The 55,110-nt window shown below is 38.8% G+C and overlaps 1 protein-coding gene and 1 non-coding gene across 3 annotated transcripts; both read left to right on the top strand.

Annotated features, from left to right (window-relative positions):
• Positions 1-13,497: 13,497 nt before the first annotated feature.
• Positions 13,498-13,604, top strand: LOC141637655 (small nucleolar RNA R71). The gene has a single exon (XR_012541841.1). It is a non-coding gene; the product is annotated as a small nucleolar RNA R71 (small nucleolar RNA).
• A 10,209-nt stretch (positions 13,605-23,813) lies between these two features.
• Positions 23,814-31,384, top strand: LOC141637648 (uncharacterized). Of its 2 annotated transcripts, none has more exons than XM_074447120.1 (5): positions 23,814-24,618; positions 26,245-26,362; positions 27,067-27,419; positions 28,826-28,924; positions 29,407-31,384. In XM_074447120.1, exons 1-5 carry the CDS (start codon positions 23,945-23,947, stop codon positions 31,001-31,003), a joined length of 2,841 nt encoding a protein of 946 aa, XP_074303221.1. In that variant the 5' UTR covers positions 23,814-23,944; the 3' UTR covers positions 31,004-31,384. The 2 variants fall into 2 exon arrangements, with proteins under 2 accessions (XP_074303221.1, XP_074303222.1); XM_074447121.1 differs by having other exon boundaries at positions 23,973-24,618; positions 26,198-26,362.
• The last annotated feature ends 23,726 nt before the right edge of the window (positions 31,385-55,110 follow it).

Below are 55,110 nucleotides of genomic sequence, written 5' to 3'. Positions count from 1 at the left end.
GAAATCAGTACTTTTGTAAGTAGGTGTAATTAAATTGATGGTACTAATCTTCAACTCCCAATGGCTTGCAATAAAAACTGGACCTAATTTGATAATTTGAATTTGAACTCTAACTGGTAAAACCAAATTTTAATACAAAGGAACATAGAAAAACATTGCAAATCATGCATAAAAGCCATTTGTATATGTGTAAACACAGCTTGGAACCATCTGCAAGTACCTTCAAAATTCTAACAACATGCAAAGTTGTTTAAAATTTATTTTCATGCAATCTTGTCTTCAAGTAGGCATCCAAAACACTAATGAAGTCCTTAACGTGCTAGAGTTTTAAGATATGAAGACGGTTTAAACTCTCCTCAATTTATCGACTTGTGCATCATCTTCGCAACGTCAAACCACGATCTCTATACATTATGGCAGAGCCAGGATGTAAACTTAAAGGGAGCGGAGATTTTAGTGAAGGCAAACGGATAATGATACTCTGTATAAGGGAAACTCGAGTAATGGTATAACTTACAAAACTGCGAACGCCTTCCTATGTGCATTATAGGACAAAATATAGGAGGAGATTATAAAAAATAAAAATTAGACGAATTTTCTAACACGGTAAAAACTCTTAATCTCCTACATAAATACATTTATGAGTTTCATTATTTTTTGAAGAGCTTCTTTTTTTTCTATGGATGAGAGTTGTTGAGTTGTGTAAGACGATTTTGCCCGCGTGCTTTATGATCTTTTTAATTAGGTGTTGTTATTGAGTAATATTGTCGCCATACATTGAGACATTGGGTAATGTTGTTATTGTCGTCATCTCACTGCCATGGTATCAACTCGATGATTATAGTGCAGTGATTATTGACTTCTAGAGTTCGAGAGGTATAGCCGTATAGTTAAATTCACCTCTAAGTACCACTAATGGGGGTGAGTAGTATATTATTGATATTATGTGTGAGTAGCACCGGGGAATAAGTATAGAATGTTAAGTATTTATGCTTATCATTTTCAAAAAAATTTGAAATATATACTAACAAAAGACTAATTACTAATTAGACACAAATTGTATTCCACTATTGCAAAATTTTGGATGATGCAAAGTAGTACGCAGTAGTATGCTGCTCATTCATTCTGGACATGAATTCCAAATTCGAGACCTACAAAATCCAACCTTACCACGAAACCGCATTAGAAAATTTAGAGATGTTTTTGATCGAGCTTTGTTGGTCACTTTTATGTATTTGACACGATAATAAGATGGATCAACAACTAAACATATACTCCGTATTATCTTACAGTTGCTTACTTCTTATAAGAAAGCACTTTTTTAAGACATCTTTTTAATGTCAAATATATCTCTATTCTCAATAGACACAAACTAACGCTATATAATTATTGCGTGAGACGGTCTTGTTATATAAATAAATATCAACTCGTTTATCGATAATAAATGAATAATTAACCGTTTTATGTTGTAAGACCATCTTATTTTATAATTTGTGATTAACTAAAGATAGAGTTTGAATTACTACCACATGTACGTATGCTTTGAAAAGTCACATGGTTGTAATAAATTGTTTCGTGTTTTATTCCTATAACTCCTTTCATAATTATAATAGGTTTTCTATCCTTATTGACAACCCACCACTTACCAACTGAAACCTCTAAGAGATGAAAGAAGGTAAATTAGAATCGAAAAAGATATAGTTGACAATATTCCAATAATATATTTTGGAATGAATGCAAATCCTAAATAGTATACTCCCCATAGTCCGGCCTAATTTAATGGTAATACTTACGATAGTGTTGTAGCTGCGTCTTCTCGTTCTATTGTAATCTTCACATCCTACCCAAACGATATAAAATTAGATCATTAGAACTTAATTATTCAATAAACAATGTAATTAACACATTGAATTTGTTGATCAACAAAGAGTATCAAAAGAGAGTGTTTATGGAAGAAAATTTGTGGATTCATGAAGGACAACAATACCAATAACGTTGTTAGGGTAGAGTACATATACACAGCTAATGTCTCAATGCAACTTTAATCTACGTAGGAAAGGATTTGATTAGTTGTTACCTACTTACCTTTATTTGTATAGAGTAAAGACCAAGAAACACCATAATAATGAAGTAATCCGTCTTTATAAACGTAATTGTGCTGCAAAACGGAAAAATCATGAAAATCATAAATCAATTTCAATAATGTAGTACTATGTGAACTTAAAAAATTACGTAGAAAAACAATGGAAAGAAGTTGAATGGTTAAGCAAGGGCATCGAGTATATATATCGGTGGTAGGTGTTGTATTTATGTCCCGTTAAACTTCTTTTTTGTTACGTATTTCACAAGGCTAAGACTTCCTTATCACTACGCAGTAAAAAAATATTTTAGGTAGTTAGCAAAAGTTAGAGTCTCTAAAATCGCTCGAAAAAAGCTTCCTTTAATAATATAGACTAGATTTAACGTCCGGGCTATGCCCGGGCCTAATGAAATATCTTATGATATATGATTTAATAATACTCTCGAGTCTCGACTACTAATAAACTTAGAAACACAGTTACAAAGAAAGACGAAGAGGATATGGTGAATAATTATTAATTTATGTACTACGAATGTAATCTTTGAGCAGAACTTTTGTATAATCTCATAAATAAGGTCAAATTGGGCATAAGAAACGTGTGTACTTATTAAAGCATGATCAAGCTTCTTAATCACTTTAGTAATCACTTTCTTGTAAAGAAGCAACACTAAATTAAATTCTAGCTAATAAATTCCACTTGTACATCATAGTTATGAGTTAATTAGGCTTACAATAACACCATAGTTGATTTTATTAAATTTATTAACTCAATATAAATAAACTTATGCCATCAACTAATGAAAATGACAAAACGTAAAGACAAAATAGAAAAATGTACACCAATGAACTACCTCCGAGTATAAAATTTAGGATAAAATAATAAAATAACAATCTTGAATATCATGTAAAATCTTACGTACCACACAATAAACATTGAGAGCAAATGCCATAGCGATTTTATGAGCATGTATTCTACCGTTACTACTCCACGTTTTTTATATCAACGTTAATTTTAAAACTCCTTAATGAGGAATTTTACTTTTGATAGGACTCAAACTATTAGCATCTATATAAATACGGCTTTATTTTTAGCAGTCAAAATTCTACATGTTAATGATGAATAATATCTTTTGCACAAATTATTGATTAAGACGGTCCTATATCATAAAATGGTCCTTTTTATTAAAAAAAAAAACATTTATCCATTGTTATGAACAGAAGAATATTTTTTTTTACTTTTTTTGTCTCATCTGCATCTTATCTCTCCTAATCTAACCCAAAATACCTTGTTCTTCCGATTTTCCCACATTAAAAATCAAGTATTGCAACACTCTAAATCATGGTCCCGCAATTGATAACATCAATTGTACATCTATACCCTAGATAAACGTATTTACCTTGAACTTCCGCTTTTAAAAAAATCTAGTAAAGAGTAAGGATTTTTCATGCTTTTTCGAAAGAGTAGTACTCCGTAGTCCGGCCTGCTAGAGTTTCAGTAATAGAGACTAAAATTATTCCTCGTCAGCATTGTTAATATCATTTGTGCAAAGTAAAATAATATAATAATATACATTAAATATTCACTAATTGTTGTATAAGGCGGTCTTATTGCATAAGACGAGCCCATTGATTAACAGCCCAAAGAATTTAAGAAGCCTTATTTGTACCATTACTTTCATTATTCTTTTCTTCTCTGTTACTTCCCCTCTTCTCAACTAACCTTCCCCTCTCCATTTTTTTTGTTACGCAATAAAAAAATATTTTAGGTAGTTAGCAAAAGTTGGAGTCTCTAAAATCGCTCGAAAAAAGCTTTCTTTAATAATATAGACTAGATTTAATGCCCGGGCCTAATGAAATATCTTATGATATATGATTTAATAATACTCTCGAGTCTCGACTACTAATAAACTTAGAAACACAGTTACAAAGAAAGACGAAGAGGATATGGTGAATAATTATTAATTTATGTACTACGAATGTAATCTTTGAGCAGAACTTTTGTATAATCTCATAAATAAGGTCAAATAGGGCATAAGAAACGTGTGTACTTATTAAAGCATGATCAAGCTTCTTAATCACTTTAGTAATCACTTTCTTGTAAAGAAGCAACACTAAATTAAATTCTAGCTAATAAATTCCAGTTGTACATCATAGTTATGAGTTAATTAGGCTTACAATAACACCATAGTTGATTTTATTAAATTTCTTAACTCAATATAAATAAACTTATGCCATCAACTAATGAAAATGACAAAACGTAAAGACAAAATAGAAAAATGTACACCAATGAACTACCTCCGAGTATAAAATTTAGGATAAAATAATAAAATAACAATCTTGAATATCATGTAAAATCTTACGTACCACACAATAAACATTGAGAGCAAATGCCATAGCGATTTTATGAGCATGTATTCTACCGTTACTACTCCACGTTTTTTATATCAACGTTAATTTTAAAACTCCTTAATGAGGAATTTTACTTTTGATAGGACTCAAACTATTAGCATCTATATAAATACGGCTTTATTTTTAGCAGTCAAAATTCTACATGTTAATGATGAATAATATCTTTTGCACAAATTATTGATTAAGACGGTCCTATATCATAAAATGGTCCTTTTTATTAAAAAAAAAAACATTTATCCATTGTTATGAACAGAAGAATATTTTTTTTTACTTTTTTTGTCTCATCTGCATCTTATCTCTCCTAATCTAACCCAAAATACCTTGTTCTTCCGATTTTCCCACATTAACAATCAAGTATTGCAACACTCTAAATCATGGTCCCGCAATTGATAACATCAATTGTACATCTATACCCTAGATAAACGTATTTACCTTGAACTTCCGCTTTTAAAAAAATCTAGTAAAGAGTAAGGATTTTTCATGCTTTTTCGAAAGAGTAGTACTCCGTAATCCGGCCTGCTAGAGTTTCAGTAATAGAGACTAAAATTATTCCTCGTCAGCATTGTTAACATCATTTGTGCAAAGTAAAATAATATAATAATATACATTAAATATTCACTAATTGTTGTATAAGGCGGTCTTATTGCATAAGACCGGCCCATTGATTAACAGCCCAAAGAATTTAAGAAGCCTTATTTGTACCATTACTTTCATTATTCTTTTCTTCTCTGTTACTTCCCCTCTTCTCAACTAACCTTCCCCTCTCCATTTTTTTTGTTTATATCATCATCTACAAGTAACGATGATTGTTAGAGAATAGTCGAATGATCCACCCATGAGTCGGAAATATTTTATTCCGTAGTTTTTCTACAGTTCGTTTGGATAAACTGTGAGTGGCTCATTGTTTGGGACAAATGGACATGGTTTTGTAGAAAAACCATTTGAGACCCATGGTTTATAAGAAACCATGGTCTCCCTCCCATGGTTTTATTAGAGAAACCATTGGAGCACACGGTTTTGTTAGAGAAAAATCGTGTTCTCCTACGCCTATAAATAGAAGGCTTTTGGGAGGCATTTGGATCATCCAAAATCCAAAAATCACGCAACAAAAATATATCTTTCTCTACACAAGAGAGAGGAGGTTCTTGAGTTGTGAAGCTATAGGTATTGGTCCTAGTGATCAATATCTAGATCGACGGATTCGTGATTCTAGTTTAATAATAAAGTCGTCCTGGAGCAATTACTTGGAGGGTTCCGCAAGTTCGAGATAGATATTCTACTTTCCCGATTTAGCAAGGTGAGTAACTATATATACCTTGTTAATATCGTCTCATATATCGTAATTGTTTTTCTACATTGGTATCAGAGCTAGTATAAACTAGCATCCGAGTCCTAATTAATTAAAATATTAAGCTGATATGGGTACTTATTAATTACGGGGTACAATAGCAGCACTTATGAATTCTGTTAATTGTTTAAATGTGCAATTATGACCATAGTCATCAAAATGTAAAATAAAATCTCTACTGCATCATCGCCATTCTGTTCATTTTTTTTTCGTTAAATGTTAGTAGTGCTATGATGTTGGGATACACGTGGTTACATATGTATCATTGTTTGCCGACTTACCATTATCAAACAATTAACCCAAGTAATATTGGGTGGCTACTTGTATACCATGACAACTAGCTGTATACATGTATATGTCCTGATGTAATGGTCATTATTTGAGAATATGGACAATGATTAGTTGCTTAAAGGTAGCATATACTTACTGATTGAAGTCATGACTACGAATATGTCAATATTATACAATTTTTCCGTTTTCTGTGTCTAAACGGGCAAGTTGTATGTAATTACACCATTACTCTTAGTCAAATGCTAAATCAGTCGGCCTTCTCTTACAGAAGCTTGACATTTATACATCTCTTATGCATATAATGTGTGCAAACCGTCTGAAGCATGTTATTGTGGGAGTTGATTTACGATGAAATAACTGTGCATTTGAGACAATAATGATTGGTATTGATTAAGAGTATGAGATTTGTATTGTTGGGTATATTCGTTAAGGTTGGTAGATAAGAGTATCTCACCTTAATAAAATTTTATATTGCGCATGATTTTATTAGTTTATAAATTAACAAGACGATGTTAATAAATGATGATTGCGTATTTATACGTTTTTCGAATTGATTACTCTTGTCAAGTTAATTTTTGGACTAATAAAGAGATTGCCGCAAATGATTATGATTGTACTAATTATTTTTTGAATGTCTCTATAGTTATCAATGGCTGGCACAAAGAGCATTGTGGCCGATTTGAACCAAGGAGACAAATTGACTGAACAAAACTATGATGTATGGCATCGTAAGGTTCAGTTACTCCTTGAAGAGCAAGAAGTGCTGGAAACTATTACACAACCTATGCAAGAACCTGAACAAGGCAATACCGCCCAACATAGGCGTGATCAGGAGGCCTATAAAGACTTCAAAAGGAAGGATCGTGTGGCTCACATATTGATGTTGAGCAGCATGAGGACTGATCTTATGCTCAGGTTTGAGAGGCATGCTACAGCCTTAGCCCTCTGGGATGCAATTAAGTTGCAATATGGTGGAACTTCAACTACTCGCTTGCGCCAACTTAATTTAAAATTTGATGGTTATAAGAAGCGTCGTGATCATACTATGAGGCAGCATCTTACGACCATGTCAAACATGATTAGTGAGTTGGCTCTAGCTGGTAATATTCTAAGTGATGAACAACAAGTTCAGGCTGTGATACGTTCTCTTCCACCTAAGGGTTGGGAACATATGAAGGTGAACCTCACCAACAATGACAACATCAAAACTTTTGAAGATGTTTGTCGTCACCTTGAGCTTGAGGAAGACCGTCTCCAGGCTGACAAGCCGGAAAGAGAGGCCTTCATAGCTGAGGGAGAGATGCGCAAGACAACTGGTCATAAGCGCAAGTGGGGTACTCCTGGAGCTCCCAAAGGTGTGAATAAGAATGGACCTCCTAAAAAGAAGGTTAAAAATGGAGACTCTAAACGCGCTAGAAGAAAGCGCGGTGGAAAGAAAGACATGTCTAAAGTGACGTGCTACAATTGTCAAAAGCTGGGACACTTCGCTCGTGATTGCACTGAGCCGAAGGTACGTCTTAACCTGTCAAAATCTTTATTTTGTTATGTCACTAGCTCTTGTTTAATGGTTGAGTCTGTTCTTGTTTGGACTTTAGACTCAGCAGCCACAGAGCACCTGACCAGAGATCGGACAGCTTTTGTAGAGTTTCGCAAAGTACCTAAAGGAAGCAAGCATGTATTCATGGGGAATAGTTCCAAGATTGATGATAGGCTTGTCGCGTGCCTATGCAAAGATAAATTCCCTAAACACAAGTAAATGTAGTAATAGGGGTCGAACCACAAGGAAACGGGAATTACGTCGTGAATTGCTATGGGTAGATTCTTATCAAGGTCGATTACGATTTGGTTTGGTTTGGTTGATTGATGATTAATAAGAATTATGATGTAAAATATATAATAAAAGAGAGTCTAAGGGGTTCGGGTCACACATGCAAAGGTAAATATATGATCATGATAAACTTGGTACTAATAACATTGTCAATTGCTTAGGCTTAAAGATACCCATCTTACGATATTAGCATCAACCATAGACCGGGTCCTAGAGAAACTCTCGTCCATGACTAGGTCGTCCTACTATACATGCTTAGTCTAATTCAATTCCGTGCCTCTCGACTTATAGAACAAATAAACAAACTTAATCAAATGAATAGGGCCCTAAACAAAGATTAAACATTGTGGCACAAGCATGTGATAGAAGCAATATGAACAATATTATTATTAATCTATTTTATCATGTTATATATTTGATTTTACATGGCTCCCCTAACCCTTAGATTAAGAGATTTAGCTACTCATGTTAAAGTGTAAATTGTAAGTTATATTAAGAGAAATGATAAACATGATTAAATGATTTATAAGAACTAGATGATATAACATGTATAAGAAATAATGCTAATGTAATCTAAATTAAGTACTTTAATTATAAACTATGTGTAAGCTAAGATAGAAATGTAAATTTGCAAACTAGAAATAAGAATACCTCAATAGGGAAGAACTTGTAAAGGAGAAATGTATAATAACCAAATGCTTGAATAACAAAATGCTTGAACAATAACTTGAGTACCAAATGTTGAAAGATTAAACTAAAGAAAGCTTAACAACTTGTAAACTAAAATGAGAAGACTAATGAGAGAAATATAAAGCTTAAGGCTATTGTAAAGTGAAAATGAGACGTAAAGATTGGATGCCCAAAGCCTCGGAATACCTTCCTATTTATAGGAGAGGAGAGCAAAACGTAAAAGCCTAGACGCATGCGGCCCCGATCGGGGTTGCATGGCCCCGATCGGGGTCGTGTGTTTTCGGGCATTTTCTCTTAATTCCTCTCTTAATTGCGTGAGGAATCCAAAGTTTATACTTCAATGCTCCTTAATCACCCGGGTAAATGCCTCATCTATGATCTTTAGAGCTCCCAAAAAGCATCCTAAGCATGTTGGAATCTTATGCTTTCCACCTTGACTTGGATTTAATCATTGGGCCTTGACTTTGGTTGTTGTCAACATTTGCATTATACATAATAATCCATCAATTTCTCCATGCAAAACCCAATCCAATGCTCCATGCTTAGTCCAACACTTGGTCTTGTTTAGCTTAGTGAACTTAGTGTATAAAATGATAGGAAAAAACCTCTAAATGCTTAGATTCCTACAAAAACATGTTAAGACAAGCAAATACACTAGAACAACAAATATTAGCTTACAACACTATGATAAGTGCCAAATGACATGTAAAATGAAGCTAATATAGGGGGTGAACGTATATAAAATATGCACTTATCAAACTCCCCCAAGCTAAACCCTTGCTTGTCCTCAAGCAAGAAACCAAATCCCATCAATTGCAATATCCAAACAAGCTAAGCATAATGATTTAGAAACCCGAAACAACATGGGCAAGGAATAAAGCAAAGCATGGTTGAGATTTACATGACGGCGTAGCATAGAAAACTTTGAATGAACCTTTAAGCTCTTGCATGATCCTTTTGACTTATGGATCGGACTCTCACGGGGCACTCAACTCTTTTTATGTGAAAGGACAATTTTGTGAATAAACACTCAACTATCCTCGACTTATAATAATGTGCCCGCAATCTAATATGGTAATCAATCAAAACTAGTAAGCCAAAACAATCAAATGCAAGCATGATAAAGAAGCCAAATGGGTAGGAAGAAGGCAATAAACATGGGTAAGAAGAGGGAACAAATGAATTATGGTAATGTGGAGCTAAGTCAAGCTAGCAACTACCAAATTGTAAAGGTGCTCAATCCCAATTCCAACCCAATTTTGCAATTCAAATCATGAGAAAATCCTCCAAAATATAGGGATAATGCTTGAGAATTTCTCACATCTTTTCTTCTTCTCATTTTTTTTTTCTTTTCAATGCATACTTCTTTTTTTCATGATTTTTCTCATTCATTCATTTTTTTCTTTCTTCATTTTTTCATTTTTTCATCATTTTTCTTTTTCACTTCAACTTTTTCATTTTTTTCTCTTCTTTTTTCTTTCTTGAGCATTAAGACCAAGCTCACATGATATTCAAACTTTGAAACAAATCCCAATTGAGCACCCAAACAAGACCAAACAAGCTACTAGCTCAACAAGGTAGGCAAGTTATAATGTAGCTAGGGAAAATTGTTTGTGAAGGGGTCAAGAAGGCAATTATATTAATGTGAATGGCTCCAAAATGCTAAAACAAATGAATGCATGCTTACCAAGAAATGACATGAAGACCATACTTGTGCGTTTTGATGAAACACACATCATAAGGAGACACCTACACTCACCTAAGAGAGACCGGATATGGATGCATCGGTCAAAAGGAGGCTCTACCTTACCATTTTGTAGCTTGCCACAAGTCAAGATCAAGCCTATTCGGTTCATTCTTCATCTCCCACCTACTATGTCAAGACATCCCCATGTAGCTAATATCCCATCATTAAAGAATAAATCATTAGCAACAAGCTATTATTAGGATAAGCAAAGAAGAAAGTAGGTTACTAGCAAGCACAAAGCAAAAATTTCTCTCAAAAATTTTCAAATTTTCTACACTGCATGCAAACTATTCTAAATGCAAATGCAATATCTCCCCCCAAGCTAAACATCACATTGTCCTCAATGTGCCAACTATCCAAATCACCCAATCAAACCATAAAAATGGCTCAAAGCACAAAACAAGAAGGACTAGAGGTTATGTTTAATGGGATGCAAGATCCAAACTAAAATGTAAAGCAATTAAAAACTTACTCGATTTGCTAATCTCCCCCAAGCTAGCATGAATTCGGGGGGAAGATGTAGATGTTTCTTTGTGACCAAAGTGAAAAATAGTGAAGAAAAATGGTAAAGAAAGAGAAAGGAGTTACCATCGGGTTTATATAAGAATGATAAAATGATTCACTCTTTACCCGCATAAGAAAGAAAGGCCAAAATTTCACAGAACCACGACCCCGATCGGGGCCACCAACCCCGATCGGGGTTGACCTCCTTTTCAGGTTTTGCCTCTTTTCCGCGTTGATGTAATTTCCTTCTCTTTTTCGAAAACCACGTCCCCGAACGGGGTTGTTGCATGGGGAAGCGTGCCATATTTACTTCTAATTCTTCTCCCTTCATTTTCACCTAAAAATCACAAAAAGAAACATCATCAAGTCGAACATTTTATTACTAATCTACAAAAACAATAAATTGCAGAAAATTAAAAACAAAAATAAATAAAAGCAATAAAAAGCTTGAATTGCCTCCCAAGAAGCGCTGGTTTTAACCCCCATACGACGTAAGAAGCTATTTGATTCAAGTTTTGTCATTGAGCTTGCCACCAACCAAGCTCCATTTCATAGCTATCTTTGCATTTCTCAACCATTTGAAATTCTTCAAATAAAATTTCCCTTTCTTCCTTTTTTCCACTTTTAGCAATAGCGTCCTTAGCATCATCACCTACAAAGCAAACAACACCCATATCGTCCTCCAACGGATCCGTTAGTGAGGATCCAAGCGTAGTAGAGGCATAAGAAGAGTCCACAGTGCTAAGTAAATAACAAAACTCTTGTAACATTGGGCTTCTAATGGTATTGTTTTTGCTAAAGGAAACCCGGTCATCACCTACTTCCAACGTCAACTTCCCATTTTTCACATCAATTAACGCACCCGCGGTGCGTAAAAATGGCCTACCCAATATAATTGGGGTTTGTGAGTCCTCGGCCATATCAAGTATGAGGAAGTCAACGGGTATGAAAAACTTGCCAACTTTGACGGGTACATGTTCTAAGACACCTAAAGGTCGCTCTAAAGAACGGTCCGCCATTTACAATGTTGTACTTGTGCATTTTAAAGCACCCATGTTAAGTTTTTCACAAACGGAGTAAGGCATGACACTCACACTAGCACCTAGGTCGCAAAGGGTCTTATCAATGGTATATGTGCCTATAGTGCAAGGAATAGAATAGCTACCGGGGTCCTTAAGTTTCGGGGGAGACTTGTTTTGTAAGAGTGCACTACACTCTTCGGTGAAAGCAATGGTCTCAACCTCATTGAAGGATCGCTTCTTTGAGAGGATTTCCTTCATAAACTTTGCGTAAGAAGGGACTTGGGTAATCAATTCCATAAACGGGATGGTGACTTGCAAATTCTTACAAACTTCCAAAAATTTAGCAAACTTACCTTCCTCCTTGTGCTTTGCTAGAAGATGGGGAAATGGTACTTGAACAACTTCTTTGGGAGGAGCATCCTCCACATCTTTTTCATTCTCATTCTCCTTCGGATCATCCACTTTCTTTGAAACGGCATCACTCTCCTTAGCATTAGGAGAGATTTCTTCAACAACCACCTCATCACTTTCCTTTGGCATAGGAGACCCAACATCTTTGGCATCAAGTTTGCTCTTCCTCTTTAGCATCAACAATCGATGAGGAAATGGCACACGATCTTTAACAATAGGCTCTTCACTAGCCTTCCTTTTGTCATTTCCCCCAAGCTTAGCCTTTTTAACAACCACCTCTTCATCCAAAGTCATGGATGGCCCATCATAGCTCGAACCACTTCTCAAGGAAATAGAATTATCGGTTTCATGTGGTTGCTCACCTTGGGGAGGTAGTTGGCCGTTCTTCCTTTGAGAGCTAGAAGCGGCTAGTTGAGCCACTTGTTGCTCCAACATTTTGACCGCGGCACTATGAGCTTGATCATTCTTTTGAATTTGAGCCAATAATTCCCTTTGCATTTGGATTATCATGCCCTCGAGCTTACCAACTCCTTGATTGTTTTGTTGGCCATTTTGTGGTTGATTTAGTTGGTAATTGTTTTGTGGGGGCCTTTGTTGATTTTGATAACCCGGTGGAGGGATATACTTTTGTTGTTGAGGAACATAGGCATTTTGTTGTGGTGGGGGTTGAGGGTTAAGCACATTGTTGCTATTGTAAGACAAGTTCGGATGGAATTTTGAATTCGGGTTATAGGTGTTGGAAAATGTACCCGGTGGATATGAACTTTGTCTTAGAGCTTGAAAAGCATTTACCTCTTCCATAGGAGCTTGGCAATGAGCGGCATAGTGGCCCGCACCTCCACATCCATCAAAAACGATGATTTGGCTCGTTGAAGACACAACATTGAGTTGTTGAATGGAATCCTTAGCATCTCTCTCCACCAATTGTTGTTGGAGCAAGGCAATTTGAGCTAGCAAAACGGAGTTGTTAGAGATTCTTCTTTACCTTTGGATGGCATAACTCGAGAATTGACATATTGGGCATCATGGACCGCCATAGATTCGATCGTGGCATGAGCAAGGTCGGTGTCAATTTGATCAAACTGCCCATTGTTGGCGGAATCAAGAATCCTTCGGGACTCGGCACAACATCCATTGTAGAATGTTATTGCTAGAAACCAATCATCTAGCCCATGATGTGGGCATTGCCTTTGAAGCTCTTTGTACCTCTCCCAAGCCTCATATAAGCTCTCAAGAGCTTGTTGACGGAATCCGGTGATTTGGCTCCTCAAAGTTTGAGTTTTCTCCGGTGGAAAAAACTTTTGATAGAAAGCAAGAGCCAATGTCTCCCAATTGGTGATTCCCATGGCGGTGCGGTCAAGGCTATTGATCCAAAGCTTGGCCTTGTCCTTCAATGAGAAAGGGAAAAGTATTTCCCTTATTTGGGCTTGGGTGACACCCGTTTGACGGATCATGGAGCAATAGTCACAAAAGTTTTGAACATGCAAATTGGGATCCTCCAAAGGACTTCCTCCAAATTGCTTCCTCTCCACAAGGCTAATGAAATCCGGTTTGATCTCGAATTCCGGCGCGGTGATTTGAGTGGTGGTGATTCCGGCCGGAAGCATGGCCGCGGTGGGCTTTGAATGATCGGAAAGTTTCACCATCTTTTTGGTAGTAGATGGTGAAGGTGGTGGAGATGATGAACTTGAAACCTCCTCTGCTTCAAGAACCTCTAGATCGTCTAAGTAAGACTTTCTAACACTTTCAACTTGTATGGGAGAAGTGGCTTCTTTCACTTCCTTCCAAAAACGTCGTCTTCTCCTAAAGGTTTTCTCGGGTCGGAATCCGGTGAAAGCAATTCTCCACTACGAGAGGACCTGGGCATAAGACAACAATTTCTAGGAAAATGATAAGTAACGGTCTCAAGGAACAAGTGTTCCCCAAGACAAAGAAAAACAAGATAAAAATCGACAATTCAAAAAGCAATAAAACTGTTTCCCCGGCAACGGCGCCAAAATTTGATAGGCTTGTCGCGTGCCTATGCAAAGATAAATTCCCTAAACACAAGTAAATGTAGTAATAGGGGTCGAACCACAAGAAAACGGGAATTACGTCGTGAATTGCTATGGGTAGATTCTTATCAAGGTCGATTACGATTTGGTTTGGTTTGGTTGATTGATGATTAATAAGAATTATGATGTAAAATATATAATAAAAGAGAGTCTAAGGGGTTCGGGTCACACATGCAAAGGTAAATATATGATCATGATAAACTTGGTACTAATAACATTGTCAATTGCTTAGGCTTAAAGATACCCATCTTACGATATTAGCATCAACCATAGACCGGGTCCTAGAGAAACTCTCGTCCATGACTAGGTCGTCCTACTATACATGCTTATTCTAATTCAATTCCGTGCCTCTCGACTTATAGAACAAATAAACAAACTTAATCAAATGAATAGGTCCCTAAACAAAGATTAAACATTGTGGCACAAGCATGTGATAGAAGCAATATGAACAATATTATTATTAATCTATTTTATCATGTTATATATTTGATTTTACATGGCTCCCCTAACCCTTAGACTAAGAGATTTAGCTACTCATGTTAAAGTGTAAATTGTAAGTTATATTAAGAGAAATGATAAACATGATTAAATGATTTATAAGAACTAGATGATATAACATGTATAAGAAATAATGCTAATGTAATCTAAATTAAGTACTTTAATTATAAACTATGTGTAAGCTAAGATAGAAATGTAAATTTGCAAACTAGAAATAAGAATACCTCAATAGGGAAGAACTTGTAAAGGAGAAATGTATAATAACCAAATGCTTGAATAACAAAATGCTTGAACAATAACTTGAGTACCAAATGTTGAAAGATTAAACTAAAGAAAGCTTAACAACTTGTAAACTAAAATGAGAAGACTAATGAGAGAAATATAAAGCTTAAGGCTATTGTAAAGTGAAAATGAGACGTAAAGATTGGATGCCCAAAGCCTCGGAATACCTTCCTATTTATAGGAGAGGAGAGCAAAACGTAAAAGCCTAGACGCATGCGGCCCCGATCGGGGTTGCATGGCCCCGATCGGGATCGTGTGTTTTCGGGCATTTTCTCTTAATTCCTCTCTTAATTGCGTGAGGAATCCAAAGTTTATACTTCAATGCTCCTTAATCACCCGGGTAAATGCCTCATCTATGATCTTTAGAGCTCCCAAAAAGCATCCTAAGCATGTTGGAATCTTATGCTTTCCACCTTGACTTGGATTTAATCATTGGGCCTTGACTTTGGTTGTTGTCAACATTTGCATTATACATAATAATCCATCAATTTCTCCATGCAAAACCCAATCCAATGCTCCATGCTTAGTCCAACACTTGGTCTTGTTTAGCTTAGTGAACTTAGTGTATAAAATGATATGAAAAAGCCTCTAAATGCTTAGATTCCTACAAAAACATGTTAAGACAAGCAAATACACTAGAACAACAAATATTAGCTTACAACACTATGATAAGTGCCAAATGACATGTAAAATGAAGCTAATATAGGGGGTGAACGTATATAAAATATGCACTTATCAATTGAGGTCCTTGGTGTAGGAACCTGCAAATTGGAGCTGCGTAATGGACGCATTTTGTATCTCCATGATGTATTATACGCTCCTGAAATAAGGCGAAACTTAGTCTCTATTTTATCTCTTTTGGAGTTAGACTTTAAAGTTGTGTTTGAAAATGGTTGTGTAAAACTTTATTTGGGAACCGATTTATTCGGTTGTGGTTCAATGCAAGATGGTTTTATGGTTTTAGATACTTTACCTTGCAAAAATGCCAATAGTTTTTCATTTGTTGCTTCTTCTAATAGCACTATGTTTGATGATCCTAATCTATGGCATGCTAGACTTGGACATATTGGTCAAGATAGGATGAATCAATTAGCTAGAGAAGGTCTTTTGGGACCTTTAGCTAAAGTAAACCTATCTACTTGTGAGTCTTGCTTAGCAGGTAAAGCTACTAGAAAACCGTTTGGCAAGGCTATGAGAGCCACCACACCTCTCTAGTTGATTCATTCTGATATTTGTGGACCAATGAATGTAAGATCTAGGCATGGCGCAAGTTATTTTATCACTTTTACTGATGATTATTCACGCTATGGCTATGTCTATTTGATATCTCACAAATCGGAAGCATTAAATTGCTTTAAATGTTTTTTGAATGAGGTTGAGAATCAATTAGACAACACAGTAAAAACCCTGAGAACTGACAGGGGGCGTGAATACTTGTCTGACATGTTCAAAGAGTTATGTGAAAACAAGGGAATAACTAGACAACTAACCATTCCAGGTACTCCGCAACAAAATGGTGTTGCAGAGAGCAGGAATAGGACCTTACTGGACATGGTTCGTTCTATGATGGCGCAAGCAAATCTACCAATTTCATATTGGGGTGATGCTTTATTGACTGCAGCCTACATTCTTAATCGCATGCCTTCTAAATCCGTGACTTCTACTCCCTATGAATTATGGAAAGGCTATAAGCCTGACTTAAGCAACTTGCGACCGTGGGGGTCTGCAGCTTTTGTTCACTCCACTTCTCATGAGCATGGGAAGTTAGGCCCTAGAGGTAAAAAGTGTATCTTTATAAGATATCCTGAGAATTCTAAGGGATATGTTTTTATAGGAGAAAACTCAGATGGAGTATTTACGGAGATTGAGTCACGAGATGCCACATTCTTGGAAAACGATTTTCCTAGCAAAGATGGAGCTACCAAGGATTTCCAGTTATTTGAACTTGAAGATCCTGAGCATATCTCACACACTCCTCTATTGAGAGATAAAAATATTAGCATCCCTGAGGATAGTGGGAGTGGTGAGTCAATTGAGACAACTCGTGTGGAGTTGGATCAAGAACCTCGAAGAAGTGCTCGAGGGAGAATTCCTTGACCTCGCTTTGACATAGAGGATGAAGCATGTATGGTAGCTAATTCTGAAGTAATAATGGCTACTTCTGACGACTTGGACGAACCTTCTTCCATAAAAGAAGCTTTGTCAAGTCCCCACGCTAGGCAATGGATGAATGCAATGAAAGAGGAAATGGAGTCTATGAGATATAACCAAGTCTGGGATTTGGTAGATCTTCCGCCAGGTCGAAAGACCATTGGCAACAAATGGGTCTTAAAGATCAAGAGGAAGGCGAATAATTCCATTGAACGATTCAAAGCTCGCCTAGTGGCAAAGGGATTCACCCAAAAGGAGGGGATTGACTATGATGAAACTTTTTCTCCTGTAGTAAGGTTTGAATCAATCCGCCTCATTCTAGCCATAGTAGCACACATGGATCTAGAGCTCCATCAAATGGATGTGAAAACTGCCTTTTTACATGGGAAAATAGATGAAGACATCTATATGGAACAACCTAGTGGCTTTATAGTCGAGGGCCAAGAGCGCAAAGTTTGCAAGCTCAAAAGGTCCATATATGGCTTAAAGCAAGCATCTAGGCAATGGAACATTCGGTTCCACGAAGCTGTTCAAAAAGATGGTTTCACCATGCTAGAGGAGGATCATTGCGTGTACATCAAGGGATCACACAAAAGTTTCGTAATTCTAACATTATATGTTGATGATATCTTGTTGGCTGGAAATGATAAAGAGATGCTTGAGGCAACTAAAGGTTGGCTCGCAACTAACTTTGAGATGAAAGATTTGGGTGAGGCGGATTATGTACTCGGTGTTAAAATTGTTAGAGATAGGTCTAAGAGACTCATTGGACTCTCTCAAGAGACCTATATTAACAAAGTGCTAGAAAAATACCGAATGCATGACTGTAAGGCAATTGACACTCCTGTTGATAAGAGCCTTAAGTTGAATCTTGATATGGGCCCTCAGACTCTAGTGGAGAAAGAGAAAATGTCTCGAGTTCCCTACTCCAATGCAGTTGGTAGTCTAATGTATGCAATGATGTGTACAAGACCTGATATATGCTACGCCGTTGGACTTGTGAGTCGCTATCAAGCGAATCCTGGACTGGCTCATTGGAAAGCAGTCAAGAGGATAATTAGGTACCTTAAAGGAACATCAGACTATATGTTATGTTATCAAGGAAAGGATCTAAGCCTTATTGGATACAGCGATGCTGACTGAGCTGGTGATCTCAATGAACGTAAGTCCACATCAGGATATGCTTTCTTACTGAATAATGGCGCCATATCTTGGAGTAGTAAGAAGCAATCTTGTATTGCCCTATCAACAATGGAGGCTGAATACGTGGCATGTTCCGCAGCAGTACAAGAAGCAGTTTGGTTAAGACGCTTTGTACGTCATTTAGGTGTTGTCCCTAGTGCAAAAGAGCCCGTGTTGATCTATTGTGATAACATGGCTGCACTAATGTATACAAAGGACCCTAAATATCATGGTAAAACCAAACACATTCAGATTAGGTACCATTACGTTAGAGACATGACAATACGCAAAAAGGTGGTCTTGAACCATATCTCTACTGGTCAAATGGTAGCTGATCCGCTTACTAAGCCGATCGCTAAGGATTCTTTTGTCAAGCATGTAAAATCTCTTGGACTACGTAGAATGTAATGCGTATCGTTGTATTGAGAAACTTGTGATTTCTTGAATGAATAATTTTTTATTCTGGTTGGTTTCTCAATAATGTTTACTGAGTACGAATCATAATGTTTGTTGTCCAGAAATAGGCCTTAGATTGGCTTACTCACACAAGCAATCGCCTCTAGCGCTGTGAGAGCGAGTAGAGATGAGACCTATCTATATATGGCGCTGAGAGAGCGAGCATACTATAGAAAATTCATAATAGAGGTCGCCTTGGTGAGAGACAAGATGAGACTTATTTGTTACTTTTACGTCGACGTGGATAGTGCCCAATATCCATGAAGCCTATGAAAGCCGAGTATGAGTATTTACATGGCGCTATTGAGAGTGAGCATGTTAATACTCGAGTTATGCGCACAGTTTGCGAATAAATTGAGACTCGTACGGTGTTTATAGAGATGGACATAGTTTTTTAAATATCTCCACCGTAGCATGTGTTTCATACCACATGTGCTTTGTCGACCATAAGGAGGTGAGTGAATGGATCCCTGCTTCCTCACTGTGTGAGTCCTAGATCATTAACTTGATCCATTGGCACCCTTATGGACCTCTCAATATGACATGAAGAAAGGTGTTGATGTTAGCTACTCTAGTGCACCACCTATGATCATGAATGATTCGATCTAAAGGGGTGATACTGGGTAAGCAATTAACTTCTTTCAAAGTGGCATATGTGATGAGGGAAGAATAATTTCTTTGCACAATTCACTTATATCTTCCGGCCGGACAGTTATGTCAAGTGGACAAAACTGTAGATATGTTGTGAACAGTGGGAGGATGACATGGTTTCTTAGAGGGATTAAAACATGTTTATTCTGTGCAAAGTAGAAAAATTGTTCTAGGGGGCTATTTACACCATATAATATGTACGTTGTTTTAAAGAGGTTGATGTCTCCATTCTGGCCCTTATCGGGTTTCTAGTTTAGAGCTCCCAAATGCAGGTGTAAGCGTTGGTCGCACGACTCATTAACCTGTATGAACTTCTCTTGTGATATTGTTGCTCCTCATGTGTGAGTGGGAGCTGTTAGAGAATAGTCGAATGATCCACCCATGAGTCGGAAATATTTTATTCCGTAGTTTTTCTACAGTTCGTTTGGATAAACTGTGAGTGGCCCATTGTTTGGGACAAATGGACATGGTTTTGTAGAAAAACCATTTGAGACCCATGGTTTATAAGAAACCATGGTCTCCCTCCCATGATTTTATTAGAGAAACCATTGGAGCACACGGTTTTGTTAGAGAAAAACCGTGTTCTCCTAGGCCTATAAATAGAAGGCTTTTGGGAGGCATTTGGATCATCCAAAATCCAAAAATCACGCAACAAAAATATATCTTTCTCTAAACAAGAGAGAGGAGGTTCTTGAGTTGTGAAGCTATAGGTATTGGTCCTAGTGATCAATATCTAGATCGACGGATTCGTGATTCTAGTTTAATAATAAAGTCGTCCTGGAGCAATTACTTGGAGGGTTCCGCAAGTTCGAGATAGATATTCTACTTTCCCGATTTAGCAAGGTGAGTAACTATATATACCTTGTTAATATCGTCTCATATATCGTAATTGTTTTTCTACAATGATCATCAAAAATTTTGATTCCGTCGTGAAGATGACAAAAAGGTGGTTTTAATTATGATTCTCGTATTTTGTAAATTAGTAAGTCTCTATACTTATTTGTGTTTTTTCTATTTGATTTTTAGGTTAGAGTTTGAGGATTTATGCAAGTATTTTTTGTTTAAAACTTATAATGTACACTTAAATAGTATCAAGTTGAAATCTTTTTGTTTTTAAAATGAAAACACATAATTTTATGTTTGGTACAGAGGATTTTAGATCAAAATTGTTATGTATTTAAACTGAAAATCTAACCATTAATTTAAAGTAGGCCACCTAATGTTTTAAATTGAAAATCTAAAACTCTTATTTCAAAAATAAGGTCCTAGTAATTGGTATTAGATATTGGATTGATGAATCTTCTCATTATGTATACCCTTTTAGTGGTGTTTTTTTTTTTTGCCCAATTTTTACTTGAATTTGTTTGTCTTTGAATTATTGCAATGGATTTGATATTCATTTAGCTAAATTTTGTGTTCCTTGTGGATTTGTGTCAAATTATGGTATTATTTCAATTACAGTGACTGAGTTTTGAATTCATGCCTTCAATGTATAAATTCAATGGCGGATGAAATTAGGAGTTTATGCATATATTTTTCTAAAGCTAATTAGTTCAAATGGAAGAACATGTGCATTGCACAATGTATGGGTTCGACTCCCATATTGGCTTATAAACTACTCACTCCTTTCCAATGAATAGTGTAAAAGTTTAAATTAAGAACTTCCGATTATAACTTGGGGATACTCGATTGTAAATTGAAAACTTTATGTTTTAACTTGAAATTGTCTCATTCGGAAGTTCAAGACTAATTAAATCTAGAAACTCTTTTTTAATCAAAATAAGCACAAAATACTTAAGTGTTTAACTTTGAAAATTCCAAATTTAACGCTAAAAACTCTCAATATTTAACTTAAAATTGTACTGTAACTTTTAACTTAAACAACTTAAAAACATCATTGTTTATGGTTAAAACCTCAACTTTTAACATGAGAATGAGAGGCTACATCTTGAAAAATTAATAGTACTATACTACTACAAGAGTTCAAGATTTTGATTTCAATAGTGCTCAAATTGAAAACTCGAGATTTAAACCATGAAAACTTTGTGCTTTAAATTTGTAAGTTGGAGTATAAGAATGTAAGAATTACTCCGTAACTCGTATATATAGTTAAAAGTTCAAGGATTTAACTAAATAATTTTTTGACTTGAGAACTCTTTAATATTTTAAATTGAAAACCCAAATCTTTATTTTAAGAATTTTGATTTTAGAAATGAAATCAAGTTGCATGTTTATAGCTTAAAAACCTGTGTTTATAAGGTAAAAGCATAAACATTGTACTCCACATTAATTAAGCAATGACGAAAGCATTAGTCGTATGACAGGCAAAAATCAAAGTTGTGGAGCACTAGCAGAAGTAACCGTCACTAAAGACTGGAATTAAATTTTCAGTTAATGTTTGTGCCCCACGTTTTCGGACGTTTACATACATGTAAAAATGGTATTTTGGATTCTTTCTTTGTTTCCATGTTTATATTGGACTTCTCTCTATTTGGGTCCGTCCTATGGTATAGGACGGTCCTATAGGAGAGTTGCTGTTATATATTTGATTTGACATCTCGGCCCGCTAGAGTTTCGGTAATAGATGAAAATTATTATTCGGTATAATAAGAGATATATATAGTGGAAGTAATACTATTACATGCTAAAGTTTATATAATAGGAGTCCACGAAACTCGTACTACTATTCTTCACAATGTAAATCCCTCACAAAGTTGAGGAATAACTTTTTAAGAAGCAACCATTATTATTATTATTATTATTATTATTATTATTATTATTATTATTATTATTATTAATTATTGATTCTGTGATATATGATTCCACGAAACTACTTTACAAATAACTTTGAATTTCATAGCTTTTATACATCGTAATTCCGACAAAGTAACCGTGAACAATTGTATCTCTATACATAGGCTATGCAACGCTATCTATGGAATACTATGCGATTAATAAAAGTTAGTACCCCGTATTATAATACTACTGAGTTTTTATTTGTTTGTTCTAATGAGCTTGAACTTTATATAGTAATATATGCATATAATAATGGTCTAATGGACGCTCCTTTTGGTAAAAACCCAATATTTCCGCAACCCAACTTATTCATATCATAAATATGAATATGAAATAGGATAATAATATCTTATAGAATTATTAAAAGATACTAATTTTTGGAACATTTAATTTTCACCTTCATCAGACTACATGACGTAGGTTGTACGTATAAAGGAAAACAGAATAAACGCGAGCCCTAAAGATTAAGAGTTTGAATCAAGAACAACAACAAACAAATTTAATAGTCTCAAACTAACAAAATTGGACTTGAAAGTATTATATGTTGGCTAAAACAATGGTAAAATCAATTAACAGGGAAAGTGGAAACTAATGTTTTGAATAACAATGAAAGGCACTCCATACCATAAGAAACAATGAATAAGATGTCATTTACAAACAATAATCAACATGTCGTATTGATTTACTGAGCTCAACCGTTTATTACAATGTCCTCCATGTATGTTGTTCAATTGGAACCATGTTTGTCCATTGCGTAACGTACCCGCAAAATAAAATTGATAGGAAATTAGAAAGCTGGAAAATATAACAAAAAGAAGTAAAAAAAATGAACAGCAGAATGTTAGGGCATATTAATGCATGATGTGCCGAGTTTGGAGACAGTAAAGCATATATATACATACACAATAATTATGTTGCCTCAATGCTGTTATCTTCTATACGATATAAAATTCTAATATGTGCACAACTCTACTACATATTAATATTAAAAATAACAATTCTAATATGTGCACAACTCAACAACATCTATTAATAACAAATCTCACATTATCCGATTTTTGTAAACTAATTTATTTATTCTAGGTAGTTAATAAATATTGGACTCTCTACAATCGTTCGAAAAAAGCTTCCTTTATTAATATAGATAGATAGAGATAGATAGATATTGATTGATTGATTGATGATTGATTGGGAATGGGGGCCTTTAATATTTGTTTAATGCCAACAATCCCCTCAGGAACAGTAATAGTCAGCATTTACTATTGCGCACAGTATGAGTTGTCTACCTATTTAGCAGTTAAACGGCACTATCCAACCCGTCGCAAGGTCGCAAGCTTGCGACGGGTATCTCCGTCACAAGCAAGACGGATTGTATAATAAAACATGCGGACGCAAGAAAATTGTATTTAGATATACATTTCTGCAAAAGAAAAAGACAACAAAAGGAGTACCGCGTGCTTCAAACTAGTTTAACCTAAAAGAATACTTCTGAAATTTATTTTTTAATCCAACATGTTCGGGTTTATGGAGGGTTTAAGACTTGGATGGTCAGTCACTCACTCAGTTGCTCATACGCCCCTCCTCGCCTGTTAATGGCGCCTTCCTCGTTGACTCAACTCCTCCTCCGCCACATCTCCACCAACTCTCTCCGCCACAATCGCCACCACCTCCACTTCCTCCGCCGCGTCTCTCTATTCTCCTCCTCCGCATCTCCGCCGCCGGACACTCCTAATAGTACCTCACTTTCCGCTCGCCTCAGCTTCGTCTTCGACAAAATTGACGAAATTGAAAAAGACCGCGCTGATAAAGATGACGCCCTTCACCGCATCCGCGCTTGGCGCCAGTCTAAGAAACTCCACCAACCTCCGCCGCCGACGAATCCCGATGATCACGCCGACGCCGGTGGTGAAAGTGCCGAGAAATCAGGGTTAGGGTTTGATGGTGGTGGTGGTGATGTGGTGGTGGAAGGGGAGAAGAGGGAGATTGAGGTTGTTCATCCTTGGCCGGAATGGGTAGCGTTGATGGAGAGATTGGTGAAGCAGAATTATTTCGATCATCGGAGGTTTGATGAGGATAAGATGGTTCAAGGTTTGGGGGGGATTGATGATAATGTTGATGATTTGAAGAAATTTGAGGAGGGGGTTGATTTTACCAGGGATTGGAAGACTCTTCATTTGGCTATGATTAATTTTGGCAAGGATCGTTTCGATATTTTCCGGTTAGTCTCTTCGTTTTAATTTGTGTATGTTGGTATGCAACTGTTGGCAACATTTTAGTACTTGACTTGACAATTTCTATGAATTTTGGAGAACGGAAATTATTTGATACGAGTTGAGTTTTGTTAGCATGTGTTGTATTAAAGAAATTCGATAGTAGTTATGAGGTAGTAGAGACGCGATTGCAGACATTGGGACCTTTTAGATTTCGGCCTTTGCTAGATTCCATTGAGAGGGTCTGTTGAGTGTTGACTACTTGTATTCATTGAGTTATGTTGGAAATGTCAAATAATTAGTAGGGAAAAGAGATTTGCTCAAGTGAAAGTGTGAAACTGCAATTAAGTTCCATTGTATTCTTATTGGTACCAATCTTTGTGAGTTTATTGGGTACTTTTAGGGTGTGTTTGGATAGCAAAAAGGAGGGAAGGGAAAGGAAGGGAAAGGGAGGGGAGGGAGAATGGAGGAGGTGATTTTCCCTCCAAATCCCCCAATCCAAACACACCCTTAGGGTCTGTTTGGATACCAATTTAGGAGGGAAGGTGAGGGAATGGAAAATGAATTGTGGTTGTTTGGATAACATAAATGATGAGAGGGAGATGGGAGGGAGGAAAATGAATTGTGGTTGTTTGGATAACATATTTTGTATCCAAACAAAGGAAATTGAATCCCTCCATTTCCCTCCTCTCCCCTTCCCTCGAATTCCCTCAATCCAAACGAACCCTTAACGTACATAGGGTCATGCACTAATGTTATAGACAGTTCAAAGTACTGGAAGGATGAGGTTCATATGTGTTCAATTGGATTATTATGGTAGCAAAAATTTAGTTACACCATTAAGCTTTTGTTCGGATTGTTGGATTGAGTTTGAATTTGTAAATTAGGCAAACGTGAGATATTCTCTTGAGATATAATCAGTTGTCTGTGCATTCTATATTTTTTGAGGCATGAAGAATTGAAGAGACTAAGTTAATCCTAAGGATGTTATGTAGTAGCATTCAGACATTTCTGAATTATTGACTATTGATATTGATTTTTGTTTGTGAACTTGGCCAAGGGTGCCAAAAGTTCAATAATGTCGGATACTAATAAGGAAAATGTAGTTTTTGGATACTTTAAAACTGAAGGTGAGCAAGAATTTCTCATTTTATGGGATTTGTATGAGTTCCAATGTGTAATTGTATATAATTGTACGGAGGTCTTAGATAACAGACTTATATTTTGATAGACTAATAAAGGACAAAAAGATTAAAAAATTTCTATGTACTTTGCATAACATTGGTGTAGGTGATGGAGCTTAAAAACCGTTTTGTCTTATGGATATAATAGACTTAGATTAAATCATTAAAATGATTTTAGAAACTCTACACACCCCTTTCACCCCTTTTTCCTGAGCTAGTAGATGCTCACCCTTTTTGCCTGTGTTCTGGAAACGACCTCCCTGATTTCTTCGAAGGCCCATTGTCTCGTCATATACCGGGGCCTTTATGGCACTAGGGTGATATTGTTGTTGGGAGAGGGTGAGGGATAATTGAACAAATTCTTTTAAAGTTAATGGTCTGCTATATATTGCAAACATTGCAGATGTTTTCTTGGATGCATGTTGTTTGGCTGAAACGAGTTGATTTCAGGTCATTGTCGAGACAAGATATTCAAATACTTGTGGGGTATGGATGTCCTAGCGCAGATAAAAAGGTGGTTTTTTCTTCAAAACTGTTGAGGAAGCATGCTCATCTCGATGAAGGAGATGTAAGTTTGGCTCATTTGCTTATTATTTAAATAATAGCGCTCCGTACTTCACCAAAGGAGGCCTCTTTTACATTAACTTGAATTTCATCTTAACCTTTTACCTAGATATATGGCATTTAGGTTTGAAACTTTATGGTCAGGTGTTGTAGTATGCTCTCTCCTATGCATATGATTAAATATCCAGAATAACACCGATAGGCGACCGAGTTATAAAGGCTTTCAGGTCACTGCGGCCACATTTGAGATATTATTTGCCTAATTTAGTGAGATTAGTCCACAACAACTGATGCCGTGACCATGACCGATACTGATATTGCTGGGTGCGCTTTCTATTTTTCTCCCTGGTAACAAAGTAAATTTTATGGGGAATTTGGAGGGAAAGGAAGGGGAGGGAGAGGAAGAGAAATAAAATCCCTTGTTTGGTTAGAAAATAAGGGGGAGGGAAACAGAGGGATTAATTTTCCCTCCTCCAGGCAAATAAAATCTCTCCGTCATAGGAAAGATTTGGAGGGAAATTGTAGCCAAACATCCATCCTCCATTCCCTCTCCCTTCTCTTCTCTCCCTTTCCTTTCCCCCTATCCCCTTTCCCTACTATTTTGCTATCCAAACTAGCCTTCTTAGCGAGTCATGATAGTGGAAGGTTTTCCAGGAACGAATTTGAATGTGTTATGAGTTATGACATTGCTTGCTTGCATGCTTCCAGGTATGTAGTTCCTGCAGTTTAAGAAACACCTGTGAAAGAGCTTATTTGGTGACAAATAAGGAGGATGAGGCAAGGACAATTGATTTGATGCGTGTTTTGTTGACTTATGGCTTCGATCCCATAAATGGATCAGTTGAAAACAAGTCGTTGCTGAAGCAAAAATCTGTAAAAGCTGTTGTTCGTAAGTTACTTCGTGAGGTAGTTAGGTTAAGTGCAGTACCGATAGATCCAAATCTTCCACCTCCTTTGATCAAAAAGCGTCCGCCAAAAGTAAAGCAGCCACCACCACCACCCAAGAGACGAGTTGGGCGTGATGACATAGAGATGAAAAAGGGCGACTGGTTATGTCAAAAGTATGTCAGTTTCTTTTAACAATTTATGTTTTGCCTGCCTTTGCTTGCATTCAAATGATAAAAGTTGATTTTATGGAGTAACTTAACCAATTGTTCAACTAAATTGCATGTTGTTGATTCCTCTAGAATTAGTGGGGTTATAAACCAGTATGGTTCCTATATGGGAAGGTCACTTTAGAGCATGTTTGGCCTCCTTTAAGAAAATTGTTTCTTTTTCTGAAAATGAGTTTTTTAATAAGCAATTTCTTGATAAAATTGTAGGGGTCTGGCCAAATTGGCTTTTGCTTAAAAATTTGTGCTTTATTTCTAACTCCCAAAGTTGACTTATGGGCTTAAAAAAAAGTTTCCTTAAGTTTGAACTTTCTTAAAAATGATTGTTTGGTCTGGCTTGTGCTTATTCAGTAGAAAAACACTCCTAAAAACTGGGCCAAACACACACTTAATCATGTTAGATTTGCACGTATAAGAATGGCTTTTCCATCACGTCCTCTCCTTCACAAGTTCACATGGCCTTGTCTCGTATCTTACTCTTAGATTATCACTGTTCCGGGTGTAATTCCAGAGCAGTTATTTGTTACCACCCGTGCTTGTAGAATGACGTCTTTGGTTGAATCCTCCTTGCGGTCTCCTGAAACAATGAACAAACTGAGGGCTCGGCTTTGGACCGAGCGAACTCACTCCGACGCTCAAGTCAGTAAACTTAAAGAGATAAGTTGTTGTTACTTGGCGAAGTACGTATTGTAGAGAGATAAGGAAGATATTACCAGATGAATAGTGAATTTTAGGTTAAATTGTGGATCCTTTCCTCAATGAGGGTTGAGGAGTATTTATAGACTTTCACCTTTTGTCACGTAGTGGCCAAGTGGCCAAGTGGCTAGCAGGTGGAAAGACTGATCTGCCCTAGGCCGAGGGACCCATGGCAGGCCGGCGGGCCCTGTTGACTCGCCGCCGAGGGGTCTTGGAAATGAGTTCGCGGATATGTGCCCCGGCTGGCTAGTTGTCCCAGCCGAGGCACAAGAGACAGGCCGACAGGCTGCGTCGGTTAGGCTGTCTAAGTCGTTGACTTGCTGTAGATATCCTTGACCTTGCTCAGTATGTTGACTTGGTCAGCGGGTGCAGAATATGCCCCATCAATCACAATATTTAGGCTTTTGCTGTTATTCACGTATTAAATGATTTCCGTGTTTTGCACATACAAAGATTTTCCTAAATTTATTACCCAATTTGGCAAAAAACATTACGCTATTTGGGAGATGTCTGATCGAAGTGAAGATTGTTTAGATTATTTGACACATATAAGAGTTAGTGTAAATCTGAATTAAATATGATTGATGGTTGCTCTTGTTAGTATATTTTGGTTATGTAAGTTGAAGTTCTATTCAACTTATCATGTTTGCTGTCTGCAGATGCAACTTCATGAACTTTGCAAAGAACTCTGTTTGCCTGCAATGTGATGCGAAGCGTCCCAAGAGACAGCTACTTCCAGGAGAATGGGAATGCCCACAGTGAGTTCCCGCTTCATTTGTTTTTGACATTGCAGATGGTATTATGTGCGGTAACTGTATTATTTATTGCAGAGTGTACTTAATTGGCAGCTATGTAGATCTATATCTAATTCCCAATTTGTTCTGGGGTACATCATTGTGTTAAGTCTGTAGTTCTGTACTGTCAAACTTGGAGAAAATTTTTGAGCTTTTAGTACGTAAGTCATTGAAATTGCAGTTGGTTTCATATCGTGGATCGAAATACCAAATTGGCCTCAGGTGCAAAAGCCATCCTCTGCCGTTTCAAAATATAGATTCCTTTTGTTATTCTGTAAAAAGCGAACAGAGTTGTTCCAAAACCAGATTTGGACTTTAGGTTACCTAGATTTTGTTTTCTGTCAACCCTTACATGATATATGACACTTTCTCTGTTGCTTGGTTTTTAGGTGTATTTGTTTACTTGTCTGACGATGTTGATTGATTTTTAATCTATCTGGTGGTAGGTGTGACTTTCTAAACTACCGAAGAAATATGACTTGCTTCAATTGTGAGCATAAGCGACCGCCAGATGGATATGTTGATAATGAGGCACAAGGAATGCAAAACAGACAACCTGCAAGATTGGAGAGGGTTCCTGACAGGGATCAAGTTTCCAACGCCTGGAACTTTGACTTTGATGATGATGAGTCAGATGGAGCAGATGTTGCCGCTTTTGAATATGCAGATCCTCATGCAATGAACGAAGACCGTAATTTGGATAGTCCCCCGGATGAAAACTTTGGTAAACCCCGTGGTGACAGTAGGGTTAGCAGAACATCAAGGTTTCAGGAGAAAGAACAGTCTAGATCTGCAGAAAGGACACCCAATATGGGCTTTAATGATTTTGATGATGAAGATGATGACATTGACAACTATGAGCTAGATAATCAAAACAAAAATGAGGGACAGCAAACTTCTGCAGTCAACTTTTCTGATGTTGAAAATGAAGACTATTCGGGTTCTGAAAGTGATGATGGTTTAGTCAGATTTAACAGGAAAGGGTCAGCTTCGTATCCCAAGACATCAAAGCCTTCGCGTCACAAAGGAGCTTTATCTGATAATACAGAAGATGATAATGATCTGGATTACAGTTCAGATGAGGATCTTCCAGTTCACCCCAAGTGGAAATCTAGTCATGTTGCCGATTCTGGTCTTAGGAATAGAACTTCAAGTGCTCGATTCAAACAAAAGAGTTTTGACTCTGATAATAATGATGATGATGATGGGCTTGTCTTTGGTAATGATAATCATCTTGATAAGGGTTTCGCCCATAAACAAGGTAGAGGAAATACTCGGGATTTCAGTAAGGGACGATTTGGGGGAGGGGAGGGAGAAGATAGGCTGAACCATCGTGACAATAGTTATGCACATAAACAAGGTAGGGGGAATTTCCGAGATTCTGACAAGAGGGGTTTTAGGGCAGGGGATGGTCAACATGATGGTTACATGTCTAGGGAAAATAGGGGAAATAACCGGGATTCCGATGACGGTGGATTTAGACGAGGTGGTGAGCCAAGCAATAGAAACAGAGGACAAGGCGGATTTAGGGGTCGACAAGAAGTGAGATTTGTAAACACAAATGACTTTGGTGGACCTTCACGTAGGGGAAATAATCGGGATTCCGATGACGATGGATTTGGACGAGGTGGTGAGCCAAACAATACAAACAGAGGACGAGGCGGATTTAGGGGTCGACAAGGAATGCGATCTGTAGACTCAAATGACTTTGGTGGACCTTCACGTAGGGGAAATAATCGGGATTCCGATGACGATGGATTTGGACGAGGTGGTGAGCCAAACAATAGAAACAGAGGACGAGGCGGATTTAGGGGTCGACAAGGAGTGCGATCTGTAGACTCAAATGACTTTGGTGGACCTTCACGTGGCTCTGCTCGTAGCCAGAGGGGATCGTTTGATAACGGGCATGGACGGGGCTCTGGCCGTAATCAGAAACCCAATAGGCCCGAACAACGAGGAGGTGATAGAGGACGCATGAGTTTCGTTCAAACTGATAATTGGTCAGACCGGGATGACGAGAGGCCCTCCAGGCAGCGGAGATGATGAATCACTCAGGGTTTCGGTTTTCATGTATGCCTCCATTTTGAAATGGAAATGGAAATATTGGAAAATCGCTGACTCCCGAAATGCTGTTACCAGATAAAATGCCTTGTGGTTGATAGAAAAATCTGTCATTTTTAGGTATGGACCATGAATATGGTTCGACTTTGTTCCCTTTTTTTTTTTTCCAGTTAATTATTTTTGGTTGGTGCTACAAATTTTCTGCGAGAGCTTCATGAGTGTTTGGGAGTGAGAAGCAGAAAGATACGTCTACTGCTTCCTTGATAGGAGTTGTATGCACTGTAATAGTTTTTTCTCTGTTATTCACTGAATGTCATGCTGCACCCCATTTACAAGAACGGAAATTGACACTTTGAAATTTACTCACCCTGATTTGTAAGAACTGTATTCTACGACAAAATTTTGAGCAGATTCTAGGCATTAATTTTTTTTTTAATTGTCTAATAAATTTATTTCGAGTTAACTCCAAATTAAGGTCAATTTTATTACTCGTATTTGGTATTTTAGGTCAAAATGTAACCTAAGTGAGTAATTTTTAAAAAGTAGATTTTAAAATGGAGTAATATCTAATTAACTCTATTGGGGGTGTTTGGTTCACCCAAAAAAGGTATGAGGTATGGGTTTGGAATGAGCCAAACCCATACCAAGTGTTTGTTTGGCAAATACAAGAGTTTCATACCCATACCTCAAACCCATGAGGTATGGGTTTCTCATACCCAAGGAGGAGGGTGGGTATGAGATTGATACCAACGGGTATCAAACTAAATTGATCAAAAATATGAAAAAACAAATTATAACATATTGTAAATCCAATTTTTTATATACTTATTTGGTTAAGTAATCATTTTCATGATTTTATAATATTGAAAATTATTATTTATAATACTTTAATTTACGCATTTTAACCTTAATTGATGTTCAAACCCATACCACTCAAAAATGAACCAAACACAAGGCATGAGGAATCAAGTTCCAAACCCATACCACCCGGGTATGATTCCTGATTCCAACCCCATACCCGTGCACGAAACAAACGCCCCCTTAAGGTTTGAAAAAGATTATGAAGAATAGTACAATAAATCAATAATATAGTTCACACTAAATTAAAACCTATAATATTATAATAACTTCACCTCTACACGACGAGTGATGGGGTAAATTTTTTTTTTAAAGAGACGTGCTAAATCCCGCACATCATTTTACAGTAAGAGGATTATACATCTGATGTACTACCTCCATTTCTATAGTTTTTGAGCATTATAAAAAAATTTTTGAGTTTTGTTTTAAAGTTTCTGAGTTTCACTATGAAATTTATGAATTTATTCACTTAAACATTCAGCTCTAAAAAATTACAATAAAACTCAAAAACATTATATATAAGTTTAGTTAAATTTGAGTTTTGACGGAAAAAATATTAAAATTTAACTTATAAACTTTATTGTGCTCAAAAAAATACACATATGCTCAAAAACAAATAAGGTTTTAGGTAATAAGCTCAAAAAAATTACATATATGCTAAAAAAATAAAAAATTTAGAGGTAATACATCCGATGTATATTCCTTTTTCTCCATCATTTTACTCAATCCCACACTTTTTCCTCCTTTATTTCGAGTGTGCTCCTCCCATTTCTCACCTCAAATTAGAGAGAAACAAGAGAAATGAAAAACCCTAAAATTCAATTTCACCGACACCCTCCCTCACCACACTCCCTGCACCGGCATGTTCGCCCAGCGTCGCCAACCACCCCTCCACACCCCATCCACGCGATGACCATCCCTCTACACCCCCGTACCCGCGCCGACCACTTCTCCCTGCTCTCATCCCAAATCGACAACCCTTCCCCGAAGCCGACCACCCATCTCTACTCCCGCCTACACCTATAGCCAATGTTGCACTCAACAACACGCGCCTACAACCTACTACCAATTGACGCCGGACATCAATTAAAGCGACTAAAAGACAGGGAAAGAGAATAATATCGGCAAATTATGATATGAATCAGTGGTTGAAGCAAAACAAATCACATTAGACATGTTTGTACCCGGTTTTGGTCCCTTGACCGAAATAGGGTCCAAGTAAGAAATCCGTCTAAGAATAATGGAGCTTTTTCGGCTTAGAAGTCTTCTATGAAGAGTCAAGAGCATTTTTGTCCAAGGGTTGGTGTCTTGGGAAGGTGGTTGTCATAGAGCAAGGCTAAGGACAAACCGGGTGGCCCCTTTTACACGGTTTGCAACACCAAGGACAAGGGTCGCTTTCAAGTTTCCCTTTTCGTCCAAGACAACCTCTTAAGCCTCTCTTACATGCTCTAGCTCTTATATCCTTTAAATGGCCGGATCTTTTGAAGATTCCAAGGAGTCTTAATTATCATTGTCCTCATTAGTTTACTTTCTTGTTTTTCCTTTAAGAATTTTAACTTGTGTAAGGCCTAGGGCCACCTTTTGAAACCGGTTTTCTAAGGTCTTTTGGACCGTTAGATTGCGAGGTTGGATGGATGGATAGGATTGTTTTGCTTGGCCTATAAAAGCAAGGCATTCCTTAGTGTAAAAATCAGAATTTGATGAATGAACAAACACAAGTTAGAAACATTGATTTCTACTAATCTCCTTTGCTTAGTGCTGGGAAATCCTCTTTTGCTTAGTGCTTAGAGTCGGGTATTTTCTTTGCTTAGTGCTTGAAATTATCCTTAGGCTTAGTCTAGTGGCTTTGTGCTTGGATTAAGTCATATCCCAATCACATCCTTCACTCTATTTGATTGTAGAGTTCTGGAACCGTGGTTATAAACAGTTCTGTCGACTGTTCGATTGCAGTCCTCAGAGTTTCTGTTTAGTTTTTAGTCGTTTTTATCACAATTAAACAGTCCCATTCACTGTCCAAATCGAGTCAGTTTCAACCAAAACCCGAGTCTTGAGGGTTTTACTTCAAATTGGTTATCAGAGCAAATGTTTAACACAATCCCATTGTTGTGTTAGTCTTGGGTTGGTAATCCTTCTTGTGAGTCCACAAAACCTCAACTACTTTCAAAAACACAAAAACAACCATGAGTGAAGAAAGGCTACTTGGAATTGAGACTCAAGTAACACAACTCTCCGAGAAATGCGACCTAATGATAGACTCCTTCAATGCTATCATGGCTAACATTCCAACACCACCAAGAGACCGAGGAAGACATCCACCTCGCCGTAATAGAGGACGTGGCCGAGGGTTTGGAGCAAGAAACCACGAAGCCGAACATGAAGAGGAGGACTTGCACTCGGATGAAGAGGGTTCTTTCATGGAGGCCGAGCATGAAGAGCATCCTAAAGACCTAAAGGTAGAAATTCCGGACTTCCATGGTAGTTTAAATCCCGATGACTTACTAGATTGGTTTAGGTCAATTGAAAGAGTCTTTGAATTTAAATCATACTCGGATGCTAAGTCTTTCAAGGTTGCTATTTTAAAATTCAAAGTTTATGCATCTCTTTGGTATGAAAACATGAAAAACCAAAGGAAGAGGGATGGTAAAGAACCCATAAAATCTTGGTCAAAGTTGAAAAAGAAGCTTAGTGACAATTTTATTCCCAAAGAGTATACTCAAGACATGTTCATTAGACTTACTCAACTAAAACAAGATCAACAACCACTTGAGTCTTACATTAGGGATTTTGAACAACTCACATTGCAATGTGAAATCAATGAGAAACCGGAACAAAAAATTGCTAGATTTGTTGAAGGGTTGGATGATAGAATTGCTAATAGAGTCTGAATGCAACCATTGTGGTCTTTCAATGAAGCCGTGAACTTGGCTTTGAGGGTGGAAAAATTGGGCAAGGGTAAACCTTCCAACTCAAAATTGCTGACCAAAACAACCACCAAGACTACCTATGCCGAGACCAAACCCAAAGAAACCCACACCCCAACCGTGAACCCCACACTTGACAAAGGAAAAGGCATTGAATCCTCACAAAGAAAGACCTTACCCCTAAAAAAATGTTTCAAATGTCAAGGCTATGGTCACTTTGCCAAAGAATGTCCAACTCAAAGAGCCCTTAGTAGCTTTGAAGTGGTCCATTGGGGAGAGGATGAAATTCTTGTGTGTGATAAGGATGAGGAAACCGAGGAGACTAAGAATGAGGAGTTAGTATTGCCAGATTCCAGGATGAGTCTAGTTACTTGGAGAGTGTTGAGTGCTCAACCATTGGAAATGGATCAAAGGCAACAACTTTTTAGGTCTAGGTGTACCATTGGAGGTAAAGTTTGCAACCTAATCATTGATGGAGGTAGTTGTACTAATGTGGCCTCTAGTGTCCTTGTTGAGAAACTTTCCTTAACCACCCAAAACCATCCATGTCCTTACAAATTGAGGTGGCTTGACAAGGGAGCCGAATTGAAAGTTGACAAACAATGCCTAGTATCCTTCTCCATTGGCAAAAATTATGTTGATAAGGTTCTTTGTGATGTTCTACCTATGGATGCTTGCCATCTCCTACTTGGTACACCTTGGGAGTTTGATAAGAGTGCGGTGCATCATGAAAAGGATAATACTTATTCTTTTGAGTTTGACAAAAGGAAGATCACTCTAGCCCCTCTTCCATCATCCTTCATGCTTGAACCTTACAAAGAAGTGATGCTAATCAAGGAGGCCGAAATGGTCCCCGAAAAGAGTAATGAGAAAGGTATCCATGTTTACCTTGCCGAGGGTGTATCCAAGGAACAAGACGAAACAGTCCCTAGCATGGTTCAAAATTCGAACAAGTTCTTTCAAGGTGATCCACCTAATGTCGAGCATGTGTCCAAGGAGCAAGATGAGTCGTTCACTAAAATGGTTCGAACAAGGGTCGAGGTCCATGAAAATGTTCCTCCTATTGCTAATCCAAGAATGAAGGTCGAGGTCCCAAAAAATCCTTGGTTCGACTATGGTGTCCATAAGTTCAAAGACAAACTAGGGGAATGTTCAAATGTAAAAGAAGAATCCAAGTGGAGTAGTGCCAATGATCAAGTCCAAGATGAGCTCTTTGTCAAGATTGGAGCCGAAAGTACCATTGGTAGGGTGCAAGTTCATCATCCCGTCTCTCCCACCACTAGTCCAATTAGGAATGAAAGCAAGGACAAGTCAAGTGCCTACTTGAGCAATCAAGGAAATAGGGTCAAGAAACGGGTTCAAGAGGGTATCCTTAACAATGTCCAAACCGTGAGTGTCCAAGATGGTGTGCATTGTGACTATTCCGTACATCCTATTCTAAGTTTAATTGAAGATGAGCACAAGGCCAATGACATGGGTGGTAGGATCAAGACAGTCAAGGAGAGTGTTTACTCAAGTAAGCAAGGGAATGGTGTCAAAAGACGGGTTGAACAAGGGCTCATTCGTCATGTTCAATTCATGGCCAACAAGGAAAGGTCCAAGAACTCCAAGCAAGGGACGAAATTCAGAGTTGGGGATCAAGTTTGGGTTCGTTTATGCAAGTTAGGAATCCTTACAAAAGGGGATAAGCTCATGCCAAGAGAAGGAGGTCCGTTCAAGGTCACTAGTCAAGTTGGGCGTGACAAGTATAAGGTCGATCTTTTGGGAACCCATGCCACATTCCATGTTAGTAATCTAAGTCTTTGTGTGAAGAGCCTAGTGATGAAAATGCCGAGGATTTGAGGACAAATCCTTTTCAAGAGAAGGAGTTTGAAGCAAAACAAATCACATTAGACATGTTTGTACCCGGTTTTGGTCCCTTGACCGAAATAGGGTCCAAGTAAGAAATCCGTTTAAGAATAATGGAGCTTTTTCGGCTTAGAAGTCTTCTATGAAGAGTCAAGAGCATTTTTGTCCAAGGGTTGGTGTCTTGGGAAGGTGGTTGTCATAGAGCAAGGCTAAGGACAAACCGGGTGGCCCCTTTTACACGGTTTGCAACACCAAGGACAAGGGTCGCTTTCAAGTTTCCCTTTTCGTCCAAGACAACCTCTTAAGCCTCTCTTACATGATCTAGCTCTTATATCCTTTAAATGGCCGGATCTTTTGAAGATTCCAAGGAGTCCTAATTATCATTGTCCTCATTAGTTTACTTTCTTGTTTTTCCTTTAAGAATTTTAACTTGTGTAAGGCCTAGGGCCACCTTTTGAAACCGGTTTTCTAAGGTCTTTTGGACCGTTAGATTACTAGGTTGGATGGATGGATAGGATTGTTTTGCTTGGCCTATAAAAGCAAGGCATTCCTTAGTATAAAAATCAGAATTTGATGAATGAACAAACACAAGTTAAAAACATTGATTTCTACTAATCTCCTTTGCTTAGTGCTGGGAAATCCTCTTTTGCTTAGTGCTTAGAGTCGGGTATTTTCTTTGCTTAGTGCTTGAAATTATCCTTAGGCTTAGTCTAGTGGCTTTGTGCTTGGATTAAGTCATATCCCAATCACATCCTTCACTCTATTTGATTGTAGAGTTCTGGAACCGTGGTTATAAACAGTTCTGTCGACTGTTCGATTGCAGTCCTCAGAGTTTCTGTTTAGTTTCTAGTCGTTTTTATCACAATTAAACAGTCCCATTCACTGTCCAAATCGAGTCAGTTTCTATAACAACCCGACCCACCACGGTCGTAACACAACCCAATAAGATGGGATACGTACCTTTGGGCCCATTACTTGTCCTCACTTAAGCCCAAAAGCACAAGGCCTTGTTACTAAGTGGTGGGTGGAATCCCTTATAAACATATCACAACCTCCTCAATTCCCCGATGTGGGACAACCTTACTCTCAATAACTGGGGTGTTACAATCTCCCCCCACTTAAAGAACACAACGTCCTCGTTGTGCCTCCAACTTGATCGCAGCCAAGCCCAGAATCCTCCCCCGCTAGGTGTATGACCCGGGTACTCCCGACCACGGGCTCACCACACGGTCGCAGGGTCGCTCTGATACCATTTATAACACCCCCATACTCCAAGTGCCTTACCAGGACCACTCAGGTATGAAGACATTACCATCTCGGTTACCCGAGGCAATGATAATCAAACAACAACAAAGAAACAACGTTTATTATAAATAGTTTAACGAATAGTTACAATCCATGAAACCAACTAAAAGTGCGATACATTATTCTCAAACGACTGTCTAACTGAAAAGTAAATAAACTAAAGGCTACAGCGGAAGACTCCTATCATCATGTCGTGGCATCCCAAATATCCCAAGACTCATCTCAATACCGCTCAATATCTCGCTCACCATCCCCGAATGGATCACCACAGTTTACAAAACAACACCGGGTCGACTAATCACACAATTAATATAGATAGCAATAATAACGCAAACAGACAGCTGAATCACACACACACACACACACCACCAACCAACTCCCATCATCTCAATACTGACTGTCCACTGGACCAGCCCTGCCAGTGGGGGACCGCAGCCGTTCCCACCTAAGCCCCGCTCATCATACCGAGCGATAACACTGTCCATTAATGTGCACATCCCCTTCCGTGGCGGGTTCCACGAAGGGCGAAACTAGGGCGTGAAGTCACTCCCGCAAGTGACCCCACTCAGCCGAGAACGCATCTCGAGAACCATCAACATCAATCACAACCACAAACACAATACAATCATCATATCAAACAACCAAATACAACACATCACCAATATCCCATTATGGGACTAATACTGAGTAGGAAATCCTACTTGGAAAACACAACGACGGACAATCAACAAATTGAGTCAAAAAGCCTCTTCAACGAACCCTCCTCCTATCATATAACACATAGAGACTACACATCACATACTACACACAAAACCCCCAATCTCTAAATTAGGGTTTAACCAAACTTAACAAAACATTATAAAAATTATATTAAAAGCTTACCCTTGACGCAAGGAACTCAACGACACGAACAACGACAAGAACTGACCGTCTGAACTCCGGGAATTGCTAAGAATGCGATTAGGAAGATGAACTGGTTGCTTTCTCTCTTAAACAGGGTTTTAGGTTTTGTAAAAGTGATTTAAAACAATGACGATTATGTTTAAATACCTTAATCGCATAATTAACAAAACCCGAGAAAACTCCCCGTAAAACCGGACACTCGATCGAGTACCCAAGGTACTCGATCGAGTACCCCAGCTACTCGATCGAGTACCCAACAGGTCAGAAACTATTTTATTTCGCAACTTACCCTTACTCGACAGAGTAAGGGCTACTCGATAGAGTATCCCAAGACATATAAATGGTATCAGAGCGACGATCCTGAAACCTGTAACCAATGAACTTAATGAACATAGGGAGTCAATTAAAATGAACCCGGGGTAAAAGTTGTGGGAGCTAGTGCAAAGGCTTGGGAGACGTCCTAAAGTCGCAGGGGTCGCCCTACAACTTTGAACCGGTCACATGGGGGAAGTGTTTGTCGAGTCGTATGTGTGTTTGGTTGACTTGTTTACAAATGTGATAGAATGTGTTGATTGTTGGATGTTCGAAGTTGGAAGTTGAGAAGGTGAAAGAAAAGTGATGATATATAGAAACTGTTGATGAAATGATAACATGTTGAATGTTTTACAACGTGGCGATTGTTATGATATAATATGTGATTTATAAAGTTTAATATGTTAGCATATGACGTAACATGCGGGTAGCTCTTACGAATTAGTGTTACTCGATCGAGTGGGACTGACTCGATCGGGTGGGTTTTTGGCGATTTTGAGTCCAGAATCGAGTTTTGGGGCACTCGATCGAGTAACTAGGGGTACTCGATCGAGTAGGGGGTCACTCGATCGAGTAGCCTAGATACTCGATCGAGTAGGAAAGAGATCAGAAGGTCTGTTTGGTTCTGGAGTTTGGGTACTCGATCGAGTACGTGGGGCACTCGATCGAGTAGCCCGTTACTCGATCGAGTGTGTTTGGGAACTCGATCGAGTGGGTTCTGGGCATCGTGTTTTCGTGTTTTGAGGTTTAGTACGTGTGTTTATGTTTACCCCTTTCTTATATAGCTTCAAGATGCCGCCCAAGAGAATCGCTTTGTACGCGAGAGCCGAGCTTATGACCGTGGATGACATCGTTAAGATGTTAGAGCACCAGGATGCTCTTACCGAGACCCTGAAGAGAGTGAATGAGGACAAGGATAAGAGTAAGGAGAAGGAGGTTGATCATTCTAAAATCAACCTCTATATTGCGAGGTTTAACCCGAAAGAGTACAAGGGAGTTGGGGAGCCTAATCTGCTTGATAGTTGGTGAGAGAGATGGAGAACATCTTAGATTTGGTTCACCGTCCCGATGAGATGAGGTGGAACAGGCTGCGTTCTATCCGAGGGAGGCAAAAGGCAAGTGGTGGGATTCAATGAAGGTGAGTGCTAAGGAGATATACACCAACCAAGGCTTACCTCGCTATACCTTGGGAGGAGTTTCGTAGAGTGTGAGGAAGGAGTTCGTGTCGGAGCATGTGAGGAGTAAGTTGAGGGAAGAGTTTGATAAGTTTAAGATGATCACGAGATGTCCGTGAGCCGAGTACTACGAGACGTTCAATGAGAAGTCCAGGTATGCCGAGGATATGGGTTTGAGCGAGAGAACCTGGCATTGAGGTTTGAGAGAGGGTTGACTACCACGATTATGGATAAGTTACCCGTGGGAATCCTTACCGATGTTAAGGAAGCTTATGAGAGGGCCGGAGAGCCGAGAGGTTGGTGGAAATGGCTCAGGAGAGGTCTGGTGGTGAGAAGAGGAAGTCCGAGAGCGAGGGTGGTGGCCAATCTAATTACAAGAAAGGCAACCACAATCGATCAAAGGGTTTTCTTCTGGGTCGTGGTTCGATCTTTGGGGCTTCCTTTGGGCGTGGCCGTGGAAGTGTGAGTAATAGTTGGGGAGTGATCTGCTTTGGTTGTGGTGGTGTAGGCCACAAGAGACATGAGTGCACGAGTGCACCGGATCTTTCCGAGACTGCGCAGAGCTTCGCGAGCAACAGACCGGGCCGGATCATGGCCAAACCGGGGAAGTCCGAGTTACCAGAGTGGAGGCAACCGCAACGGCGGTAATTCTTATCGAAAAACACCGACGAACAACAACAACAATCAAGGGTCGGTGCTAAGCCGACCGCATCGGCCCGATCTTGTCCGGGGAGGTGGACAGAAGACCGATGGCAAGTTATTCATGATGGAGAAGAAAGCAAAATTTGAGGAAGATGCGCACGTTATCACCGGTACATTCCTTGTTAATGGTATTCCTACCTTTGTTTTGTTCGATTCGGGGGCTTCTCAGTCGTTTGTGTCTTCGAGTCATGTTAAACAGTTGGGTTTGAGAGTATATGAGTCTGTTAGTGAGCAAGTTTTCATACCTTCGGGTGAGTCTGTATCGTGTGGGAGATTTTTTAGGGATGTATCTTTGATAGTTGGGCAAGTTGATTTCCCTGTAGACTTGCTAGAGTTTCCTTTTAACGGTTTTGAGATGATAGTTGGGATGGATTGGTTAGGAAAGTATAAAGCTAAGATAGACTGTCATCAAAAGAAAGTGTCCTTAAGAGGTCCAAAGGGTGTTAGTGTGTCTTATCGTGGGTTTCTCGTCAAACCCAAAGTTAAGTTGATTACAGCTGTTACATTGAAGTCTTATCTGAGGAAGGGATGTCCTCTGATCTTGTGCCATGTGAGAGATGACCGGATAGAGAGCCCGACAGTTGATGAGATACCAGTGGTGGGAGAGTTTGCAGATGTTTTTCCAGAGGAGATTCCGGGGTTGCCACCGAAGAGAGAGATAGATTTCACCGTAGAGTTGAAGCCAGGGACGGGGCCAATCTCTAAGGCACCGTACCGTATGGGTCCTAAGGAGATGGAGGAACTTAGGAAGCAGTTGGATGATTTAATAGAGAAGGGATACATTAGACCAAGTGTATCGCCTTGGGGAGCACCAGTTCTTTTCGTGAAGAAGAAGGATGGGAGCTTAAGGTTGTGCATAGATTACAGGGAGCTGAACCGTATGACGATAAAGAACAAGTATCCTTTGCCAAGGATAGATGACCTGTTTGATCAGTTGAGCGGTGCAACAGTCTTTTCTAAGATTGATTTGAGGTCGGGGTACCATCAGATGAAGATTAGGGAGATGGATATACAAAAGACAGCTTTCACGTCAAGGTATGGCATTATGAGTATGTGGTGATGCCGTTTGGGTTGTCTAATGCGCCGGCAGTGTTTATGGATTTGATGAATAGAATCTTCAGACAGTTCTTGGACCAGTTTGTAGTAGTGTTTATCGATGATATCTTAGTCTACTCTAAGACTAAGGAGGAGCATGAGGAGCATCTAAGGATCGTGTTGCAGACTTTGAGGGATCATGAGTTGTATGCTAAACTGTCCAAGTGTGAGTTCTGGTTAGAGAAAGTTGCTTTTCTGGGGCATGTGATCTCTAAAGATGGAGTAGCTGTGGATCCGGCGAAGATTGAGGCAGTGACAAAGTGGGAATCACCAAAGAATGTTGCTGAGGTTAGAAGTTTCTTGGGTTTAGCTGGATACTACAGACGGTTCGTGAAAGATTTCTCCAAGATAGCTAGACCGATGACAGCATTGATGAGGAAAGAGAACAGGTTTCGTTGGGATGAGAGTTGTGAGACGGCGTTCCAAACATTAAAGGAGCGTTTGACCACGCTCTCCCGTCCTCGCATTGCTCGAAGGGAGCGAGAATTTCGAGGTTTATACAGATGCCTCGAAGAATGGGTTGGGATGTGTGTTGATGCAGAATGGTAAAGTGATTGCCTATGCTTCTAGGCAATTGAAGCCTTATGAGGAGAACTACCCTACCCATGATCTGGAGTTGGGTGCAGTGGTGTTTGCTCTCAAGATTTGGAGACATTATCTTTATGGAGCAATCTTTAAGGTATTTTCTGATCACAAGAGTCTTAAGTACATCTTCACGCAGAAGGAGTTGAACATGAGACAGAGGAGGTGGATGGAGTTGATTGGCGATTATGACATGGAAATTATCTACCATGAAGGGAAGGCCAATGTTGTTGCTGATGCTTTGAGTAGGAAGAGTGTACATTCCTTGTGTACAGCTCTATCTTTGATGAGGCTGAGGGATGAGGTAGCGAGCTTTGGGATACATATGATGCGAAAGGAGATGCCATGGGTGATATGACAAAGATGTCTTGAGTTTTATGATGATATTCGAGGTAAATAGGCTTTGGATCCTAAGATAGTTGAGTGGAGAGTCGGAGTAGAGAAAGGGACAAAGTGTCCCTGGTTTTCTATTCATACAGATGGTAGCTTGAGGTTTGATGGTAGGTGGTGTGTTCCTAATGATGAGGAGTTGAAAAAGACAATCATGACAGAGGCGCATTGCACACCATATTCAGTTCATCCAGGTGGAGACAAGCTATACAAGGATTTGAAGAAAACGTTTTGGTGGCCTGGGATGAAGAAAGAGACAGCTGAGTTTGTGTCCCGTTGTTTGACATGCCAAAGAGTTAAAGGGGAACAGAGAAGACCACAAGGTAAGATTCAGTCTTTAGAGGTGCCGAGTGGAAGTGGAATCCATTTCCATGGATTTCATTGTGGGTTTGCCTAAGAGTCAACAAGGTAACAACATGATTTGGGTGATAGTGGATCGTCTGACCAAGTCAGCTCACTTTGTTCCAATGAAAGATACATGGACTAAGGCACAATTGGCTATGGCCTATCGAAAGAACGTGCTTAAGTTACATGGAGTCCCTAAGGACATAGTGTCTGACAGAGATGCGAGGTTTATATCGAGGTTTTGAAAAGAGTTGCAGGAAGCGTTGGGAACAACTTTGAAGATGAGTACAACATTTCATCCTGCGACGAGACGGCAAACGAGAGAACAATCAAGACTCTTGAGGATATGTTGCGAGCTTGTGTGATGGATTTTGGTGGTAGCCGGGAGCAGAGGTTGGACTTGATAGAGTTTTCTTACAACAACAACTATCACACCGCATTGGTATGGCACCGTTTGAGGCTGTGTATGGGAGGAGATGTAGGAGTCCAATCTGTTGGGACGACAGTCTTGGCAAAGGGTTTTAGGACCAGAGATGGTGCATGAGATGGTGGAACAAATTAAGATGATCGGGGAACGGATGAGAGCAAAAATTTCCAGATCGACAAAAGAGTTATGCGGATCTACATCGTCGGGACATAGAGTTTCAAGTTGGGGACAAGGTTCTTCTGAAAGTGTCTCCGATGCGTGGGGTTATGAGATTTGGGAAGAAAGGCAAGCTAAGTCAGAAGTTTATAGGGCCTTATGAGATCTTAGAGCGAGTTGGGGAAGTTGCTTATCGTTTGGCTTTACCAGCTGCGTTGGAGAGAGTGCATAATGTGTTTCATGTATCGCAGCTGCGGAAGTATGTGAGTGACCCGTCACATGTGTTGGAGGCAGAGAGCTTAGAGCTAGATGAGTCCTTATCATATCTTGAGGTGCCTAAGCAGATTCTAGACCGAAAGGTTAGAAAGACTAGGAGTGGTGAGACAGTTTTGCTTAAGATCCTTTGGTCTAACCACGAGACCGAGGAAGCTACATGGGAGCCAGAGGAAGCTATGAAAGAGCGTTACCCTTTCCTCTTTTATCAGGTATGTATGGTTACGAGGACGTAACCTTGTTTCTTTTAGGGGGGTAGGAGATGATCGCGAGCAGTTTTTAAGAGTTTTATAACCCTTTTATATGTTGTGTCGGTATGTTTGTCGGGATGAGTTGGGTTAGTATCATGTTTTACGTTGAATTATGTTTGACCTTCGAGTCGGGAAGCTTATGGGAGTACCTTTGTTTAGTAGTGGTTTGAACTTCGGGGACGAAGTTCCTTTTTAAGGAGGGAAGACTGTAATACTCCGTATTTATATGTCTTGGGGTACTCTATCGAGTAGCCCTTACTCTGTCGAGTAAGGGAAAGTTGCGAAATAAAATAGTTTCTGACCTGTTGGGTACTCGATCGAGTAGCTGGGGTACTCGATCGAGTAAGGGGGTACTCGATCGAGTACCTTGGGTACTCGATCGAGTGTCCGGTTTTACGGGGAGTTTTCTCGGGTTTTGTTAATTATGCGATTAAGGTATTTAAACATAATCGTCATTGTTTTAAATCACTTTTACAAAACCTAAAACCCTGTTTAAGAGAGAAAGCAACCAGTTCATCTTCCTAATCGCATTCTTAGCAATTCCCGGAGTTCAGACGGTCAGTTCTTGTCGTTGTTCGTGTCGTTGAGTTCCTTGCGTCAAGGGTAAGCTTTTAATATAATTTTTATAATGTTTTGTTAAGTTTGGTTAAACCCTAATTTAGAGATTGGGGGTTTTGTGTGTAGTATGTGATGTGTAGTCTCTATGTGTTATATGATAGGAGGAGGGTTCGTAGAAGAGGCTTTTTGACTCAGCTGTTGATACCGTCTGACGGTTGTGTTTTCCAGGTAGGATTTCCTACTCAGTATTAGTCCCATAATGGGATATTGGTGATGTGTTGTATTTGGTTGTTTGATATGATGATTGTATTGTGTTTGTGGTTGTGATTGCTGTTGATGGTTCTCGAGATGCGTTCTCGGCTGAGTGGGGTCACTTGCGGGAGTGACTTCACGCCCTAGTTTCGCCCTTCGTGGAACCCGCCACGGAAGGGGATGTGCACATTAATGGACAGGGTTATCGCTCGGTATGATGAGCGGGGCTTAGGTGGAACGGCCGGTCCCCCATCGGGTGGCTGTCCAAAGGATGGACGGTCGATGAGATGATGGGAGTTGGTTGGTGGTGTGTGTGTGTGTGTGTGACAGTTCAGCTGTCTGTTTGCCTTATTATTGCTATCTATATTGATTGTGTGATTAGTACTGACCCCGGTGTTGTTTTGTAAACCTGCGGTGATCCATTCGGGGATGGTGAGCAGATATTGAGCAGGTATTGAGATGAGTCTTTGGGATAGCCGGATGCCACGACATGATGATAGGAGTCTTCCGCTGTAGCCTTTAGTTAATTTACTTTTCAGTTAGACAGTCGTTTGAGAATAATGTATCGCACTTTTAGTTGGTTTCATGGATTGTAACTATTCGTTAAACTATTTATAATAAACGTTGTTTCTTTGTTGTTGTTTGATTATCATTGCCTCGGGTAACCGAGATGGTAATGTCTTCATACCTGAGTGGTCCTGGTAAGGCACTTGGAGTATGGGGGTGTTACAGTTTCAACCAAAACCCGAGTCTTGAAGGTTTTACTTCAGTGGTCAACGACACGGGATGGGATGGGGGGTGGGGGTTGGTCGACAGCAGGGGTGACGAAAGGGTGGATCATTGCGCGGGGAAAGGATGAAGGTGATCGATGGCGTGGTCGACGATTTGTGATGATTTTAACTTGAGATTGGTGATGGACTGCTTGTGGTAATCGGGGTTGGGGGATGAGTGGACGACTGGTCGGTGCTGGGTCATGGGTAGTCATGGTCTATGGATAGGGGTGGTCGGGGCTAGGGGTCGGGGGGCTGGGTGGTCAGGGATGAGAATAGGTGGTTGGAGATGGTGAGTAGGATAGAGAGGTGGGCTCCCTTTGGCAAGGCATTTCAGGTACTTGATTTGGTCAAAGTAGCTTATTTGACCAAAATTTCAGGTACCTTATTTTTTTGTAAGCGTTTGACAAGTAGCTTATTTAACCAAATAAGCTACCTGAAATGAAATGCTACCTAGAGTAGCATTTGAGATTTCAGGTACCTGATTTTGTTTAATTTTCCGTTTCTACCCTTTAAATCTATACTGTTAAATAATTATCATATCCTTTTACGTCATTTCATCAAAATCAGTTGCCTTTTCAGTTAGTTTGCCAAACATCTTTTAATATAATCAGTTACCTTATTAGTTCCTAATTTTCTGCTACCTTATCAGTTACCTTTTCAGGTTTCAGGTATCTTTTCAGGTTTCAGCTACCTTTTCAGGTTTCAGCTACCTTTTCAGGTTTCAGCTACCTTTTCAGTTAGTTTACCAAACAGAGCCTTGATGTTCATTTTTTTAATGGAAGGGTAGTATTGGAATAATTGCGTAAAGTGCGTTGGATATAGTAAAATGTTGTGCGAGATTTAGTAATTGAGTAAAAAAAATCAACTTATTGGTTATACTATTTCATTCAACTCCACTCTACCTATTTGTGTTTTACACAAATATTGTAAATAAGTAATAGGGTATGAGCAAAAAATCGTCATTTGCCATTTCTTTTTAGAAAATATGTAGAGTGAAATTGAATGGATGGAAAAGGAAATATGATAGAGTGAGGTTGAATGAAGAAAATATAAAATTAATCTATTAAATATAATTAAAAGGTTTTCCCTCTAGGGTTTCTCTTGGGAGGGTGTGCTTTTCCTAAGACGGCTTAGGGTTTTTCTTGATTTCGTCAAGGATTTTCTCGATTGCAGTGACTAATCTTATCAAACAGACTACTTTTTTCTTCCATTATACTTCGATCCGCACGTTATCGTCGAAATGACTGCGGAAATATCTACAAATTCCATCGATCTGAATATTCCAAAAGAAAACCTCGAGTTCGATGGGTGGGGTGATGATGAGGAGATCAAAGTTGATTGGATTGGCGGCGGCGAGGGTGAGAGTGATACCGAATCGAGGGTTGTGGTTGGCCGTCTATGGACGGAAAGGAACATTAATCTAAATGCTCTTATGGAGACAATGATAAGGAGTTGGAAATCAAAGGGGACTGTGGTTGGAGAGATTGTTGATAAGCAATCGAAAAGAGTCTCTTTCGAATTTTCCGACGTTGCTGATAAACAAAGGGTTCTCTCGGAGCAGCCATGGCATTTCGTGTAACACCCCCATACTCCAAGTGCCTTACCAGGACCACTCAGGTATAAGGATGCCACCATCTCGGTTACCCGAGGCATGATATTCATAAGACAATAACGAAACAACTTTAAAAGTAAATAAAGTTTAAAGTGATTACATAGCAATACCAAACTGATAAAAAGAAATACAAGATCCTCAGACGGTCTAATGCTAAAACTATCAAAGCTATAAAACATCGTCTGACACAGCGGAAGGCTTCTAACTGCCACGCGATGACTCATCCCAGCTATCCCATACGCCTCACATCACACCTGCTCAATAACTGCTCACCACCCCCGAATGGATCACCACAGTTTTTAAAACATTTAAACGGGGTCAGTACTAATCACACAACTCAATATATATCAAAGAATAAGATAAACAGATGAAACTTAACCGTCACACACAACCACACCAATTCAAACAATCTCAATCACCGACCGTCCACTGGACCCACCACGCCGTGGGGGGACCGCAGCCGTACCCACCAAATCCCCGCTCCTCATAATGAGCGATAACCCTGTCCATTAATGTGCACATCCCTTCTGTGGCGGGTTCCACAGAAGGCGAAACTAGGGCGTGAAGCCACTCCCGCAAGTGACCCCACTCAGCCGAGGACACGCCTCGAGAACCATAGACAATAATCACAATCACAATCACAACCGTCACAATACAATTACTATATCAAACAATCAATCTCAACACATCAACAATCATCCCATTATGGGACTAATACTGAGTAGGAAATCCTACCTGAAACAAAGAACACAATCGACGGTCTCAACAAATTTGTATCACAAATCCTTTTCTACGAATCCTCCTCCTAACATATAATCACATAATTACTAACAATCACTAAACTAACACAAAACCCCCAATCCTAAAATTAGGGTTTAACGAAACTTGACGAAATACTATAAAAATTGGTATGTAGATCTTACCCTCGACGCAAGGATCACAAAGGTATAAAGAATGATGGAATCTGACCTCTCAAGCTCCGGGATTTGTCAACAACACGAATGAATGCGAAGAACGTAACTTGAATCTCCCTTTTAATGTTATAAGGTTTGTAAAAGTGTATTAAGAAAGTGACGGAAAGATTTATATATTAATCCGTGTTATTAACAAAACCCGTCGAATTATCACCCGCTAACCGAGCTACTCGATCGAGTAGCTAAGGTACTCGATCGAGTGCCCCCTTACTCGATCGAGTATCCTAGTTACTCGATCGAGTACCCAACAGGTCAGAAACTATTTTAAAACGCAATTCACCCTTACTCGACAGAGTAAGGCCTACTCGATAGAGTACCCAAAGACTCATAAGTACGGAGTATTACAGTCTTCCCTCCTTAAAAAGAACTTCGTCCCCGAAGTTCAACCCATACATAAAAACAAACATACTAACTCGGTCAAGACGCAACAAAGCTACTAAGAACTCAAAACAAAACCCCAACTTACAGAACATGAAACCATGAACTCTTAACACCAACTCTACCAACTATTCCTACCTCCACACCTCGCTCACGATGTCGTATCAACTACATCATAAACTCTCCCGACACTAACTCCATACATAACCAACTACATAAACATCAAACGGAATGTTACATTCTACCACCCTTAAAAGGAACTTCGTCCTCGAAGTTTACTCACACTCATAACCTCATCATCCAACTGTCAACACTATCGAAATATTCTCGCATTCCTAACATTGAACTACTACAAGCACGTCCATGACCTTTTAACACTATCAACCACAACATATACAAATCCATACCTTATGCTACACCAACACTCTACTTCCAAAAATACTACCATATGAACAACCATCAAAATCTCTTTTATCGCATCCTACTCCTCTTAAGATAAATGTTACGTCCTCGTAACTCACTAATACTAAATCCTAGATATATCTTTTCATTATCCTCATCATCACCGCATGTCAAAGATAACCACCTAGAACCTAAACACTCGCCATGCACATATCAAAGGCTCTCTTACTTAAACAACTCTCATACTTCACTTCACTCGTCACACCACCTAACCTATACCACAAAATCCTTAACTTAATCCAAAACTTCACTTGTTCCCTATTACCGCAACATGACACACCTCTCTATATAAACTACATAAAACTCTTATCGTCAAAAGCGTAACTCACGATCCACACTTGTTACGTACACTCACACTAGATCCTCAAGTTCTTTTCTTTCATTACCGCAAGACTCATACATAACTTAACATGACACTAATTACTCAACACCCTACACTCACTGTCTCAACAAAGGATTATGAACCACCTGCATATATCAGATCATGACTATGACTACTGATGCCTCAACTTAAAACAATATCAAAATTACTGTAACAACTTCTCACAACTGTGTCCCATCAACAAAATGTCACTATACCATGACAATAACGAAAACATGTACAACTCTCTTTCATATCATACTCTACCCTCATTCCAAAATTTAACGGGTAAGAAACATCGATAACAAAACAACTGTCTATCTGTACAAAACCGAAACTCACACGAAGCAACATCAAACAAAACAACAATCTATGTATGACTGGTATGAACTTTCGAAACTCGAATCATAATCATCCCGCCTACTCAACCACAACCGGTGACGGCATCACAACACCGCCACCATCACCACACCGCAGATGCGAAAATACCCGCATCACAACACTAAATATCGTGCCCGGATCACCACCCGAGGCACCACAACCACATCGATATTCATCACAACTACATACAACTCCCATAAATACGACTCGAATAACTTCTCGACAAGAAGAACTTACTCAAATCCACTTTACTAAATCATAACACAACATATTTTATGAATTAAACAGATAATAACCTCGTGAATATCATCCCCTTACCATATCACAGATTGACATGTATCATGAATACATACAAGTATAGCCAGTCATGCCAGATCACTCAAATTATTACCTTTTTGAATATCATTCAATTAGATTAGCGTACTCAACATGCATTACAGAACATTCAAATAACAACTTTATGATAATCACACCATACCACGTCTTGTGAGGTCAAAACCTCACACAAACATTTATATATCACAGACCCGTAATCACATCCAACCAAATCAATCCACGATCACGTAAGTTACCAAACCGATAAAAGTTACCTCTCACCCGATCTTAACTCGTATACACCTCATAACATATTCTCCCATTCGCATATCCATCGCCCTCTGCCAAATGTAGCCACTCCATTAATGCTCAACTATTAACAACCGCCTCATATAACCACATCTTATACTCTTTCATAACCATACTTATCAATCTGGTCCCTACAAAATCAACCTCTTTAGATTTGCTGCTTTTCTAATATACCGTCACCCTTAACCACTAGTCACAAACCATAACACTACCACTGTCCGGACATCAAACCTCTTACACTCATCTCTAAACATCACGATATCTTTCCTATCTTTGGTTAACATCCCAAATAACGAACATCGAATCCATCAACAAAATTACCTCAACATTCTTCCCAATACTATTCTTAATTATGTCATCATCTAACTCTCCACCAAAATCTCATATCATGCAGATATTCTACCAACTTCTTACTCCCTTAATTCCTCGAAACTCATGATTAATCATGTTGTCCTGAAACTTCTGTATAACCATTAACTTACTTACTCCTGATAGTATCATACGTCTCGACGATTCCTTACTTTTATGTTACATAACTCCGGTGAACATTTTTCTCAGCTTACTTTTATCCTTCTTTTCTCTTTATACTCAACAATACCATTTAATAGCTCAACTCCTTATTACTTCTATCTAACCCTTTAGTGCACCAATTACCTTCTCATCGCTCCAAAACTCAAATCCCATTATTTTATATCGATATCATCTCACTCTTTCTTACCATGGATCTTCTCTTATTATGCTATCACTCACATTTGCCACTAATCTATCCATAAAATCAACGTTCACTGTTTAAACAATTGTATCTCTTTTGTACCTTTTTAGAAATCAGAATTCATTTCATACCGTTAAATGCCCAAGGAAATCCTACAGTAGTTTTATCTCTTAATAAACCAAATCTCCCAAACTCACTCACTGTGTGCAAATCTACCTCGCGACATGTCTCCATAAAGTTCAATGTTTACCACTCTTCTCAACCCCCTTTAAAACGAACTTTCACTACATATATCCATAACCTACACGACTCCTAACCATCTCCCTCCATAATTCTTTACACATCTCAAGCTGCCATCATTTGCGTCCCTCATTTCAATCTTTTCATTCTCACGTTCCATAAACTCACATCATCCCTTGCCCACATTCATGTACTTTTACATTACTCAACATACAAACATATCGCTCATCTCATCTCACAAAACATGCTCTATGTCTCAATTAAGCCATAACGATCTTTCTTTTCTTTTTCCACTATCTATCACAACCACATATAGCTCATCTCCTCCCACCAAACTCATGCTCACCAAAAGGTGCCACTCACCACCCCATAGGATGGGGTAACTTACGTATCAAGACCAACATACATGTAAAACAATGCATAAAGAAGCAAAATAACCACTTTGAATTAAACATAATATGCAACGAAGTCAAAAGATAAGCATATGACCCAAAACAGGGGTCACTAGATTGAGTACAGGCCACTCGATCGAGTAAGGGACTTACTCGATCGAGTAGGTCAAGATCAGAAGCACGTAAAACAAATCACCAGGGCTACTCGATCGAGTAACTAACGTACTCGATCGAGTGCCACCTTACTCGATCGAGTACCAAGGATACTCGATCGAGTACCCCAATTCTCATCACTGTCCAGTTTTCGTAAAACAGTCATAACTCACTCATTTCTTGGTCGTTTTGGGCGTGTGACCTATCGTTAGAATCGTAAAAGAACAAGCTATCACCTCCAATTGGAATCACATCAAAATCATTTATGAATCTCAAGTTATAACAGTTTAAAGACAACCTCTTTATAATCGAAAAACACAACTACTTGATTTTACTTTCAAACAACTTAAACAACAACCAAGCAAACAAAACCAGTCCAAAACTCATAAAACCAGTATTCATAATCATATGTTACTATTTTCAAAAGCCAAGCAACAACATTCATCATGCACATAGGTTATTTAACTTGTCAATCACGATTTACCCACATGCTTTTATTTTATAACTTTACGTACACAATAATATAATATACGACATAAAATCCCCTATTCACATGTTACTAACATCGCAATATTATACAATCCATTACCCACATAAACATGCTCCACACATGAATTTCATATTCTTATGCAATTACTTACTTAATCTCTTCCAACTAATTCATCCATTACAGCTACACACTTCTTACAACATATACCCATGAACAATCGTGGACAAGTACATAAACTTATCATACAACTCTATGCAAACAAAATATACGTATACAACACAACATTTCTATTCACATATTATTATTATGTCACATTATGAATCATCCATCATGTTTCTCATTCCAACCACAGTTCTATATATCTCATCAATCTTTCTTTCACATTCTCAACTTTCTACTCCAAACATCCAACAATTACACATACTTCATCACATCCACACACAAGCTATCAAACAACGCATACGACCTTGACACACACCCCCCATGTGACCGGTTCAAAATTGTAGGGCAAGTTCGCGACTTTAGGACGTCTCCCAAGCCTTTGCATTAGCTCCTACAACCTTTACCCCGGGTTCATTTTAATTGACTCCCTAGATTCATTAGATTCATTGGTTACAGGTTTCAGGATCGTCGCTCTGATACCATTTGTAACACCCCCATACTCTAAGTGCCTTACCAGGACCACTCAGGTATAAGGATGCCACCATCTCGGTTACCCGAGGCATGATATTCATAAGACAATAACGAAACAACTTTAAAAGTAAATAAAGTTTTAAGTGATTACATAGCAATACCAAACTGATAAAAAGAAATACAAGATCCTCAGACGGTCTAATGCTAAAACTATCAAAGCTATACAACATCGTCTGACACAGCGGAAGGCTTCTAACTGCCATGTGATGACTCATCCCAGCTATCCCATACGCCTCACATCACACCTGCTCAATAACTGCTCACCACCCCCGAATGGATCACCACAGTTTTTAAAACATTTAAATGGGGTCAGTACTAATCACACAACTCAATATATATCAGCAATAAGATAAACAGACAGCTTAACTGTCACACACAACCAAACCAATTCCAACAATCTCAATCACCGACCGTCCACCGGACCAGCCCGCGATGGGGGACCGCAGGCCACCCACCAAATCCCCGCTCCTCATAATGAGCGATAACCCTGTCCATTAATGTGCACATCCCTTCTGTGGCGGGTTCCACAGAAGGCGAAACTAGGGCGTGAAGCCACTCCCGCAAGTGACCCCACTCAGCCGAGGACATGCCTCGAGAACCATAGACAACAATCACAATCACAATCACAACCGTCACAATACAATTACTATATCAAACAATCAATCTCAACACATCAACAATCATCCCATTATGGGACTAATACTGAGTAGGAAATCCTACCTGAAATAGCAACACAATCAGACGGTCTCAACAGCTATATCACAAATCCTTTTCTACGAATCCTCCTCCTAACATATAATCACATAATTACTAACAATCACTAAACTAACACAAAACCCCCAATCCTAAAATTAGGGTTTAACGAAACTTGACGAAATACTATAAAAATTGGTATGTAGATCTTACCCTCGACGCAAGGATCACAAAGGTATAAAGAATGATGGAATCCGACCTCTCAAGCTCCGGGATTTGTCAACAACACGAATGAATGCGAAGAACGTAACTTGAATCTCCCTTTTAATGTTATTAGGTTTGTAAAAGTGTATTAAGAAAGTGACGGAAAGATTTATATATTAATCCGTGTTATTAACAAAACCCGTCGAATTATCACCCGCTAACCGAGCTACTCGATCGAGTAGCTAAGGTACTCGATCGAGTGCCCCCTTACTCGATCGAGTATCCTAGTTACTCGATCGAGTACCCAACAGGTCAGAAACTATTTTAAAACGCAATTCACCCTTACTCGACAGAGTAAGGCCTACTCGATAGAGTACCCAAAGACTCATAAGTACGGAGTATTACATTTCGAAAGGCATCTTTTAATCCTTTCTGATTTACGCGGGGACGCCGTTCCTTCGGAGGTAAAACTTTTCTTCTATCCATCTTGGGTCCGTGTCTACGATCTCCCGGTTGTTGGTAGACAAAATGTTAAGAATGCTACAAATATAGGTAATGCGATAGGTACCTTTATCGATATTGATAATTCCGTGA

This window comes from Silene latifolia, unplaced genomic scaffold (assembly GCF_048544455.1).
Source record: "Silene latifolia isolate original U9 population unplaced genomic scaffold, ASM4854445v1 scaffold_124, whole genome shotgun sequence".
Taxonomy (NCBI): Eukaryota; Viridiplantae; Streptophyta; class Magnoliopsida; order Caryophyllales; family Caryophyllaceae; genus Silene; species Silene latifolia.
The sequence above is the reverse complement of the archived record's forward strand: the minus strand, read 5'-3'. Positions and strand labels throughout refer to the sequence as shown.

Bases quoted from the DNA above. Each gene is read 5' to 3' on its own strand.
- LOC141637648 (XM_074447120.1), top strand. From the start codon at position 23,945: ATGGTCAGTCACTCACTCAGTTGCTCATACGCCCCTCCTCGCCTGTTA. The intron at 27,420-28,825 runs GTATGTCAGTTT...TGCTGTCTGCAG, and splicing joins GGCGACTGGTTATGTCAAAA to ATGCAACTTCATGAACTTTG. The intron at 28,925-29,406 runs GTGAGTTCCCGC...ATCTGGTGGTAG, and splicing joins GGAGAATGGGAATGCCCACA to GTGTGACTTTCTAAACTACC.